The sequence below is a fragment of the Spinacia oleracea genome, chromosome 3, assembly GCF_020520425.1.
Source record: "Spinacia oleracea cultivar Varoflay chromosome 3, BTI_SOV_V1, whole genome shotgun sequence".
In the NCBI taxonomy this organism is placed as follows: domain Eukaryota; kingdom Viridiplantae; phylum Streptophyta; class Magnoliopsida; order Caryophyllales; family Amaranthaceae; genus Spinacia; species Spinacia oleracea.
Window position 1 is genome coordinate 22,911,461 of NC_079489.1, and position 72,089 is coordinate 22,983,549.

A 72,089-nucleotide genomic window follows, 5' to 3' on the forward strand; every position below is an offset into this window, starting at 1 on the left:
TGAACATATAGTTTAAATATTTCACTAGTTTTATGTACATTGAAATCATTCTCCATGTTCATTAGATTTTCAATGAATGTTCAACAGGGTGCACAATGAGCACTGTGCACCCGGGTGTATAATCCAAATTGCGATGTTTGCCGGTTTAGTAATGAAATTGAATGTCTATAACACCGTCGAGTCTGGAATCCTTTGATAATTTGGATTCCTATTTCTCGATTATATCCCACTATTAAAATAGCAGAGCTTGACAACTACAATATCAAAGGATTTTATTTTTATATGGAGAAACCTAGTATCAAAAATTATAATTGTATGTACTCTGTTTCGGGTGTAAACAATCCCTTAGGAGATAATTTGTCTGATTGAAAAGAGTCACAATGGCTTAATAATAATGGGTCGTTATTATTAATTGTAGAGGAATGTCTTAAGCTTTTTGAACAAGGTAATTAGTAAAAATGTAATAAATGTCGCCTGCCTCCCACAGATGGGAGACAGTTGATATTTATAGGTGTAATAAATACAATTTAATGGGCCGTTTGGCTAACTTGGACTTGGTCCGTCTTGCGGTCCTTGGGCCTTGGACTCAAGAGCTCGAATATGTCATTTATCCATTAGGTTGCTTGGGATCTTCTTCTGGGCTGAGGAGATAAATGGGCCTAAAAGTCCTGTACTTGTTTAGGCCCCAACAACTTGCCCCCCGGACCCGGTATCGTTTGTAAAACAGAGCGGGTCATAATTTGCCCGAATTCGAGTGACCTTGGTTGCTGACGTCATTTTTGTTGGTGTTCTAACTTTTGAAATTTTTGAGGCAGTTTCGATTCCTCGATTCTCCCACTTCCCGCTGGTTGATTAAGTTTGCCCTTTGGAATTCTCCACTTGGTCGCTCATTATATAAGGTGAGGAAACAATTTCAAATCATTTTTCACTCTTTCAATTCTTTTGCTAATTTTCTCTTCGACTTTTCGTCTCCTTCTTTTATTTCGCGCAAATCTTGTGGTTTTCTCTGTGGTTGTTCGCGGCGGCTGTTCGAAGCATCACCGGAAAAGGTAATTTCCACTTTTCCTCAACTTTTCTTGTTTATTTTTGTTCCGGCAAGCGGATTTTCTGGGTTTAAGTAATGGATCGACCACGTGGTGCTCCTTGGGGTGATCCTTCGGGTGCTTCTTCTTCTGGGAGAGAGGAAGTTTTGGGGTTGCGCAACCGCCAGCGATATTTAGTAGGCTCTGAGGGGCCGGATGAGGAAGAGTCGGATTTTGTAATATCTGACGCCCAACCATTAAGGACGGTTCCTAGGGAAGATGAGGTTCAACTCGAGGAAGAGACTCGAGCAGGCTCAGAGACTCCAGATTCGATCCTTCAAGAATTCGGTGAGGTCCGTCGTCGGCCGTCGGAATCTCCAGGGGATTCTATAGGGCCGTCGACTCAGCCGAGGACAACTAGAAATATAGATCTGGACTTTGCGGAAGAGGCCGTTGACGCGGCTGACCTTGAGTGGTCAGACAAGGTTGAGAACATTGGTCCCATGAGCCAGGAACCCCATGATAAGTGGCTGGAATTGCATGGGGGTAAGGCAACCATCGTTGCTGAGAATCTCTATGCTGTCAGAGAGGAGACTAGTTATTGGCTGTCTATGCCTGGAGAGGGTTCTCGATCGTTTTCTCCTCCTCCAGGGAAGATTGATGTCTACCAACACATGTTTGAATATGGCCTCCGTTTTCCTTTGGATCCGTTTATCACGCGTTTGTTGTCGGCGTATAACTTCTGTCTGGCTCAGTTGTCGGCCAAATCAATCCGACACGTGATCTGCTACCTCTGGGTTTGTCATTTTAAAGGTTGGAGTCCATCTTTGAGTTCCTTTCATAAGATGCACCTTTTGAAGCCTTTGCGGGTCGATCAGACACCCAGGAGATGGTGGGCGATTATTAACCGTCCTGGTTTCCTGACTGTGTTCCCTCCTGTCAAAACTTTGAAGAATTGGAGGGATTCGTGGTATATAGTCAGAGTGCCGACAGCACCTGGGCATCCTTATCGTTTTACTGCTCCTTTAAGATTTCGGCAGCCAGAGCCCGACATGGGTAGACTCCCTATCATACCGACCGGTCCTCATGATAGAAGGATTTTGAGGTGTTTCTTTTCGAAGAGGAACGATAAGAACGTCGCTCTTCCTGCCTTATGGCTTCCCCACTATCATTTCCTGCAACAGGAGAAGGTTTTGGCCTTAGGGGGTCTCAGCCATCGGTTCACTGTTGGTAAGTATTTGGGCTGAGGCTGACCCTGGTAGCCGCCTTCTCTGTTGCTATTTTATTTTGGCTTACCCCTTGGGAAGTACTGACTTTTATATATATTTCCTTTTTGTGTTGTGTTTGACTGTTGTTACTTTGTTTGATCAGCTGATGTTGAGGAAACTTTTGAGTGGAGGAAGCTTGGGATAGAGTCGGATCGTCGGCGTGTGATTCGTTCAGTTCCTCTCGACCCTAGGAAGCATTTCCCTACAGTTAGGAGTTGGGCGGCTGTGCCTCGTGATTTGGCTGAGCGTGCTGAGCCTGACAAAGAAGATCCTTTCGATTTGCAACCTGTCGGTCAACAAATCAGTACTTCCTTTGTCACTCACGTAAGTGTTTTAGAATTTGGTTTTGAATGTTTGTTTTGCTGGTTTTCCTTTCTAGCTAAATCGGACGGATCTTTTGTGACTTTTGGCAGCCTCTTCAAGGTTATTCAGATCCTATTTCTCCACCCTCCCAGTTTCGGTCGACATCTGCTGCTGGTGCAGATAGGGGGAAACGTAAGGCGACAGACATTAGTGTGTCTGACGATTTGGACGATCGGGTTCCATTGTCTGAGGTGTTGCGACCCCGCCGACTCCAGAGAAGAAGAATGGATTCTCCTAGTCCTCCTAAATCTCCCGTGGACGTTGAGGAAATGTTTGATGTCTCTCCTCCCTTGTCTCCGCAGCAAGATGTTGGGTTTGCTTCCTCGCAACCCATCCTCTTGGATGAGTCGGAATCGCCCTTGAAACGCACCACTCCTGATATGCTAACTGAATTAGAGTCTTCAAAGCGCCAAAAATTGGAGGAGCCCTCTCTAATGGTGTTTGGCGCCCATCCTACTGGGTCCGCTTTCAGCCTGGGGAATATATCCATGGGGGGTATTGACGACTTAATGGATAGCATGTCGCCCATCGATAAAGTTCCTCGGATGTCGGTTCCGGATGAGGTATGTCAGCAACTAGCAGGACCTTCTCAGCTGTCTGAGTCTGACTCTGCAAAGTCTACGGACTTTGTGTCTATGATCGATTTGGCCCGCCGCTGGTTTGGTGGGTCTTTTCTTCGTGCTGACGTTCCTCGTGGTCCTGTGCCCGATCCTCTTGGCATGACTTTGTACCACTTCATGAAGGTATCTTCTCTCTGACTTTTATTTCTAACTTATTGGCTTCTATCTGACCTTTATTTCTAACTTATTAGCTTCTTTCTGTCAGACCTTCGAGCATCTGGCTATTCCCTCTGGAATGGCTTATTGTAACACCCCGACAATTCCCTTTTTCTAAAACAACCCTTTTATAAATATAACTATAGAGAATTATCAAGGCATTATCGCCCGTGTGAAAACGTACGGCTTATTCAGAATTTTGCAGCGGAAAACATAAAACTAACTTTTAGGTTCATAAATAATCGATTACATATTAAGTCCAAAACCAATTAACGGAAATAAGAAAATACGAATAGTACGACAACTTTCAAATCTAAGTTAACAAACCAAATCACTTAATAAAACAAATATAACTACAAGTTCTCTAATCCCGATCCCAATGATGCATCATCTTCAAACCTGTAGATGGGCAACGCTTATTGATCCTTAGAGACTGCTCACCAAAGTTGGGTCATCACAGGATCAATAAGGCATAGCCATGATCAACACACACAAACAAAGCACGTAATCAGCAAAGCTGAGTACTACACACTAAAACAATGATAATCCTAACATGATACTATTAAACGAACCATCCTAACATGATACTATTAAACGAACCATCCTAACATGATACTAATGAACATAAATAAGGGCAGACAAACATGATAATTTGACGACCATACTTGACTAGACTAGGCTAGACTTATAACAATAATATTATTTTAGTTGAAATAGACAATGGACCGAGTTTTCTAGCTAGAGGCTTCACTAAGGAAGACGAGGTACGGGCGCGACTCCGTAACCTCAGTGACCTGCGATATCGAGGAACGTTTGAATAAAAATAGGACACGGTGATCAATCCGGTCCGAATTAAAGGCCATGGGCTACCACCATGAACCCCAACTCATGTTTGTCCGTCACTTTAGACGTGCACAGTCTAAAGCTATTGCTACTCAGTTTCACTTTACATGCTTTACAAATTGACACCCTGTTATGACTCAACAATCACATAAGGCATACAATCCACATTTATTTACAACTGTTTTTATCTTGGAATTAAGTAAGTGATCACAAAGGCATTAAACAAGACTCATTCCAATTAACTCCAATCTTTCCTTTAATACTGATCAACCCTGTATATGGGTATAAGGTTTCAACTTACTAAATGAGGTCCTCGGCCCTCATAAAGTAGTGAAAAACTAAAAGGGAACAACAATCCACTGATCTGAATTATATACAAAGTAATCTAGTGTTCCCAATCAAACATGTTTGTATCAATCATCCATACTAACATGCTATAATCCTCAAAATGCAATATAGGTTCAATATGTCTAACCAACAGTATTAAACATGCGATATTCAACCTGACTAAATTCATCAACGATATCAACATAACCAAGTTCATCAACAATTCAACATGGTTTCAACAATTAGCACACATTCCAAGCACACAGGTATGTACGTACCTTGTGTAAACAAACTGATAGGCCACTTTAACACTTTCAAAAGTCGCCTAAAGAGAATTCTCCGCCGAAAACAACCAACAAATAATCCCAATCAATTTCCAATCATTGGCAACCATAATAAAGCATTCTAAATGCATCCTAAACATATTTAGAACATTCCCCAACATCAAAACTTAAACCTTTGATTTCCTAGCATCATAATTTTTGAATTAGTGATTGAAATTCGTTGAAAACTTTTTGCAAACATCGTACTTTAAATTTTCAGCAATATAAATTCGTTTAAAAAACTTCACTAAGACCAATTAACGTTCTTAGAACGTTGAAACAATCAATTCCAAAATCCCTAATCATCCCACCATGATTTCCAACCATTAAAGACTTAAAATTCCCGCTTTAACTAATTCAAAATCTCGTTTCAGTCAATTTGTGAAATCTGAAAATCAATAATTTAATTATGCAACTTTACAATTTGAAATTCATAAATAAGTCATAAAAGTCATAAATTTAATTCAATCCAACATAGATTAACTTAATAACATATAATTAAAATTAGATTAGCTTTAGGTTTTCAATAATTAACCAACAAGGGATGACGAAGGTGGCAGGCGGTGTGAGGTGCGGCCGGCGGCGGAAGAACTGCTTGGCGGCAGCGGAGGAGTGGTTGCACGACTAGGCGGCGGTTGTGCAAAAATCGAAAGAGGAGGAGGCAAGAAATGAAATAACGTAAGAAGGAAGAAAAACGAATGAGAAAAAGAAAAGGAAAAACGAATGAGAGGAAGAAGGACGAAGGTGCGGAGAGCGTTACCGATGGAGGAAGACCGGTGGTCTTGGTCGCCGGCAGTCGAGCTCGGTGGCTGATGTGGTTGCTGTGAGGAAAACGAAGTACTCGAGTGAAGAGAAGGGCACGAAAACAACGAAAGACAAAAGAAGAAGACGAAGGAAAGGAGGAGTGTTACCGTGCAGCAGCGACGGCGGAGGAGCGCCGGCGGTGGTGGCGGCGGCGTGGATAGCAGCGTGAGGGAGAAGGGTTTGAGTTGGTTTGATTTCTTTCACGTGAACTTGGAGCAGAGGTTTTAATTTGTTTATTTTGTTTTTACGTAAAATTGAAGGAGAGGAAAGGGGTTGGGTAATTTTGTTTGGGTTTCTCTATTGGGCCTTGTAAACTTGGGCTAGGATTGGAATTGATGTTGTTTGAATCCAAAAATAGTTAGGATTGTTTATCCAAATTCAATCGAACGCGTTTTCGTAATTCGAATTCTTTTCAACGTAAAATTCTAAAATTACTTTTAATTTCATAAATCGTTAAAATATTTAAAACGTAAATAAAATAAATATACGTTAATTATATATTTATTACTAAAATTCATAAATTCTATTTAAATATAAATAATATACGTTAAAATATATTTAATAAAATTTATAAATTTACGGGGGATTACAATCTACCCCTCTTAAAAGAAGTTTCGTCCCGAAACTTGACACGAAAATTCCCATATTTTCCCAAAAGATTTTAACTTATTCTCATTAGAAGAGTACTTGTGCCACCTATGTGCACTCTTTTGCCAACTCAAAGCTGTTTGTGTTACTCATAAACACCCTTTTCTTATGCGGAGAATCTATTTGCTTTACATCAACATGTATAAGTTATAAAAATGGGCATAAAATGCATAAAATCACCATAAAAACAGGTAAAAAGCGCGAATTTCTATCGCATTCTACCCCTCTTAAAGAAAACGAGTTACGCCCTCGTAACTCATCTCAGGGAATAACTTTGGATATTTTTCCTTCAACTAATTCTGTTCCCAATACAACATTTTCACGAAAATCATTCCATCAAGTGAACTTCTACACTTCTTTCCATGCAATTCCTCAAAATGTGACATCGTAATGCTCGCATGGTAACTATTGATGAACGGAAATTCAATCAAATCTAAATGATCTCCCAACTTCTCTTCAAGGTCAATAGTACATGCTCTCAACATATCTCCCATGGTTTGGTTAGTACTCTCAGGCTGACCATCAGTTGCAGAGTGGAAAGCAGTATCATTTTCAATGTTGTCCACAAGATTCAACTGGACCCTTTTTTGATAAAATTTCAAACTTTTATGGTCGATAAGGATCTAACATGTTTTCATATAAAGGTAATGTCTTCAAATCTTCAAAGCGAAAACAATACCAGCTAGCTCTATGTCATGGGTATGGTAATTAGCCTCATAGGGTTTCAATTGACACGACAACAGGTGCGGAGGTCAAACGCTCTTTTAAAATCTAGAAAACTTTTTACATTTCTTACTCCACTCGAATTTCGATTCCTCTTTCAACAAGTTGGTCAATGGTTTTGCTCTCTTCGAAAAGTCTTTCACAACCTCCTATAATGATCATCTAGGCCTAGAAAACTTTAGATATCGGACACGTTCTTGGAATAGGTCACTCACTCACATCTTGAATCTTAGCCGGATCTACAGAGACTCTTTCTGGTCAACTTTTCCTTTTTACCAACCTCATTATTCCTTTCATGGATGTATAACTTTTGGGCACAACTCCTAGCTCTTTCACTAATTCATATATTTCTTTTCATCTTTTCAAGACGCCAAATGATTTCTAACGATCCTGGACCACTCGAATTTCTCTTAAATTTATTCCCTCACGTAACATAGTTTCCAATCAATTTAGTCCCTCACTTTTCCGTCGATGTCACTTATTCACACATGACTTCAAGATTCGTATACTTCATTCACATAAAAATAAGTTCTTTCTAAGCGTCTCCAAATAATCCTCAAGTGTTTGTCATGCTCTTTCTCATTCCTTGAATAAATCAGGATATCATCAATAACACAATAACGAACTTAATTCGAAATTCGTAGAAAATCTCATTCATCAAATCCATAATTAATGCAGGTTCATTGGTTAACCCAAAAGACGTTACTATAAACCTTTAATGACAATGACGAATCCTAATGAGGTCTTAGGCCCTTATCAGCTATTCTCAATTGGTGGTACTTCAAACGCAAATCAGTCTTCGAGAACACACTCGCCCAATTCAATTGATCCAATATGTCATCTATCCTAGGCAAAGGATACTTGTTCTTGATGGTTACATTGCTTAGCTCCCTAAAATCGATACCCAATCTCACATTCTCGTCTTTCTTCTTAATAAACAACACCAAAGCTCCCCGTGGTGATGCATTAGGCCTAATATACCCCTCATCGAACCATTCTTGAAACTATGTCTTCAATTCACTCATTTTAGGAGTTGCCATTCTATCAAGTGCTCTGGATATAGGTGTCGGTCAGGGATTCAACTCCATTGTGAACTCAAGGGCTCTAGCTGGTGACGTACTCGCAATTTCACTCGGAAACACATCAAAAAATTCATTCACCATGGGAACATCCTCGATCTTCACTCCAACTTCTTTACTCACATCTAGCACCCTACAGAAAAATAATTCATACTCCTTATCATCAATTTCCTCACTTGCATTGCAGAAATAACCCCAAGGTTCTTGGATTTCTCAAAACGTCTATATGAGGTCAAATTTCCAATAGGGTTCCTTATACTTAGTTTCTGAATTACACACTCTAACTTGGCCTTGAACAAACTTAGTCAATCCATCCTCAGAATTACATCTAGGTTTCCCAGATTAAACTCTATCAAATCAGAAAGAAGACGCAATCTTTTATCTTCAAACGCAAATTCTTAAACAACTTGGTACACCTTATGGTTACACCAGTAGACATAATAACAGGTAAATCAATCATTCAAAATCTACTAACTTCAGACTCTTAATAACACATGACAAAACAAAAGAATAAGTTGCTCCCGAATCAAATAATGTTTTAACTAGCACGGAGTAAATAGAAAAAGTAACAGAAACTAAGTCAACAGGTTGTTCAGCTTCATTTCGACTTATCACAGACAGTTTACCCGGGGACTTGTTATGGTTGTTATTCTAATTAGCAGACTTATGGAGGTTTCCTTGGCTGTTTTGCGACCCTATAGGCTTCGAACTCCAATTTCTTGACTGGTTAAATCCCGACTTCACCTGGTTACCACTCTCATTACCATTTTGTTCCTTTTTTCTGCTTAGTAAAGCACTCATACTTCCTATGCCCCTTTTTCTGACAATAGTTACAGTTCATTAATTCTCCCTTACAATTCCTACCAGGATGGTTGTTATTGCACATCTTACAGTGATACACTCTCTCATATTGGTTCCTATTGTTGTGCCCCTGTTTGTTCCTTCCTTGAAAGTTTTCATATCCATTCCCATTCCCATTTTCATTCATATTCCTCTTGAAATTCCCTTGGTTTTCCCCAGCATTAAACTCTTTTCTTTTCTCCCAAGAACAATATTTTTCTTGTCCCTTCTACACTGCAAACCATAAATATGAACAGCTTTCCCATACACAATATCCAAAGATGTAAAGGTTTCCCACCTAATCCTAATTGGATCTCCTAAGTCAAACCTTGCTAAGCCTAACTGTATTCTCTCTCCACCATAAATCAGCTTCATCTTTCAAGTACATGACAACTTGACACACTCTCATATTCTAAGGACAGTTCACAGCCCCAAACCGTTTCTCAAACTCTCTAACCCAGTTCTCTAAAAAGGTAAGATCAGTTTTCCCCTTAAAGTATGGTGACTTAACTTTGGCTAGTCTCTCGAACACGTCCCTAGCAGAATCGGAACGCTCAGTTCTCTCTTGGATCAGCTTTTCCGCCAAGAGGCGAATAGCAACAATTAAGTCATTATTGTTGGTCATTCTATAACACGACCTAAAATTAATATACTCTATCTTAGGTTCTAAACACTACTTACACGTCATTCTATATCAAGCAATATTTGATTTGACCATAGAGATCGCCTCAATAAACAATATTCACATAAAATCATTTACGAAAGTGCAACAATCATTTACGAAGGTGCAATAATCATTGCAAAATAATCCTCCTCGATCATTCGTGAACGACATTCACATAAAGGACATCCGATCGAGGGAAAACAAATCAAATTCAATCATCACAAATAATAATAATAAAAGAAATTATTCATCTTCGCGTGCCCAAACTAAATCATTGACCACTTGGATAATTAAATATTTATCTTTAATTCCTCAAAAGAAACTTGTATTCCTCAAAAGAATATTAATAACAATTTCTAAACCATAGTAACGTACTTGTCCCAAAATAAAATAAAAGCGCTATGCACTAAATTTAAACTACCGTTGGACGACTTGTCCCACATTATTCCCAACATAAATAATGAAACAATCTTAGAGGGAAACATTATCAATGTTGTTCTTTGATTTCTTATAGCTTTCTGGAGTAAAAGGGCTCGTATTTAAATTAATCCTCATCCCCAGTATTAAAATATTAAGCTAGTTTTCTCTGTCATCCTCTATCTTAGTATCACTACATTATAAATATCAACTAGTATGCCCTCTAGCACGGTCAAACTCACGAAGGGTTTCCTCATCCCTATTAGGATCTTCTGTTCTTAATATATGACGCATTGTGCGTTCAAAGCTGGTGTAACTATTAATGTCAGACTCATAATCCATTTCATTTTCATGATCACTTAGTACAATTGGGTTTCTCTTGAATCCTAGCAAGATATTCACATCTAAACACCACTTTCTCACAAAAATATCAGTGGTCTCTATATCGATCTTTCTCGAAGGATCCTATGTTAGTATACTTGGAAGGAAACATTTTATTCCTAAAACAAACAATTCCATGTCTCACTAACTATTTTCCAATCAAATCATAAACAACGTTCAATAATGCAATAAGTTTGGTGGAAGCAAACAATTTTTTTATGCACATTTAAATGTAACATTAAACAATTAGCACACGCACGTACATAACAATCAATTTCTTATGCTTGGGATAGAGTCGGATCGTCGGCGTGTGATTCGTTCAGTTCCTCTCGACCCTAGGAAGCATTTCCCTACAGTTAGGAGTTGGGCGGCTGTGCCTCGTGATTTGGCTGAGCGTGCTGAGCCTGACAAAGAAGATCCTTTCGATTTGCAACCTGTCGGTCAACAAATCAGTACTTCCTTTGTCACTCACGTAAGTGTTTTAGAATTTGGTTTTGAATGTTTGTTTTGCTGGTTTTCCTTTCTAGCTAAATCGGACGGATCTTTTGTGACTTTTGGCAGCCTCTTCAAGGTTATTCAGATCCTATTTCTCCACCCTCCCAGTTTCGGTCGACATCTGCTGCTGGTGCAGATAGGGGGAAACTTAAGGCGACAGACATTAGTGTGTCTGACGATTTGGACGATCGGGTTCCATTGTCTGAGGTGTTGCGACCCCGCCGACTCCAGAGAAGAAGAATGGATTCTCCTAGTCCTCCTAAATCTCCCGTGGACGTTGAGGAAATGTTTGATGTCTCTCCTCCCTTGTCTCCGCAGCAAGATGTTGGGTTTGCTTCCTCGCAACCCATCCTCTTGGATGAGTCGGAATCGCCCTTGAAACGCACCACTCCTGATATGCTAACCGAATTAGAGTCTTCAAAGCGCCAAAAATTGGAGGAGCCCTCTATAATGGTGTTTGGCGCCCATCCTACTGGGTCCGCTTTCAGCCTGGGGAATATATCCATGGGGGGTATTGACGACTTTATGGATAGCATGTCGCCCATCGATAAAGTTCCTCGGATGTCGGTTCCGGATGAGGTATGTCAGCAACTAGCAGGACCTTCTCAGCTGTCTGAGTCTGACTCTGCAAAGTCTACGGACTTTGTGTCTATGATCGATTTGGCCCGCCGCTGGTTTGGTGGGTCTTTTCTTCGTGCTGACGTTCCTCGTGGTCCTGTGCCCGATCCTCTTGGCATGACTTTGTACCACTTCATGAAGGTATCTTCTCTCTGACTTTTATTTCTAACTTATTGGCTTCTATCTGACCTTTATTTCTAACTTATTAGCTTCTTTCTGTCAGACCTTCGAGCATCTGGCTATTCCCTCTGGAATGGCTTATTGTAACACCCCGACAATTCCCTTTTTCTAAAACAACCCTTTTATAAATATAACTATAGAGAATTATCAAGGCATTATCGCCCGTATGAAAACGTACGGCTTATTCAGAATTTTGCAGCGGAAAACATAAAACTAACTTTTAGGTTCATAAATAATCGATTACATATTAAGTCCAAAACCAATTAACGGAAATAAGAAAATACGAATAGTACGACAACTTTCAAATCTAAGTTAACAAACCAAATCACTTAATAAAACAAATATAACTACAAGTTCTCTAATCCCGATCCCAATGATGCATCATCTTCAAACCTGTAGATGGGCAACGCTTATTGATCCTTAGAGACTGCTCACCAAAGTTGGGTCATCACAGGATCAATAAGGCATAGCCATGATCAACACACACAAACAAAGCACGTAATCAGCAAAGCTGAGTACTACACACTAAAACAATGATAATCCTAACATGATACTATTAAACGAACCATCCTAACATGATACTATTAAACGAACCATCCTAACATGATACTAATGAACATAAATAAGGGCAGACAAACATGATAATTTGACGACCATACTTGACTAAACTAGGCTAGACTTATAACAATAATATTATTTTAGTTGAAATAGACAATGGACCGAGTTTTCTAGCTAGAGGCTTCACTAAGGAAGACGAGGTACGGGCGCGACTCCGTAACCTCAGTGACCTGCGATATCGAGGAACGTTTGAATAAAAATAGGACACGGTGATCAATCCGGTCCGAATTAAAGGCCATGGGCTACCACCATGAACCCCAACTCATGTTTGTCCGTCACTTTAGACGTGCACAGTCTAAAGCTATTGCTACTCAGTTTCACTTTACATGCTTTACAAATTGACACCCTGTTATGACTCAACAATCACATAAGGCATACAATCCACATTTATTTACAACTGTTTTTATCTTGGAATTAAGTAAGTGATCACAAAGGCATTAAACAAGACTCATTCCAATTAACTCCAATCTTTCCTTTAATACTGATCAACCCTGTATATGGGTATAAGGTTTCAACTTACTAAATGAGGTCCTCGGCCCTCATAAAGTAGTGAAAAACTAAAAGGGAACAACAATCCACTGATCTGAATTATATACAAAGTAATCTAGTGTTCCCAATCAAACATGTTTGTATCAATCATCCATACTAACATGCTATAATCCTCAAAATGCAATATAGGTTCAATATGTCTAACCAACAGTATTAAACATGCAATATTCAACCTGACTAAATTCATCAACGATATCAACATAACCAAGTTCATCAACAATTCAACATGGTTTCAACAATTAGCACACATTCCAAGCACACAGGTATGTACGTACCTTGTGTAAACAAACTGATAGGCCACTTTAACACTTTCAAAAGTCGCCTAAAGAGAATTCTCCGCCTAAAACAACCAACAAATAATCCCAATCAATTTCCAATCATTGGCAACCATAATAAAGCATTCTAAATGCATCCTAAACATATTTAGAACATTCCCCAACATCAAAACTTAAACCTTTGATTTCCTAGCATCATAATTTTTGAATTAGTGATTGAAATTCGTTGAAAACTTTTTGCAAACATCGTACTTTAAATTTTCAGCAATATAAATTCGTTTAAAAAACTTCACTAAGACCAATTAACGTTCTTAGAACGTTGAAACAATCAATTCCAAAATCCCTAATCATCCCACCATGATTTCCAACCATTAAAGACTTAAAATTCCCGCTTTAACTAATTCAAAATCTCGTTTCAGTCAATTTGTGAAATCTGAAAATCAATAATTTAATTATGCAACATTACAATTTGAAATTCATAAATAAGTCATAAAAGTCATAAATTTAATTCAATCCAACATAGATTAACTTAATAACATATAATTAAAATTAGATTAGCTTTAGGTTTTCAAGAATTAACCAACAAGGGATGACGAAGGTGGCAGGCGGTGTGAGGTGCGGCCGGCGGCGGAATAACTGCTCGGCGGCAGCGGAGGAGTGGTTGCACGACTAGGCGGCGGTTGTGAAAAAATCGAAAGAGGAGGAGGCAAGAAATGAAATAACGTAAGAAGGAAGAAAAACGAATGAGAAAAAGAAAAGGAAAAACGAATTAGAGGAAGAAGGACGAAGGTGCGGAGAGCGTTACCGATGGAGGAAGACCGGTGGTCTTGGTCGCCGGCAGTCGAGCTCGGTGGCTGATGTGGTTGCTGTGAGGAAAACGAAGTACTCGAGTGAAGAGAAGGGCACGAAAACAACGAAAGACAAAAGAAGAAGACGAAGGAAAGGAGGAGTGTTACCGTGCAGCAGCGACGGCAGAGGAGTGCCGGCGGTGGTGGCGGCGGTGTGGACAGCAGCGTGAGGGAGAAGGGTTTGAGTTGGTTTGATTTCTTTCACGTGAACTTGGAGCAGAGGTTTTGATTTGTTTATTTTGTTTTTACGTAAAATTGAAGGAGAGGAAAGGGGTTGGGTAATTTTGTTTGGGTTTCTCTATTGGGCCTTGTAAACTTGGGCTAGGATTGGAATTGATGTTGTTTGAATCCAAAAATAGTTAGGATTGTTTATCCAAATTCAATCGAACGCGTTTTCGTAATTCGAATTCTTTTCAACGTAAAATTCTAAAGTTACTTTTAATTTCATAAATCGTTAAAATATTTAAAACGTAAATAAAATAAATATACGTTAATTATATATTTATTACTAAAATTCATAAATTCTATTTAAATATAAATAATATACGTTAAAATATATTTAATAAAATTTATAAATTTACGGGGGATTACACTTATCATGAGAGATCGACTGCTGCAGAGAGGCGAAAGCAGTTTGAAGAGGATCAGAGGGAGCTGGATCGGGCCATTGAGCAGACCAGAAAAGCGGGTGAGCAGATGCAGACTGAGATAAGGTCTCTCAAAGATCAGATCCTCGCCAAAGATGCAGAGCTCGTTAAAAGGGCTGGTGAGTTGGCTCAGAAGGACCTCGATATCAAGGCGAAGGTCGATCAGGTTGCAGTTGCTGTTAATGAGGCCGAATTGGCGAAGGGCAAGTTGACTGTTCTGGAGGGAAAATTGAGACAAGATGAGATAGAGCGAGATGCCCGAGTGGATCCGGAGGTGCACAAGGGGAAGTGTAAATCTCGATGGAAGGATGGTTTTCGTGATGCAAGGCGAAGTGTTCAGAAAGTCGTTCCTTCCTTGAAGTGGGCAAGCGTTTTAAAAGCTTTCAGGGAGGGAGCCTACAAACACCCGTCGGCTGAGGAATCGAGGGAGTTGGCGGAGCTGTCTGCCAATAAGGCTGCTGCTGCCCAGGAGCGTCAGGCAGAGAAGGATGCTACTGATAGCACCAAGGCTCAGGTTGTTGCCACCAAGTCTTCTGGTACCGTGGCTGTCGAAATTGACAAGGCCTCGTCTGCTGAAAAGGTGGCAGACAAGACGTCTGTCCCCTAGGAACTCGGGCAGTTGTCTCCCGAATCGATGGGGTCTTGTGAAATCTGACGACCTTGTCCTCCCTTTATTTTTGCTTCTTTTGAGCTTACCATCTGCAAACAGTTTATTATTTTTTGTGTGTTGTTGTTGTATGGTTGGTTATTTTGTCTGTCAGGGGACAGCTGCCAATCCCGTACTTTCCGTATTTTGAGAACTTTAACTGTCATCTTTTGTAAATTTTTCATCAGTCATCCTGACTGACTTAATGAAGGGTTTACAAACTTATCTTTCGCTTGTATTCGTGGGAAATACTAGTCTTCTGTATTTCCGACTTCTCTCAACCTTTCTTTAAAATGGAAATCTGTCTGACCCAGATGATGTATGCCTTAATGTATTTTGACATACTCAGAAGTCTAACTTCCTTATATCAATTGTTTTTGTGGATTGTGGAGGATATTGGCAGACCCTGATCATTCGAGAGTCTGACTTTCCTAATTCTTTCTCTTGGGATATTATTTCCTTGATATTCGAAAATCATGTGGAAAATATTGTCAGGCCCAAATAATTTATGAGTCTAACTTTCCTTAGAATAATTTAAGGAATTGTGGAAAATATTGTCAGACCCCGATAATTTGAGAGTCTGACTTTCCTAATTTTTCCCTTGGAATATTATCAGACTCAAATCATTCATGAGTTTGACTTTCCTGTTGACGAAAAATTGATTCTCACTAAGGTTTTTCGATGTGATTTTCTTGCAAGGAGGGTCTGAGCCCATTTTGATTTGATTTAGACTATTACAAACTGACTTACTGGTTCCTTGTAGCATACATCGTAGACCTAGTATTTCCTACACAAAGTACTTCTTAAGTACATCAGCGTTCCAGTGACTGGTGACTTTGCTTCCATCCATGCGTTGTAGTTTGTAGGTGCTTGGCCTCTTCTCTTGGTATATTTCGTAAGGTCCTTCCCAATTGGCACTCAACTTGCCTTGTGTTTTTGCTTTTCCTGTGGCTGCAGAATTTCTGAGAACTAAATCTCCGACCTTGAGAGGTCGCAACCTTACTCTACGGTTGTAATGTCGACTGACGCGCTGCATGTACGCTGACACTTGAGTCTGGCGGCATCTCTCCTTTCGTCAAAGAGATCTAATTCCTCTCTGAGTCGTAATTCGTTTTCCTGCTCAGTGTAGAACCTTACCCTGAAGCTTTCGACCCCTATTTCCACTGGGAGGACAACTTCCGACCCATATACCAGGCTGAAAGGGGTGTACCCAGTAGACTCCTTTTCGGTTGTTCTTAGTGCCCATAGAGTTCCTGGCAACTCTTCAAGCCATTTTCTTTTTTGTTCTTCTACTCTTTTCCTGAGGGCTCCCAGTATCTGCTTGTTGGCTGCTTCGGCCAGACCATTGCTCTGGGGGTGGCAGACAGCTGACTTAGCTATTTTGACCCCAAACTGGGCGAGCCATTCAGTAAGCGGAAAGTTGTCAAACTGTCTGCCATGGTCCATTACAAGGGCCTTTGGGATTCCGAAACGGGTGATAATATTTTGCCATATGAATTTTCTGACATCATGTTCGGAAATGTTTGACAATGCTTCAGCTTCAATCCATTTGGTGAAGTAATCTACCCCGACAATTAGATACTTCTTTTGGTATGTGGCCACAGGGAAAGGTCCCAACAAGTCCAATCCCCATTGGGAGAAAGGTAAGGGATTAAGGATTGGAGTCAGATCTCTAGCTGGCATGTTGATAACGGGGGCGTATTTTTGGCATTTTTTGCATTTCTGGACCATCTCCTTTGAGTCCGCCACCATTGTGGGCGACCAATATCCTGCTCTGAGGGCTTTGTGTGCCAAGCTACGTCCTCCAATGTGATTTCCGCAAATACCCAAATGAATTTCTCTTAGTATGTAGTCGGCGTCTGATGGGCCGACACATTTGAGAAAGGGAGATGAGAACGACTTGCGGTATAGCTCTTCGTTGATTATGCAGAAATGCGCCGCTGTGCGTTTGATTCTTTTCTGGGTGTTTCTGTCCTCTGGGAGGCTCTTCTCTGTTTTGAAGGCGATAATCGGATCCATCCAAGATGGGTCAGTGTTAATTGGGAACGCCTCTACTGCTTTCTCTTCGATGTGTTTTGTTTGTCGGACTTCGACAAATACTGATCTGTTTACATCTGCTAGACTGGAACTGGCAAGTTTGGATAGGGCGTCTGCTTGGGTGTTTTGACTTCTAGGGATCAGCTGTATTTCGAATGACTGCAGATTAGCACTCAGGGCTTTGATTTTTGCTAAGTAGAGGGCCATGTTTGGATGTATTGCTTCATACTCCCCTCTGATCTGATTGGCCACCAATTGTGAGTCTTTTTTTAGCAAGACATGTTCTGCCTCCAGGGTTAGACATAATTCTAGGCCTGCAATTGCCGCTTCGTATTCTGCCTCGTTATTGGATGCCTTAAAACATAATTTGACCGCATATTCGATGATCTTCTTTTCGGGGGAGATAAGGACGACACCAGCCCCTGACCCATTGACAGTAGATGACCCATCTGTGAAGACCTCCCAGGTTTTCTGAGTTTCGTCAAGTGTTTCTTGGTAGGAACATTCTGCTAGGAAGTCTGCCAATGCTTGGGCTTTAATTGCGGCCCGGGGTTGAAATTGTATCCCATATTCTGTCAGCTCAAGGGCCCACCTTGCCATTCTTCCTGACTTGTCGATTTTTTCGACCGTTTTTCCTAACAATTGGTCCGTTAGGACAACTATTTGGTGAGCGTCGAAGTATGGTCTGAGTTTAGGAGCTGCAATAATAACTGCGTAAGTTACCTTTTCTATCATTGGGTATCTGGTTTCTGCTGAGATCAACGTATGGCTGATGAAATATATGGGTTGTTGTTGTTGTTTGTCATTTTCTCGAAGTAATACTGCGCTGACAGTAGCTGGGCTGACCGCCACATAGAGGTACAGTGTTTCTCCTTCCACATGCCTGGCTAGGGTGGGCAAGCTGGCTAGGTGTGTATTTAGTTGGCTAAAAGCTTCCTTCTGCTCCTCTCCCCATACCATATCCTTGGTTTTTAATGCTTTGAAGAACGGTATCCCTTTATCTGACGCTTTTGAGATGAACCGAGAGAGGGCGACCATCCTTCCTGCTAACCTCTGGATGTCTCTCTTTGTTTTGGGCTCTAGCAGGTCCATGGCTACTTTGACTTTGTCGGGGTTAGCGTCTATTCCCCTTTGGCTGACCATAAAGCCTAAGAATTTTCCAGATCTTACCCCGAAGACACACTTCTTCGGGTTTAATTTCATTTTGTATTTTCGGAGGTTGCCGAACGTTTCTCTGAGGTCTGCAATATGCTCTTCATATTTTTTACTCTTGACGATCGAGTCGTCCACGTATACCTCAACATTTCTTCCCTTCTGATCTGCGAAGACATGGTCTACTAGCCTCTGGTAAGTAGCTCCCGCGTTTTTCAGAACAAAAGGCATCATGACGTAGTTATATACCCCTCCACTGGTTATGAATGCTGTTTTTGCTCTATCATTGCTGTCCATGAATATCTGGTGGTATCCTGAGAAAGCATCCATGAAACTCAGAAGGGCGTGACCACTAGTGGAGTCTACGAGTTGATCTATTCGAGGCAGAGGGTAGAAATATTTCGGGCATGCCTGATTGATGTTGGTAAAGTCTACACACATCCTTCAGGACCCGTTGGGCTTTTTTACCATGACTACGTTTGCGAGCCATTCTGGGTATTTGCAAGGCTCTATAAAACCTGCATCTTTCAGCTTCTTGACCTCCTCTGCCACGGCTTTACTCTTCTCTGCCGAGTAGTTTCGCAGCCTTTGTTTGATGGGTTTTGATCCCTTTAGGACGTTCAGCTTGTGGGTGACTGTTTTTGGATCGATCCCTGGCATGTCTTCCGCCGAGAATGCAAAGATGTCTTTGTGGTCTCTCAGTAGGTTGACAATCATGATTTTTAGATCTGACCCTAGGTCTGCACCTATTCTGATGCCTGATGGGTCTCCTCCTTCTTCAGGGGAGATATCCTCCATCTCGGTGTCCGTCTGGGCCTCCCCATTGTCGGGTCTGCCCTCATATCCGTCATCAGGGTGGATCTGTTTGACTCGACGTCATCTGATTTTCTTTTGATTCCTCCAGAAGCTTCCTGAAGGTCGGACTTTTCTTCAGGAGAGTTCTCCTCTAGGTCAAAATCTCGCCTATTTCGGGTTTTGACCGCGTTGTAATTGCATCGGCGAGCTGACTCTTGGTTTCCTCGTAGTTTTTCAGGTGTGCCAGCGTCGGATACATATAACATCATCTGGTGGTAAGTCGATGTTACGCCCTTGACCTTGTGGATCAATGGTCTCCCCATTATGACGTTGTAGACTGTCGGCACGTCGACTACCAAGAATTCGGTTAAGTTATTTCTTGTAGTCTGCCGTCTTTCGATGGTTACGGGGAGTGTTATCTTTCCGTCAGGGATGACAGATGAACCATTGAAGCCGATAACAGGGAAGTTGACCTTGGCCAGTTGTCTGGGATCAATTTTAAGCTTGTCGAATGCGCATCTGAAGAGTATATTGGCCGAGCTCCCTCCGTCGACCAGGACCCTGTGGACCATGTGATTGGCTATGTCTACTGATACAACGAGCGGGTCTTCGTGGTCATATGTTATACCTCGGCAATCTTCAGCCAAAAAGCTCATTGTTGGAACCGCCGGAAGGGTGTCTGCGATTGCACTAAAGTTGACTTGATGTTTTAAAGTTAGGAGGTGTGTTTTACATTGGTGGGTTGATTTTGTCCCTCCATGAATGAAGAAGACATATGGACCTTTCTCGTCTTAGTATTGCCTGTAATTACTTTTGGCTTGGATCTGAGGTGTTGATTTGGGGATCTCTTTGGCTTTCTTCTCCTCCCTGTGATCTGTAAGATACTTGGCTAGATATCCCTGTCGGATGAGATCTTCTATGTTATCTTTTAGCTGGATACACTCCTCTGTCAGATGCCCATGATCGTCGTGGAAGTCGCACCACTTGTTTGGGTTCCTCTTGGCAGTTATCATCCTTCGGGGCTTCTCCCATCTGGTGTCTGTTTTGCAGAGAGAAGATACGGCTTCTTGTTTCCGACAGGGGTGTGTAGTTTTCATATTTTGGTTGTAACCTGGGGGCCTCTTTTCTGTCGGCAGTCTGCATTCGTACTGGGGACTCGTTTCTAGCTGGAGTTTTTTTTTGTTTTCGTTGCAACCGTCCCTTTGTTGTCTTCCTGCTTGTCCTGCCGACTTGCTACATTCAAATTCCATTCCTCAGTTCTGATATAGCTTTCGGACAGCTGATAGGCCTCTTCCAAAGTGGAAGGTTGTCTCATCAATAGCTTATTTCGATATTCACCCGGGCAGAGACCACTTTGCAAAGCGAAAAGTGCTACGTCGGCTTTGACACAGCTGATCATCGTGGCTTCTTTCGTGAAGCGGGCCATGTAATCCCTCATACTTTCGTCTCTGTCTTGAGTGACTGTCATCAACTCATGGGTGCTTTTTTCTTTGCGGTAGTTGCTAATAAACTGTAATCTGAACTTCGTGACAAGGTCTTTGTATCCTCCTATTGACCCAGGTTTTTGCTTGAGAAACCAGGTCTGAGCGATACCGGTTAAGGTGGTCGGAAAATATTTGCACCAGGTGGTTGTCGAATAGGGTTGAAGGTACATGTGCCCTTCATATGCTGCTATGTGTTCTCGAGGGTCTGCAGTTCCATCGTATTTGATATGTGCCGGCAATTTTACTCTGGATGATACTCTTTTTCCGACTAAGTCCTTCGAAAAAGGAGAATCTTTTGGAGTCATTATTTCATCTGATGGTGTGTCTGACCTTTCGACCGGGCTATTTCTTCTTTCTCTCCTGGATCGAGGTGAACCGTGTGCTCTCACCGGGTTTCGAAGCGGAGGCGATCTAGGCCTCCTCGGGGGAGTTCTGGTCCTCCTTCTTCCTTGGACCGTCTGGCTGACCCCCTCTAGTGGAGGTCTTCTTTGTCTGACAGGCGAGCAGGTAGTATTGGTCTGCTGATTTGGGGGGATACGCTGTCCTAGCCTTTGTCTGACAGGTATTCTGTGTCCCAGGCGGTCCAGAACTTATCCTCTGGTCGTTGCAGACCGGGTTGTGTGTTTGAATGGTCGGTGGGGGTGTTTCGGATCGGCTTGCGTAGCCGCCGGCGCAGAGATTGCCGGCGGTTGCGGTCTCTTCCACTTCAGGAAGGGGTTAGGACTGTCTGATGGTTGGCAGACAATGTCGGCGAGGTGCCCTTAGCTCTATTTGCCTGGGATATGCATCGCTGCATGACTTCCATGGCTGCTGCGATTTGTGATTCGGTCGGGAGGGTGTCTGCTCGCGAGTTGGTCTCCTCTCTCCTAGTTGACCTGGTGGTTCTTGTTCTCCTGCTTTCAGAGGTTCGACGGGTCGACGGTTCTGCGCTTTGGGAGCGTGTGGACTCCAAGGATGAGCAACGTAAGGTGCGGGATCTGGCCATTTGGTAAGTGTTCTCCCCACAGATGGCGCCAAATTGTTTCGGGTGTAAACAATCCCTTGGGAGGTAATTTGTCTGATGGAAAAGAGTCACAATGGCTTAATAATAATGGGTCGTTATTATTAATTGTAGAGGAATGTCTTAAGCCCTTTGAACAAGGTAATTAGTAAAAATGTAATAAATGTCGCCTGCCTCCCACAGATGGGAGACAGTTGATATTTATAGGTGTAATAAATACAATTTAATGGGCCGTTTGGCTAACTTGGACCTGGTCCGTCTTGCGGTCCTTGGGCCTTGGACTCAAGAGCTCGAATATGTCATTTATCCATTAGGTTGCTTGGGATCTTCTTCTGGGCCGAGGAGATAAATGGGCCTAAAAGTCCTGTACTTGTTTAGGCCCCAACATACTCCATATATAAAACTAGTTTGTGACACAATGTTGCAAGATGAATATTACTCCATATATACTTTGTATTTTCTCTCTTATACATGTAAGAGAAATAAAAAATAAATTAAAATCTTTACAAAAATTCCAAATATGTTAGTACAAAATTTTTAATTTTTTTTAAACATCTTAAAAAGTTTAGAAATATCTTATTTAAAATTAAAAGTTCACTTTGCTAAATGAGATATTTCATGAAAATTTTATTTTAATAAATATGTCACGTATCAATTCTAGTATTTTCTATAAAAAGTATGGAGTAAGTAAATTTTTTATTTTAAGTTTTCGTTTTCCTTATTTATTAAAAACTTTCCATTTATATTGACCAATTATTTTTAATTCACAAAATTGATCACATACATAATTTTGGAGTTACAAATCGTATTGTTTGCAAAATCATAGAAGTTGATTTTGCATCAATTTTTAATTCATTTAGGGTACTTGTTATTCACCTGATATTTCAATCATTTTGTCTAAACTTATCTTATGTAACTTTTTTGTGAACTTATTAAAACTTATTTAATAATATATGTACTTTCATAGCCCTTATTTTTGCATTTACACTATAGTAAACCTAGTCCATGCTATGGACCAGGGTATTATAGTCTTTGCGTTGTTGCGTGCGAGAAGTTGCTTGTAACTGTCACGTGCTTTCCTAATTATATATATGTTTTTTTTTTTAATTTCCTTTTTCCCGGCTTTTGAACTTCTCACTCAACTTCTCTCTCTAAACTGCTTCCCAACTTCTCTCTGAATTTCTCTCTCCATTTCAAATTTAATTTCAGTGATTATTTTCATCCATTTGCATCAAATTACTCTTCCGATCTTCTTTTTTCTAAAAAATGGTGAAGAAAGCGGCACCGAAGAATCCGGCAGCGAAGAAACTTGAATTCGACAATTCCGTCGCTGAAATGGCTGTTGAAGCTCCTCGAAGGCGAGGAAGAAGGCCAAATGCTGTTTCTGAAGAAATTCCTGGTAATTCGAACTTATTTTTTGTTTGATTTTGAATTATTGAAATGTTTGTGGTTTTTGCTGAAATTAGGTTTAGTGTTTTATGCAGTTACTGTTTCAAAGATATAGTTACCTTTTATTTGCTGTTTCTGAAGAAATTCCTGTTAATTCGAACTTATTTTTTGTTTGATTTTGAATTATTGAAATGTTTGTGGTTTTTGCTGAAATTAGGTTTAGTGTTTCATGCAGTTACTGTTTCAAATATATAGTTACCTTTTATTTGCTGTTTCTGAAGAAATTTCTAGTAATTCGAACTTATTTTTTGTTTGATTTTGAATTATTGAAATGTTTGTGGTTTTTGTTTGAAGTTACTGTTTCAAAGATATAGTTACTTTTTATTTTATGTTACGAAGTTTTTAAGTGTTTTTATTAGTGACTGGTTTGTTCGTAGTTTTTTAGAGTAATTATATTTTTAAAAGGTTACTATATTTCTAAAACAGTAACTATGTTTTTAAAATAGTTACTGTCTTTTTAGACAGTAAATTAACTTTAAAATAGTAACTTTGTGTTATAATTAGTTACTATCTTTTTTAGAAAGTAAATATAACTTTAAAACAGTAAATATGTGTTATAAATAGTTACTGTGTTTTTAGAAAGTAAATAAACTTTAAAATAGGAACTATGTGTTATAAATAGTTACTATCGTTTTTAGAAAGTAAATATAACTTTAAAACAGTAACTATGTGTTATAAATAGTTACTATCTTTCTTAAATGTTATTATAAAATTAAACAGTTACTATGTCTAATAAATAGTTACTATCTGATTTAAATGGATACTCTATGTTTATGTATTTATTATATTATTTGAAAGGTTACTATATGATTTTATTGGTTACTATGTGATTGTAATGGTTACTATATAGTAATATTTTGTTTTATAATTGTTTTGTTTCAGTTGCTAAGGAATCTGTGTCTATAAAGAAGAACAAAAAGGTTGGCAGTCCGAAATCAAAAGCAATTGCGCTTGTATCTGAAAAAGAACCAATTGAAGAAGAACAACCTAATCAACTAGTTTTACAAAATTCTTCTCTGGTTGACGTTCCACAGCCTGAATCTCATCAACTTCATTCACAAGTTTTGAAAGAAATTGGCGCTGATGGCCTGCCTATCGTGTAAGTGTTAGTTTAATTTAGTTAATTGTTCTAAATAGTTACTATATGTTCAAAATAGTTACTATGTTCTAAATAGTTACTATATTTTTTAAAATAGTTACTATATGTTGTAAACAGTTACTATATGATTCCAAAGGTTACTATATGTTGTAAACAGTTACTATATGATTCCAAAGGTTACTACATGTTTTAAATAGTTACTATATGATTCCAAAGGTTACTATATGTTTTAAATAGTTACTATATGTTTTGAAATATGTTCTAAATAGGTTCTATGTGTACTATGTTTACAATAGTTACTATATGACTTTAAAGGTTACTATATGTTTTAAACAGTTACTATATGTTCTAAATAGGTTCTATGTGTACTATGTTTACAATATTGACTATATCAAAGGTTACTATATGTTCTAAATAGTTACTTTATGTTTTAAACAGTTACTATATCTTCTAAATAATTACTATATGTTATAAATAGGTTCTATGTGTAATATGTGTAGTATAGTTACTATATTATTTGAAAGGTTACTATATGTTTTAAACAGTTACTATATTTTCTAAATAGTAACTATATGTTTCTAATAGTTACTACATGTTTTAAACAGTTACTATGTGTTCTAAATAGTTACTATATGATATATAAAGCTGACTTACTTTCATTATTCATTTTTTTCAGGTTTAATTTTGATACACAATGTTCAGGAGGATCATTGTGTAAATTAATTAAAGACTTCTCTCCTGATCAAAAGGCAGTTGTTCAAGAGATAGGGTTTGGAGGATTGTTAGGCCTTCAATTAAGTCGAAAAAAACACTCAGATGATGTACTGGTGCATCAAGTGCTTTGATGGTGTGAGTTCTCTGTTTACAATCAGTGATTCCAAGCAATTTGAAATCACTGATTATGATGTGTACGATTTGTTTATGCTCCCCCTTTCTGAGCTGGAGGTTGAAGGGGTTAAACGTGGGCGCAATTCCACTAATCCTGATTTTGATTTGAAGATCAAGTGGAGAAAAGAGTTCGGTTTTGAAGAGGTCAATGCTCAAATTCCTATAAGGTTTCTTGAGGACAAGATTAAATTGTTGACAGATGGTGGTGATCTGTTTAAACAATTATTTGTTTTTGTTGCTTTCTCTACATTTTTTACTCCAACAGCCAATAGGACTGTAGATTTGAGATTGGCTAAGGCTTTGGAAGATCCTAAAATGATTTCCAAATACAATTGGTGTAAATACGTTCTTGACGTATTATGTGAGGAAACAGTGAAATTTAAAAATAGTTTATTGAAAGGCAAAGATCAAAAGACATTTGGAGGTTGTGTTGTGTTTTTGCAACTTGTGTATTTTCAGAGGATTAAGTTTAGGAATTCCAGTGGTATTCCTGATCAATTACCTCTTATTCAGCATTGGACATCGAAGATGGTAACCGATCGGATTCATGCTGAAAATGCCAATATGAGTGCATTATATGGTTCTGGTATATTGGAGAAGGGGAAGTATCCAATTTCCAAAAAGTTTGTTTTTGTTGATGGTCAAATAGATTTGACCCAAATCAAATCTATTTCGAAAGAAAATGAAGCAGGCAGCAGTGGGGGAAGAGCTGAACAGCCCTATGTTGGGCGTCGAATTCCAAGTCGGCGTCCTAGGATTCTTCAGTTTGAAATCCCTAATTCTCATCCTACAGATGAAGAAATTTTCTCTAAAGCCACTGATGTAAGTTTATTTTATTATTGATATATTTGTCAATATATAGTATAGTTATTTTTTATATGCTATAGTTATCTTTTATACACTATTGTTATCATTATCTTTGGTTTAGTAAATGTAGGTATATATAATTATCTTTTATATTCTATAGTTATCTTTTATATTCTATAGTTATCTTTTATGTACTATAGTTATCTTTCATACACTATGTTACCATTACTTTGTTTTAACAAATAGTAACTATATGTTTTAAACAGTTACTATATGGTATAAATAGTTACTATATGTTTTATGTACTATAGTTATCTTGTGTATACTATAGATATCTTTTATATACTATAGTTACCTTTTATTTACTATAGTTATCTTTTATTTTCTATAGTTATCTTTTATATTCTATAGTTACTTTTCATATACTATAGTTAACTTTTATACAGTTATCTTTATATACTATAGATACCTTTTCTTATAATATTTTTTGTATTTTTAGTTAAATTTTCATATTATGTTCCATATTTAAATTTATATATTTTGTTATTAGGATTTTCATGGTCAGTGGTTGTTGATGAAGAGAGATCTGGATGTAGTTTCAGCCATCCATGCTGAAAAGCTGTTCAAATTAAAGGCTTCAATGCCTTCGCAGAACCATGGCGATGATATTTTGGAAAATTCCACTTATCAAAAGATGGTTGATGAGTTGGTGGAGATTCATCAGTTGGTGAAGAATCTACCAAATGGTTGGGATGACATTTTTGGTTCAAGTAACAATCCAGTTGTTACTGCTGCCCCTCAACCTTCTGCCGTTGTTCCAACTGAGCCTGCAGTTGTTACAGCTGCTGTTGTTGATGCAACAACATCTACCGAAGCAATTATTCGAGAAGTTGATCCTGACACTCAAATAAATGCAGTTCTTGATTCTTTGAAAAGCAAAGATAAAGAAATTACGGAGGATGATGATGAAGAAATAGAAGAATATGAGCGCGTGTGGGCTGGATTTCAAAAATGCATCATTAACAACCATGTTGTATCAAGAGTGAATGTCAGTGTCTATGGCATAGAGGAAAATGTGATGTTTATGTCTCCGTTTATGATAGCATTTGAAGATTTAATGAGGCATCTTCCAGCATTTGTTCAAGAAGCTGTGGACTTTGCTGCTCTGACTGATGGAGAGGGTATTTTGACTGAGTAAGTAGAAGTTTTCTCATTTAATAATTTATAGTTACCTTTCAAATAATATAGTTACCATTCATATATTATAGTTACCTTTCATATAATATAGTTACCTTTCATATAATGTAGTTACCTTTCATATAATATAGTTACTTTTTATTATTTATAGTAACCCTTCATATAATATAGTTACCTTTCATATAATATAGTTACCTTTCTTAAAAGTGAAGTTGTTGCCCTAACTTTATAGTAACCTTTCATATAATATAGTTACTATTTGTATACTATAGTATCCTTTTGTTTACTATATTTACCTTTTATATTCTATTGTTACCTTTTATTTATTATAGTAACCTTTATAATTCTTCTGACATATTTATTGTTTCTTTTTTATGTTTTTCAGTGATAAAGTTATAGAATACAATCATTTTATTGCGGTAGGAAGAGATGACATGTGGACCCTTTCTTCCACATTTGATATTCTTTTGATTCATATTGAAGCTTGGGCTTTTTTATTGAATGAAAATGAAAGGAATCCTGCTGGTTCTTCTCAGAAGCTGTTTTTAGGTGGCACATATTGTGTAAGTTATATTTTTAATAATATAAAATGTTAATTATTTTAAATTTTTTTGGCCTTTGTTTAATATTTCTTTTAATATTGATTTGCAGAAATATGTTGCTGATTTGATTGAGAAACCAGGCAATGAAAAAATCTTGTCTGAATTGTGTGTTTGTCTTAATTATGGTGTGAAAGATGTAAATGGAGTTCAATCGTTGAAAGATTGTAATATGGTATGATTTATATTTTCTTTATATAACCATATTATCTTTTTTTTTTGTCTCCTTTCTTGTAGTTGTAATCTGTTGTTTTTCTTTTTTATATAGATTTTTGCTCCTGTTCTGATTGAAGACCCGAAGCATTATTACCTGTTTGTCATTAGTATGAAAGACAAAAGTGTCTATTTCTTTGATAATATGCTTCTGGAACCAAAAGAGATGGAACAAAGGAAGAAAGCTTATTCTGTCTTGGTAAGTTTTTTTTTATAGTTACCTTTTTTGTTGTTGTAGTTACTCTATAAATGTTATAGTTGCCTTTATATTAGTCTTTCTTTTTTAGAGGAACTATATTTTTGACAAGGTTACTATTTGTTTAAAACAGTAACTATGTTTTTAAAATAGTTACTATCGTTATAAAATAGTTACTATATGATTCCAAAGGTTACTATATGTTGGTAATGGTTACTATATGATTTTAATGGTTCCTATATGATTCTAATAGTTACTATATGATTTTAATAGTTACTATATGATTTTAATGGTTACTATATGATTTTAATAGTTACTATATGATTTTTAACCAACTGGTAATAGTTACTATATGATTTTAATAGTTACTATATGATTTTAATTCTTACTATATGTTGGTAATAGTTACTATATGATTTCAAAGGTTACTATATGTTGATAATACCTACTATATGTTTTGTACAGTGTTCTTCATTGGAAAAACTACTGAAAAATATGGATAACATTCATCATGAAGATATTAAAAGCTTCAAATTTATCCCGGTCGGTGGTAATTGGAAGCGAGGTGCTTATGACAAAGACTGTTGTGTCTATTTGATGATGTTAATGATGGTTTTTCATGGTGTTGAAACGGTACAAGATGGTGTTGGGATTTTTGACTTTGATCCCTTGGCAGATGTAAGTTTTTGTGTTAAAAATAATTAATGTTATTCATATTTTTCTTTTCATTCTTTATAGTTATTGTTTTGTTATCATAGTTACTGTTTTTATTCTAATAGTTACTGTTCAAATATTTGCAGGAAGATTTCAGGAAGTTTCTCAGGGCTTGTATTTGTGGCACCATTGTGTTGTCTGATTTGAATTGTTACAGAGATGAATATCTGAAACGAATGGTTGCATTCAGGAAATACAGGAAACAAGATGTTTTGGATGCCCTAATTAAACAAAGGGAAGAGTTGACGCAGAAATACATGAATGATGCTTCAAAAATTGAAATTGTTGCAAGAAATAGTTCAGCAAGGAAATCCAAACATGTTGAAACAGAAGATGAAGCTGAGACAGATGTCAATGTTGAAGGGAAAGGACGTGGCAAAGGCGGGAGACGCACCCGAGGAGGCAAACGCGGGAAGGCACGTGGACGAGGTGCTTCACGTGGTTAATAATTATTGCTGAAAAAACAATTTAATTTTTTGTGTTTGTATGTAGTCGAATTACTACTTAGAATGTACAATTAATTCTAAGTTTGATATAGTTACTCTCAATGATTTTTAATTGTTTGATATATGAGAGTAATTATAACTTTTGCAGTATTTGTGTCATATTGTTCAATTTACTTATTTTAAATATAGTTTCTATTTGAATGAAATAGTTACCTTTCTTCAAATATAGTTACTCTTATAAATTTGTAAGTCATATGATTGCATAACGAAAGTAACTATATTATCAAAATAGTAACTATATTTTATATAGAGTTTACTATATGTAAAGAAGGGTGACCACTAAATGTGAAGAGTTGGTATATATAAAAAGTGAATAATTTTGTGTATAAATTCAAATAGTTACTATCTTACAGATATAGTTATCTTTAATAAGATACAATTACTCTCTTTTTTATGGTATTTTATTTTTGAGTAACATATAGTTACTATAAGTCATTTTGATTGCATAAAAAACGTTACTATATTTTTTTAGAATAGTAACTATATTGTTCTAAGAGTTACTATATTTTTTTAAATAGTAACTATATTTTATAAAAAGTTACTATATTGTAAAAAAAGTAAGTATATTTTATAAAGAGTTACTATATTATCAGAATAGTAACTATATTTTATTAAGAGTGACTATATTGTCAAAATAGTAACTATATTTTATAAAGAGTTACTATATTTTCAGAATAGTAACTATATTGTATTAAGAGATACTATATTGTCAAAATAGTAACTATTTTATAACGAGTTACTATAAATAAAAATTGTGTGTTTATAAAGAGTTACTATACTGAATGTATAGTAACTATGTATTGTAAAGGAGAACTATAGTATAAACACTCAATAAATTTGTTTAAAAATGTTGAAGTAACTGTATATGATAATAAAATAAGAACATCACTAAAATAGTTGTTCTTTAGGTGTAAATAATTGAATATTGGGTGTCTTGGATCAAAATTCTTTGTGTTTCTTTTTTCCTTTCTTTGATGGCTGCTTGTAATTGTCATATTGACCCTTTATTCTCTTCTTACTCTTTCCTTTAGTATTAGCACGATCAGGATCAAGCACAATTGTTATTTCAGAATTAGTTGATTCCCCGTCTTGTGTTTCTCGTTGTGCTTCAGCTTTTGCCTTTTCTTGTTCTGCTATCTTTGCAGCTTCTTCTTTTGCCTTCCTTTCTTCTTCCTTTTTTATGATTTCATCAACTGCTTTATTATCCATTTTAAACTTCTCCTCGATAAATTTTCTGGCCTTTGCTATCTTATGCCCTTTCAAAATTAAGTTATAGTATCTGTGGTATAGAGTTTAAGTGTTAAGTAAAATATCAACTGTAATTGTAAATATATGAAAATGAACTAATGTATATTGAAAAAATTACCTTCTGATCATATGTAATCTCCAACCAGTAAAATTGTTGATTTCACCTTTCTCCCTTTTTATTGTATCAACCCTTTCCCATATCTGTTTCTTTGCATATCTAGTCCATCTTGTTGTTATGTAACGATCTGGAATTGTATTGATTGAATGTAAATGCAATATTCTTAAACAATGGAAGCACAACCATCCAGATTCTTCAAAGTTTTTGCATGTGCAAGTGACGGTTGAATCTTCCATTTTGTATTGAACTTCTTGCCTTGATCCTGTTAGATTATTTACATATAATGTAATATTATTCAAAAGAACATCTACTCTAAATATTAAATAAAGATTTATAGTTTTTTTACCTGTTATTCCTTCTATCCACACTTCAAAAAACATTGTTCTTCCTACACTTCCCTTGAACATTGTACTACTTGCCACAGAAAGCTTGAACTCTTCTTCAAAATCACGAAAAAGTGTTATCGTGTATACATTTGCTGCCTGTTTTAATATAGCACTCATACTTAGCTCTGAAGTTGGTATTCCCCTTGTACAGTCAAAGTCGTCTTTTTCTTCGGTTTTTCTCCATCGATTTATTGTAGCTTGAAAAATACTATAGAACTCTGTTAATGTTGTACTTTTATTTGCTTTAAAACCAACAGCATGGTTTGTACTTTCACTTCTTTGTGAAGAAAGTATATCGGCAGAAAAAAAATCTTTACTTAAAGCTGTACACCATTTTTCTTTAAGACCATACAATCTGTTGAACCAGTCATCTTTTTCCAGCTTAAAAGTGTTGATCATAGATTTCCAAGTTTCTTCAAAATCATTTGGTGTTATACACCCACTTAAACACTTGTAGAATGCGTTTTTGAAGTTTTTATCAGACTTCAATAAACCAAACCTACTGTTTGCATTTTTACTCAAGTGCCACAAGCATAACCTGTGTCTTGAAGAAGGAAAAACCTGAAAAACAATAATGAATATATATAGTTCCACAAAATAGTAACTATATTTTATAAAGAGTTACTATACTTTATAAAGAATTACTATATTGTCAAAATATTAACTATATTTTAATAAGAGTTTCTATATTTTCAAAATAGTAACTTTATTTAATAAATAGTTACTATATTGTCAAAATAGTAACTATACTTTATAAAGTGTTACTATAATTTTAGAATAGTAACTATATTGAATTAAGAGTTACTATATTGTCAAAATAGTAACTATATTTTATAAAGAGATACTATATTGTTAAAATAGTAACTATATTTTATAAAGAGTTACTATATTGTCAAAATAGTAACTATAATATATGAAGAGGTACCTGTTCTATTCCAGCAGCAATATCTGCATCTTGATCAGTGAAAATTGATATAGGGTGCTTTCCTCCCATAGCCTTCAGAAAAGTTTCAAACACCCAAACGAAAGATTCTGTGGTTTCATCCCCAATGAAAGCACAAGCAAACATTGTGTTTTTCCAATGGTTATTGATACCAACAAATGGAGCACATATGAGATTGTACTTATTGGTTCTGAATGTAGTATCAAAAACTAGAACATCTCCATATATTTTGTAATCTTCTCTCATCATAGAATCCCTCCAAAATAGGCACTCAACTTTTCCTTCAGCATTGAGTCTTACTCTGAAAAAGAACTCGGGATCTATTGATTGTATGTCATACAGTTTGTTCACATAGTGTTTGTGAATCCTTGCCATCAATTTGCTTCATTTTTAACTTGTAGCAGTAGTTTAGATGATCAATCATCGTATGACCTACACAGTCGTCTCCGCCAGTTTCTGTTGACATATACCTATAAGACTCCATTGGTCTTAGACCACATTCTGACATTGCCTCAATAGCTTCTTTTTTAGGTTCTGTCATTTGTCGTTCCGATCGGTGGAGATAATTACTTATTTCTCTTGTCAATGGGTGATTATGTACCACTACATGCTTTTCTATTTCAAAATCTCCATTTTCATTCTTCTTTGCAAATATTTGAGCTTCACATTTTGTTCTTGTTATCATAACCCTCTTTCTCCTTTCTTTCTTTTTTGCATCTGATTGATCATCTTCATTTTTGAGTTCTTTGTTTTTAGGAGGGTCTCTTATTCCAGCAGTAGAGCAGTAGAAGTATTTTCCATTAACAATTGTGGTTCCTTCTTTATATCTATTCTTCCCTTTTCGTACACTAAAACCAATAATAGCAGCATGTTTGCAATATAGATCATAAATCTCATCGGTTGTTTTCCTTGCTTCTCCAATTAAACTGCCATCTAATTCTTTATCAATGTTTTCTTCCTGCTCATTATTTGGATTTTCAAAAATGTTGTGGTTTGTATCAATTGAATGTATTATTGAACCTGTACAAATACAAATATAGTTATCATTAAATGTGATAGTTACTCTTAATATTTATATAGTTACTATAGTTACTATATAATTAACATAGTTACTTAAGATCTATTGATTGTTATAGTTACTCTACAGTTCATATAGTTAATCTTTACATGTAATAGTTACTCTATATTTAACATACTTACTTAGGATCTATTGATTGTTATAGTTACTCTACAGTTCATATAGTTACTCTTTACATGTAATAGTTACTCTATATTTAACATACTTACTTAGGATCTATTGATTGTTATAGTTACTCTACAGTTAATATAGTTATTCTTTATATGTTATAGTTACTATAAGTTAAATGTAGTTTATTGCTTATATAGATTATTTCGTTATGTGAAGTTACACTATAATTAATATAGTTACCTTTCATAAATTATAGTTACTTTATTATAAATATAGTTATCATTATATGGGATAGTTACTCTTCATACAGTTAATGTTTATATATTATAGTTACTCACAGTTAATATAACTCCTTTTTATATGTGATAGTTACTCTACAGTATATAGTTCTTCTTTATATGTGATAGTTACTCTTCATTTTATATAGTTACATTTTATATGTTATAGTTACTCTATATTTAACATTGTTACTTAAGATCTATTGATTGTTATAGTTACTCTACAGTTCATATAGTTACTCTTTACATGTAATAGTTACTCTATATTTAACATACTTACTTAGGATCTATTGATTGTTATAGTTACTCTACAGTTAATACAGTTATTCTTTATATGTTATAGTTACTATAAATTAAATGTAGTTATTTCTTATTTATATTATTTCGTTATGTGAAGTTACTCTATAATTAATATAGTTACCATTCATAAATTATAGTTACTTTATTTTAAATATAGTTATCATTATATGTGATAGTTACTCTTTATTTTATATAGTTACTCACACTTAATATAACTCTTGTTTATATGTGATAGTTACTCTACAGTATATAGTTCTTCTTTATATGTGATAGTTACTCTTCATTTTATATAGTTAGTCTCTATAGTTTATAGTTACTCTACAGTTACTATAAGTCCTGTCTATATGAGATAGTTACTCTACATTAAACATAGTTTCTCTTTGTATGTTATAGTTACTCTGCGTTAAATATAATTCCTCTTTCTATGTTAGTTACACTACTGCAATTATAATATGTTAACTATATCAATATAACAGTTACTATATATATATTAAAAGATACTATATCATACCTTCTTCAATACATTGATTTGCAACCATAACTTGCTGAGATGTGCCTTCATCTTCATCTTCAACATCATATACTTCTCTATGATTCTCTAAGTTTTCTAAAATAATAATAATTACTCAATGAGTATGAAGTTACTATAATTTTCTTCGTAGTTAGTTATTAGGATTCGAATATTACCGTCATAATTATACAATTTTTCTTCTATTGCGCGCGATTTAAATCGATATTCAAATCGATTAAATCGTCCTCCATTGTTGAAGCTCGAAGAGAGAGAAGCTGTTGGAGGAGAGAGAAGCTGTTGTAGGAGAGAGAAGTTGCTGCTGGAGGAGAGAGATTTCAATTTTAGGGTTTCGCGCATTCTGTTATTTTGGAACACGTGATTTCAAACGGTTCAGCGCTGCAAATTACCTAATTACCCTGGTCCATGGTAACCTTAATGGTGAACCGGGTCCATGCAAGCGGAATTGTTATTTTTGTTTATCGCTATTCGATGTCCTCGTTTGCTCTAAACGCCCGCGTATTTTACACGAAAGGACGGTTGTGCCCTTATAAAATCTACCCCACCTCTTCACTTTAAATTTCATACAAAATTAATTCTATCGTTTAAAAAAACAATTTCAAAAATATATTCATTAATTTTAAAAAATCAAAACATATTTACGTGTATTATGAAATGTAATTAATTGTTAAAATATTTTTTTTACTATTATTAAATTTTAGAAGGAATGGGCGTTAAAAAAAATTTAAAAGATTTTTTCTAAAAAAAATTCACAGTGCCACCCATAATTGGGGCCGTGTCCATGGTCGTAACCCCTAGGAAAAGCAGAGTCGGCCATGGTTCACCCGCCCAAGATCTGCGGCTGTTCATATGAGGGAGTTATGTTGTAATTTTTTCTTCGCGTGTTTGTGTGAAAAATTGTGATTTTTTTTAAGTAAAGAGATGTTATCCACTAAACACGGAGTAAGTCACGATTACCTAGCGTATTCACACCTAATTGTTTTCCAGTTCATCGTTTTCAAAAAAAATAATATTTACTTAATCGATGAAACTTTTAGGATACTTGTAAATGTGTAATAAATGGACAAGACAATTCATTTTAACGTCAAGTACGGAGTATTGCCGAACCTTCCCGATAAATTTGACGCAAAAATAAGAATGTGTCTCAAACATGAGTTTTCATTTAGACATCATGATTTGATAAGTATTTAGGATACGTTTGGTATAAATTTAGGAAAGCAAATGGAAAAGAAATAAATAAGATGGGGAAAGAATAACGTGATTGCTACTATAACTTGTTTGATATACTTTGAAAAAGGAATCACTTGTAACAAATAGAGATTGACGAGAGAAAAAATTTGTTACCATAAGATTGAGAGAGGTAACAAATAGTAGTAACGATTAACCTTAAGAAAGAGATTGTAACCACACCTCTCATACCGAACATTAGGTAATTGAAATAGTTAAGTTTAATTCAATTTCCATCACTTATAAACATCTCCTATTTTTCTTTCTCCATTCAAATCCTCGTTACCATATTATACTTTCTATGTTTAATCAGAGTATCGGACGAACGCAGACAAAAGAAAACATTATAACAAAGAAAATAGCACATTTAAGGCTGGAATTGGATACATTTTCATCAAAATGTTGTACCTTACAGACTTACTGTAAACTAGACGCTAAATGTGAAGGGGCCGTAACCAAAACTACAATAAATTGTCAACAATAGAGCTACAAATGAGGTAATATGGAGGGCCAAAATTTATCTGCATGTAACCTACGTAAAAAGAATGCTCAAAATTTTAGTGTTGCTAACTTTGTGTGTTGACGAGAAGAGATCGCAGAAAAGGTAGCCTGCCCAGGATAATACACAAATAGACAGGCATCCCACTCATCTGATTCTGGTAGCTTCTGCAATGAATAGCTGTTGTTGTTCCAACTTATACTTGGAAACACTTCCCCAGTTTATACATCTGTAAGAAAGTCTGCAAGCAAAACTGCAACACCAAAAGAATTAGTAAGTCTGATAAATTTAAGACCAATAAACAAATCAGCATTAAAGACATAAAAGCTGAACTGATGATATAAACAGAATACAACCTTATCTGGGAAGAAGTGGTTGTCTATCATCATGACCTACACGATGACTAGCCTGAAAAAATATATTTTGAATTGTATTTTAAAAGATGCATGGAGATGATAAAAGAGGGAAATTTCGGAATTAAGAATCTTATACGAAGTACCAACCTCCTCATTAGCTCCCGCTGCCATATCTATGAAGGGGTCCTTTGACCTGAAATACCACAAATTATATCAGCTCTGTTCATGAATTATCGTGTTCAACGGTCAAAAGGTAACCACTTACCTGATATTGTTCTGTACATCCACTAATTCTACAGCGTTCTCCTGTTCATCTTTCACTTTGGAAAGAGGTGAGAAAAACTGTAAAAGTGAAAATTTAATCAGTGACAAGGGAAAGTTTGTCATATGCAAAACCACCACTTCCTGCCTTCATTTTGTTTCAGTTACCTGATGCATTGAGATGAAAACTATAGAAATCCCCAGCATAAAGTTAATTGTCAGCTTATGGCCAAACATAGCGGCAGAAGCAAAGCCCGTAAAGATTGTGGCAACAGTTGAAGAATACTTCTTCAAGATTGTGTCTGAAAAAAGATAATAAGCAAATTGTCAAACACAAGAATGGAAGGAAACTACATGTTCTAAACTGCAAGAACGTCTGATACAGAGCTACCACAGCAACGCCAAGATTAATGGGCAAATACACAGGAAGACGCCAACAAGCCGACACGTAAATCTAATTACGCAGTAAAACGAAGAACAAATTCCAGAAGTGCTTGCCTGCATATTTAAAGAAAAAGGAAGACAAGATTCCTTGCGCTGCATTGTTGCATATTAGAAGCATTGTAGCTTTTGAATGTCCCTCAAGAATGTTAAAGCTGCTCGGGCCTGAAACATTTGACCCAATTTAAACTATTAGAGAGGCATATCAACAAAATAACACCGTACCTCTTCTTCCTTCAAGGCTACAACCCCCTCCTTAAAAAGAGAAAAGACCAGATGCAATGCATGAAAGAAATATACATCATTTATATGAATCAGAATGTTAAGTCATTCAGAGATGTGTATATCGAGTAATTGGGATGTGTGGGAACACCTTGAGAGATAGAACTACAGATGAAGATATTCGAAGGAAAATTTGGGTTGCTGACATTGAGGAGAAGATAGGGGAGAATCGGCTACGATGATTTGGGTAAGTGAGACGTCTACCGGAAGATGCACCAGTTAGGAAAGTGGAAGAGGGATGATGGGAATTTTAGAGAAAGCCTGGCAATTTAAAAACATAACGTGAAGAAAATGAGTTTGCAAGAGCAATGAACACTAGAAAGAAGTGAAAGGAGGAAGAGGATCTTTGTGATATTCCACAAAAGATTTTCTTGGTTCATGCATCCGACCCTTCATTTTTCCTTTTGGGAATCAGGCTTTGGTATTGTTGTTGTTTTTGTGATCCACAAATAAAGATCCACAAAGACTTCAAGAAAGCATGAAAATCTTAGAAGCAGCATCAGAAGTTAATAAGAGAAAATGCAATAGTTGAAAACACGAGAAAAACAGAAAATCCATCCAAAGTAGAACATAAGATAAAAAAGTGTATTCATTTTTCACATCCGAGTCAATACAGCTCGTGCAAAACTTGATTTAAGCATTCTGCACCAGACTACTCAAACATCTTATAACACCAGAAAGGCGGAAACTATAATGGTCAAAAGTATCTGGCACATACATCGTCAAGACAAACAGTTTCCTTTTCTTTCTTTTTTTGACAAGGAAATAAAAAACTAGATTAGCCTTAAATAGGAACAACCTAACTCATCCTTTAGGATGATAGAAGATTGTTTCGTATCCTTCTAACTCAGGATTCAAATATAATGCTAACTACTATTTTGCCACATAAAACAATTATTTCCGGCAAAAAATACACCTTTCACCATTTGAGTTGCAAAATACTCCCCCTTGTCTCAATTTAATTATCACACTTTCCTTTTACATCCGTCCTAATTTAATTGTCACACTTTCTTTTATAGCATAGACCACCAATATTTTATTACCTTTCCTTCCCAGTTCCCACTATCAAAAGTTAGGACCCCACACCTTCACTCATCCAATTAAAAAAATCTTCAATTATCTCCCATCACATTTACTTTTCTATTAAAATATACTCCTTCCATCCCACATTACTTGTTACACTTTCCTTTTCCATCCGTTCCACATTAATCTCTCCATCCCACATTACTAGCTAATAAAATCTCGAACCAAAAAGTTTATCTCACAGATTCAAGTCAGTCAGCGATGCAACTAAAGACGTGGTCATACTCACTCTTGGAAGATACAAGTGAAATGAATTCCCCCTCCCCCTTCTTGATAGCATTACTTTTTTTTGTGATTTTTCCCCCGACATGATGCATCTATTTCTATTTTCTTCATCTAAGAGGGATCCTTTTCATGGGGTTCTAACTGAACATAAAATCTTAACTGAACATAAAATCCTAGTGACGGAAAGACAAATGAATCATAAATCAAAGTAACTCTCCACAGTACAAAACAATATTGGATAAAGGTGATCTTTCCCTAGATTCTCTTTTTCAAAGGATTCGCAGGACCAAAAAAAACTTCTAGCACTGGATTTTCCCTTTCTTTCGTCATTTTATTCTGTTCTTCTCTTTTGCACAAAATTTATGTATGTTCCGCTTGATAGATTTTACACAAATGCAGAAAGCACAAATTGCAAGCTAGAATTTTTTTATTTTTTTTTGCATAAAAGAAAAGCAAAGAAGCTTATGAACCTAACAGTGATACCTTTTACCAATGCAATTCCCACTATGGCCAAGAAGTTGAAGATTGCACCATATCCATATAAGAATAAGTTCTGCAACAATACCAAAGTTGATGTTAAGATAAATCTCAAAATACTGTATCTCAGGGAATTAAATACGCAAAGCCAGAGCATACAATATGTTCAATACTTCAATGTTACCCTAAATCAATTATTTGTCCAGAAACAACATTATAATTACTTAAAAATCATCATACTGCATAAAAACTCAAAGGTCAAATAATAATCAAGATCAAAACTAGAACCAGAACGTGGGACAGGGAAGCCACTGCAACATTTTTCTTTTGCCCACTCATATTCATACATTCTGGCAAGAGTGTTTCACATGAAAAATAAAAAATAAAACCGTATTTTAATAGAAATACAACAGTTATTTAATGGGCACCCTGCAGCAGTTACATTAACAAAAACTTGTATTTAGTATTTAGTATTTAGTATTTAGTATTTGATACTCATGACGTGATGCTAGCCCCTGATTGTAAACTGAACTTTTCGAGAACATGTAAATTTATTTTATTCACAATACATTCTTGACATTATGTACCAAAACCTGCTCCCAGAAAATAGAGTCGATACATCAAGCATGCAGTTTAAATTAACTAGTGAATTTTATGGTACTATTTGAAGACATGCCAGGTTTTTGGATATCCAATACCCAGAAGAACTAATGCGATGATAGAGGGACTCCAAACTAAGCAGCTTGTACACTTTGACCCTTGGTTGCTTCATTTCTAGATATTTCAGATATGCACTGAGAGCAAAGAATAGGAATACAAAAAGCCACAAAAGAAAAAAAAATTACCTGAAGGTATATGCTAGTATCATATTGACTCTTTAGAGCATACTCATTAAAAACTGAGGCCAAAGATGGAACTGTAACCTGCAGATTGAGTATGTACATAAGCATAAATAGTTATATTTGTTTATATAAACCTAACCAGGTAATGACAAGGTGTATTCAATCAGCAATTTGTCACTTACAAAGATCAGTGTATAGACGTATGCTGCTGTTGCAACTGGAAGTCCCATGGCAGCAGCACCCTCAGGTCCGGAAGGACCAGAACGCATTTGGTTAACACTAATGCCTATTAGTAGCAGAGCGAGAGCTTCCCACTAAAATATTAACAATAAACAGGAGCCCAACATTGAAGTTTAGTGTCCGTCCTAAGCACAGTTCAAGTGAACTACTTTGTATTGTAATGCGTAAGCTCGGTATAAACCATTTTCAAAATCATTTAGATAACTCACCTGAATAATAGAAAATTTACGTTTCATTACCATCCTTAGCAGAACAGCAATTACCAAAACCTGCAAATGCGAAACCAAAGATAGCTATGAAGAAATGTGAATGACAATAAAACAACCTTAGTAACATAAAAATTTAAAATTAAAAGCATTTAAGACATTATCCCACCCCCTTTATCAGGATCCCAGCGGGGTAAACAACAGACACAAAAAGATAAAGATAAAAGGAACAAGAAAATAATCAAAGAAGAACAGAGGGAAGGGTGGGGGGGGGGAGGGGGGGCGAAGAGGGGAAGCAATTCCTAAACCAAACGTCCATGTCATATACGTGAACTGTTGTGTTGGCCATTTAAATCCTGCATATGCTCAAGAAGTCAATAGTCAATATTTTTTTGTTGACTTATTCCTTTCGATGTCAAAGGGAAAGCTCGTATTAGAAGAAGATACAGTTTTGACCTTAACTTAAACCTCAGATCGGTAGTTTTTTCAAAAAGAAGAAACAGAAATATGAAAGTTCACACAACTAATCTACTATTCTCCCACCCAAAAGATGTTCATAAATATTCAAGAGTTTAGTGTCGCTGCTATTTCACTTTTTTCCCAGAACCCCTTCAAGTGTTGTTTGTCTTAATGAAAATCATATAGAGCTTATTAGAAAGTGTACATGTTAATAAAGAAAAAGGGAAAATAAATATAACAAATGAATAAGTTCAAACATCTGTAAACGTACCTTCAAGTTGCTGAGCATCTTCACGGTCGAAGGATTGAAATATAACTGTAGTAAGAGATATCTAGTCAGCATTTATACATAACAGTGTCCAAGGTTGAATAAAACAAGAAACAAACGAAAAGATAAGTGCTACAGCTATACATATCAGCATCAGATGACATACAGCAATAACACATTTGAAAATGGAGTATGCAACCACGCCAACCAGATACTAGGACAGAAAGGGAGAAAGGCATAAGATGCAATGACTAGACATGAATCAACAATCAAATACCATGCATCCTTTTTCCATGCAATAAAATCTTCAAAAATTGTTTGAAATTCACTTTCTTACATCAATCAGAGAGTATATCAGCAAACGACTAGGGCTTAGCTAAAAATGGATAGCAAGAACTAAACTTTGAGAAAGGCCATCTAAGTCAATAAACTTCATTGCAACCTATAACGTCAGATTTCAGTGAAATTTAGACCTGCATACTTATAATCTCTGCTCTTTTACCCTCTTATATCTTCCCTCTTTTCCTTTTACTCTTTTTTGAGTACCATCATACTCCCCGCTCCCATTCCCCCCTACCCACCCAGCCAGTGAAACACCCAGTCTATCGAGTACAAAATAGAATCAAACCTAGCCTTTCGATTCCTCTACAGTATTGTCTCGGTCCTTTGATCTAATTCGCATTAATTCTTTGATGGCCACCAATGGGACGAGAGACCTTCTAGGCTCAGAGGAATTACCTAACGCCGACGGATGTAATGCTTATCAAATGATTATTAAATTTGTTGAAGCAGAAAGTAGATCAACTCAACCAAAGCCATCAAATGGTCGAGCATTCAGTGTAGTCTTACACTAAGTGTGCAAAGAATCAGGAACATCATTTGTCTCAGGTAACAATAAACAAGGTACTTCTCCTCTCAATAAGTATTCTCTGATTTACATTCACTTATGTAACAGTCTCCTAGGTATATGTATTCTACATTTTTAGGGGAGAAAATTCATTAGAGATGAAAAAAGACATTACATGGAGGAAGGACAAGCAATCCTACTGTATCTATAAAGGCACAAAAAACAACTCTTGTCTCATATTACAGCTGATAAATATATTCCTGGATGAGCCTTGTCAGTGTGATCCCAATGAACTTTTAAAAACAACTCTTGTCTCATATTACAGCAATCTCTTCCACAAACAAAGATCTTCCCATATCTCTCTACACATCACCCATAACCAAAAATAAATAATCGAACTACTATAGTATCTTCTGCAGGAATGAGACCATATGTTGAGAATACAAAAAAGACACATAAGGTTGCAGGAGGTGATACAAATATTCCACCCCTGTTTTGCAGCAATATGGTCACTGGACTTATCTAAAGCACCGAAAAGATGGTTCCATAAAGAGGATGGCAGCTTACAATGGAAGGACAAGTAGTGCCTCATCTCACCATTAAAGAATTGCAAAACACAAACATTTGGTGCCACCTACCAAGTACCAACAACCAAAATGGATCACTGAACATGCATCTTTTGGTACATTGCGTTTCCACAACACAGCTCCCCATTCCACCCACAAAATCTTGAAGTCGATACACCTATCATGATTTACTGTACTCCCCTAAAAGCACTCATGTTGCCCAAGTTTACTCACTTCAATAATTTACCTTTAAAAGTTTGCTACCGTGCTATTCATTTTAAAGTAAAGTTACATCACTGAATTAAATAAAACTAGCAAGTCAACTTTAAAGGTCAAAACTTGAAACAAAGTGTCATCAATTCACAGAAGGCAAAAGAACACCTAACAGTTAGGACATGAGCTAGGAAAGAAAAGTAGCATGGGCATGAGCGCAATGAGCACACCAGAAATAGCTTACGGTCACAGATTCCATGATACAAAACATTAGCAGTATCTACAAACGAATTACCTGCATAATAAACTTGAGATAGTTGTTAACTGCGTACAGAAGAGCTGGAACAGCAAGAAGCACATTGTTGCGAGCAGCCTGCAGGAGGTCAGACGTACAGTAAGGACAAGACACATGTAAATTAGCAAAGAGACACTTCGCAAACAAGTACATCGAGCAACATCACCCATGCACCAAAGAAAGCCACTCAGGATTTTTTTATTTTAATTTCCTACACCTGGGAGGCATCTTTGGTGCACTAAGGATGGTAACTAACACAAATAACATCCCCGTTTTAATGACTCATTAAACATTTAAACTACATTGACAAACTTATCCAGATGCAAGGTTGTTAAGATTGAGCCTTTAACAAGATGATGGGTTTGTTTTGAAGAAAGAACAAAGTGACATATTTTCAAATGGATACTTCAACTTAAATAATTTCTATTTTGTAAAAATCTTACGCCGCGCAGACTTACCTCTCAGCATATGCCAGCAATGACTATTACATCTGATCATGCTCACCAAGTTCATTCCACACCCTAGCCATTCTTTAACCAGAACAGAATCCAAGACAACTAAAGTGTATTGCTTCAGGATTTACAACATTTGTCGTGAGAAAAAAAAAGCAACCTAGTTGATCCATATTATCGCTGTGTCTTAAATGACTACCCAGTCACTGAGTTTGAAAGGTACTAAACTATAAATCTTACCCTAAAACCAAAACCTTCCTATGTCAAATTACAAAATTGCTTAAAGCTTTACGTATCCTGTCCCAAGAAAAAAATTACCTAGTTGACCTGGACCAATCACCATGTCGCAATACAAAAGGCTAAGGAAATTTTTTAATGTGACCTTAATTCATAGCATCAATCCCACATAAACAACAAGATCAAAAGATAAAACTGATTATGCCGTCAAGCTAAAAACAGTGTCTTTTAGTCATTGGGTGAGCAAGAATCCTGGAAGACTAAAGAAATAATGAAGATCATAATAGTTTAGTACCGATCTAAATAGACATCTGTTTGATTCACCATAACAACTTAAAATTTCTCATGAGGGACCCAGGGGATACTGCTATCCTCCTGGCGTTCTTTGCTGTCCAGCAAAGGCATACTGAGCTAAAAAGAACATTAAATTGTACACTACAAGAGGGAATTACAATTTACAAGTGTGAATGTTGTGACATAATAAAAAAAAAATACCTGAACAAATGTGGAGACAGATAGAAGAGGCTTTTCTCCAACTTTTTGATGTCTGGCCTGCAAACGTTACCAGTTACCAGAGTAGATAAGTCAACAATATGAAAGAAAAAGTTCCCCAAAGTACAGATGTGAGCAGAATAGCCTAACTTCAAAGTAAACTAAATTGGTAATAGTTATGGCAATGTAGCCCCCATAACTATCCTGAAGTAACGTTTTTCAGTTTTCCCTCTTTCATCTTGAAGTAAAGTCTAACATGAAAAAATTAACTAAAACAGTAAAACTACTACGGAGTAATTGTTTAGTTTTCAGGCAAAGAAACTGTAATGCATCAGGTAGCCTACATAGGGGAAGGGCCAGGGTGTAGAATATTGGCTGAGTCAACTCGAGGCTGCCGGTACGAGATATGCCTTTTGTGCCGGAGTTTCCAAATACCCCAAGATTTCGGGTGTACCCGCCATTTCGAACAGAAATTCGGCCGCATCTACCATTATCGGACAAGATCCAAAAAAATTCCGAATTTTTTAATATTAGAACCCTAAATCTACAAAATTGAGAGTACAACTGACCATAAAGTGCAATTGATTAGCCGCAGCAGCAGCAGTAAAGTAACCCATGGTCTCACAAGAGACTCTTTCATTGCCGTGAATCTTCATTGAGGGATGCACATCCGGCAATAGCAGAGGAGAGAGATATTATAGGTTGTTTCGTGGAATTTTAGTATTCGTGTGTTATATTTTTCATTTTTTTTTACTAAACATGAGTTGTTGCCCACGTGATGGAGACTCATTAAGTGAATGGAATGGAAGACAGTTGTAATCCACACTTTTCATTTTTTACTAGGTGTGGGATGATTTTGTATAGGAAGTAATGGTTTTAACTTTTCAAACGTTAATTTTTTTTTTAAAACCATATTCGGACACAATACCACATTTAAAATAAAATTTGTCCGCAACCCGATCCGCGACAACCGCAACCACTCCGTTACCACATCACCGCAACCGTTCCCACAACTGTGACCGATTCCTCATTTTTACACCATGGGAAGGGAACATTAGGAAGTGTCATAATAATTCAGTTACAGTTATTAGTTAATTAGTTAGCTTGAGAAACAAGAAGAGAGTAGTTATTAGTTAATTAGTCTATGAACAAAGAAGTTTAGGGAGAGAGAAGGTTATTATAACATTGATGAGATTTATATCTACTTTGATAACTTATTTAGGGAGCGTCCAGCCACTTGAAGCTGAGATAGTACTCTATTATTAGGTGATTTGATCGCATCGAATGCAATCAACTATTGCTATTCCTTAATTTTCTTCTCGATCTTACTTTCACTATTTTCTGATTTTCAATTCTATAAAAGAAACATTCACATTGGTGGGTATTAGAAGATTCAGTGACATATCATCCAGTGACCAAAAAATCCTACTGTTCAAGATATCCTCTTTGTCAAGAAATAGTTCAATTCACATATCCAGGGTTTACAATCTAAACCCTAAATCTGCAAATCAACCCATCAGGGGAGGCTAAACATGTCCTAGGGTCATATTTTCCTCCTCAGTTTCGGATACGACTTTGAGGTCATATCCTATGTCAAATCAGGTTAACAAGAGAAACGACCATGGTCAACTTTGTCTTAAACATCATAGAATAGGGCCAAGCAGTCTACGTAGAGCACTTCTTTATACAGAGAAGACTATGACTCATTCTTTAGGTTCAGGACCTTTTTTTCCTTCTAACTTTCCTATATGTATATCATCATTCCTTAATGCTTCTTTCAGGTAGAGGGCCCGTTGTTATGTTACATACTTATAGTCACCATCAGGGGCCGCTCGTGTAGGAACTTAATGCCACAAGATAAACAGATGCAAGAGCAACTCTTAATCCAGCAAGTGTTCTCATGTCAATTATCCTATTTCTAGTTTACAGTCATATCTATTGATAATATGAGATCTACCCAACATAAGTCATCTTACAGCAGTATGCTCAGGCCGCTAAATACAGCAATACCTAGGATGTAATTGTTTGTGGGATTCCAGAGAGGTTAACATGTATAGACTATAGAGTCATAGACTTGTGCCCATACCCCCATGCCAATTGAAGCTAGTGCAGAGCTGATTCCGTTTTAGAGTGATATGTTATCAGAATCATGATTCAAGGTGACATCAACAGAAGAAAGCACATTAAGGACAACCAACAAGTGAATTAATCAAGACAACTTGAGATGTCATCTTTAGCAAAGCACCCTACCCAAATAATAAAATGCATATATGAAGTGATGGAGACCAAAACTTTGTTTGTCTCCTCCCCCCTGTGATTTTAGTAAATAAAAAAGGTGGGGGAAAGACAGACCATGCGGAGTGAAGAGAACTGTTCAGAGCTTGACACCATACTTCAGCCAAAAAGAAAAAGTTGACAGAATTCATAACTAAAAAGATTAACAAGTTTACCTGAATCAAAAGCATAACAATTGCAAAGATAACCTTCATAATCTCGGTCAAGAAGTTGACACTGACTGGACTAAAATTGAATTTTCCATCCACCTTGGACATATAAACCAGAACAGGCTGGCAAGAAAAGAAAATTGACACACATGTCAATTGTAAGCTTGAAGATGTTCGTACATTCAAATAATGCAAGAGTATGAACTGCTAGTTGGTCAAGCAGCTTAAATTAAGTAAGTGCAATTAGACTTCACAGCTAACTTCAGTTTTTCATCATGTTTTAGTTAAGTGTCCATAAGTTATACCATATTCAAGTGTCTGATTCAACCACTCTAAATTAAAATGAAAAGTTTGAGTAACTCAAAACTTACAACTAAAACATATCGTCACTTACCTGCAAACCAACTAAAAAACAATCCCCAACCACCAAGAGGACGTTAAGAACACGTTGCTTCGATGAAATCTTACTCCTATGCCGGTCATAGGCCCTTGATACGGTTTTGGAGGTAGGCGATATTATTTTTGAGTGGCACACACTACATTCTACCACTCCGTTCTTCATTGCTTCAAATCTTTCCACGGAGCTTCGGCCGCTAAATCAAATAAACAAGTCAAGACTACATTCCACAGACTTAAATCTAACAGTAAACCATAAAACTTATTCACAATTAATTTATTTTAAGGGAAAAAAAAAACCACTATTACATTGATTTACTTGAAGTTAAATAGTTCAATCAGATCTTATCAAGAACTAAACATAAACTTACAAAAAAAAATAACAATTAAAACGATCAAATCCTATAATATAATGCACCGACACCCAAATCCAACAAATTCCCAACCTGAAACTTACAATCAAAAGAATAAGAGACAAAATCCAGATCTTGGTAACACTGAAACGCAAAGTTTAAACCTTTCTACCGCAATTGATCAAACTCAAAGCATAAATTTACTACAAAAACTTTTAAAAAGTTTACCTCGAAGATTTGATATGATCCAGGAGCTAAGAACTCCGGAAACAGAGTAATCAGCAAACCGGAAGTCAATTTTCCGGTTAGATCGTAGCTTTATTGCCGGAAATAGGGAAAATTTCCGATCAAATTTATAAAACAAAGCACAAAATGAGAAGGAATTCGGCAATTAGGAAATGCAATTGAGGAAGAGTTGAATTGAATTGAAATTGAAAGTGAAAAATTGAACTCCGACCGACTAGAAGAGGAGAGAGAAAGAGAGAGATGCGTAGAATATGCAGAGAGAGAAAACTCGTGGGAGTTTGAGTTTTATTTGGTTTAAAGACTCCACTCTTTTGCTTACAAATTACATCATCATATTATTCATATCAATATAGTTTGATTTTGTATTTGATTTTAATATTGCAATTTTGGAAAGACAATAGTATTATCAATTATGATTTGTAACGTGGTTGGACTATTGGTCTCTTTAGTAGTTAGTTGAGTTCAACCATGTTTTGGCTTTCTTCAATAAAGATTTGTCACTCGTATCACAAATTCTCGTAAAAGATCGTTTAATAATTAGGCACAGTATTTGGTGATTTCTTATATATTTGATTTATATTTCTAAATATCATATCACTAATAGTTTAAGATACACCTATTATATCAGGAACTAAATCAATTAAATTAAATCTCTAATCTTAAAGGATATGATTGCATTATATTTATTCAATTTGTTTCCTTTATTTCCTGGTATCTTTCCTAAATTATATGCTTACATATTTCTTTATTATTAGTGCAAGTCTGAAATAAAAATGACCTCTTATTCCTCAAATTTTTTTATAGACTTTCACTATAAACATATATAATTTCACGAATATTTACATTTAATATCAATATAATTACTTATTTCATTCCCTAAATATCAATATTTGATTTTTAAACTATTCACACGAGACTGTTGGTCATCTTTTGTGATTCATACGTAAGAAAATTTGTAATACTGTGAGATCTTTTTGTTTCGTATCGATATATATGTTCTAGATATCAAAGTCAAGTCATGTTTTGGAGAACATAAAGCCGTCAACTCAATTGGTAAAATCGTCAACTCAAATGGCAGTTTTTCCTAGTACAAAGAATAGCATTTTTCCTATCTAATAACCCAGCAATTCAAATAGTGGTTCATTTATAGTAAAAGTTTAAAACCACTAAGTGTATTAGTGGTTTATGATAAAAATAACACTTTTTTATATTCGTTGATGTTAAGGCTATGGTGGAATTTGTTTTTGTCAAAGGGGTGTATTATGGGATTTTAGGCATCTTTTGGCGTTATTACGATAAGTTGGTCGAAGAAATGAAATCAACGCAAACTCAAATATTAAAGAGGAAAATTCAATTACAAAAATCAAAACTAGAAAATATATCATGTCTCACATAACCAAATTAGATTGGCAACATGTGGTTTTGTTCTTAAATTGTTAACAACTAGATTAGTGGGTACAACACCAAATGTATTTAGAATATGATCTAAAACCCAACAAACTACAAGAACAAAACTTTTTTATCGAGTTAGTTTGGGCTTGCAATTTAAAAAGGCAAATGCTAATAAGCACACGGGGAATGACGTTAGTTAAAATATACATTTTTGTTGTTTCTATATAACTTTGCCTTTAATCTATTACATTGCAAAAAAAAAATCCGCCAAAAGTTTTTTTTTTTTAATCCTTTTTACTTACTATTTATGTATCAAAACAAATATTTGTTATAGATTATAGAAATAATATATGCCACATAATAATAATTTTCTAAATAAGATGTTTTTGTACTCCGTAATATTTTAGTGAATCTTTTGGATTAACCGAAAATATATTACTCAATATTTTGGTCAGGTCAGCATATTAGTATATCGAACATTTTGGCAAAATTAGCATATCAAGCATATAAAATATGCAATGTAGTAGAAAAATATTGCATACTCCGAATTAGATGATTAAATGAGTATGTTCAAGATTTATTAATTATGCAGCAACTTAAAAAGAGAAATATTTGTCAAATATATTATAAAAAAAATAGTCAAAGAATTTTAGAACTCTAGAGAATCCAAAACCAATAACGATATGTATGTCTTATGTACCATCCTTCTATATTAGTCATTTTATTTACTTGATTTTTTTGTTATTACTTATAATACTCCATATGTAAGTCAGAATAAAAAGCAAGATCTCAGTATTTTGTGAAAAAAGAACTCAATACTATTGCTATTTTTGCCGCTAATTCGGGACACATTAACTTCATTAAAATCTTCTCCATTACCACCAAGCGCACCAACTCAGTCCACAAATATTAATATAATGCATCAAGGTCACCAACATTTTTCTACCGAAGCCATCAAACACATATTGTAGACATGCATGGCACTAAGGCTGAACTTTTTTTTTTGACAATAGCTAATCGAGAATTTAAAAGTTATACAACTAGCTAGTCTATCGGACACGTAAAAGATAAACAAAGGGAACGACACTTGTTGGCAATCTCGTGTGCCCTCTGGACTTGTTGTCGGACAACTTTAAGGACACCACATTCTTTAAATGTAGAAGCGATCTCCTTGATTTCTGCTATCGGCTAGATGATGGTAACATTCTTCTCTCTAGAAGGTGTCTCCAAGTTTGATATTAAGGTTACTGAATCCGTGAGGACTAGTACCTTGTCAATCAGTCTTTCCTTGCACCATTGTATGCCATCAAGACAGTCTAAAGCTTCTGAGTGAAGAGGGGAATGGGCTAGGCCATAAGAACCACCTACATCCCTTGCTGTGCCTATTGGTATATCCGAAACTGCCCATCCTGTGCCAGCTCGTTTGGTCTGTTTATACCATGAACCATCAACCTGCAAAACAAAGTTAGGAAAAAAAGAGCGCTCATTTCCAAGTTGTACTTGGTGGAAATCTGGTGGTTGGGTTAGTTGTTGAGAGACCAAGGAAGGATCTCCTATCCTGCTCTACCTTGATTGTTTTTGTAGGTGTTGCAATCACCTATCTCCTTTATGATACAATTCAGCACTCTCCTTGCATGACCAGATTCATTTGAGAAGATTCTTGAATTCCTAGTAATCCACAAGCTCCATAATGTTGCTACAAAGGCAACAATTCTCGAGCTATTCGTCACCATCCTCGCTATAGAAAAGCAGGATATAACTTTGTATCCATTCACCAAAGGAAATATATCCACTATTATCCAAGCTAAAAGCCAGAGGGCCTAACCCCCAAGTTAACTTAGCAAGGCTACAGGTTCTAAAGATATGTTGAGCCGTTTCACCAATTGATCTACAATAGTCACAAGCATTAGCAACTTCAATTCCGCGTTCAGAAATATTACCCTTTGCAGCTATTGCGTTGTGTAGCAATTTCCAAAGAAAAACTTTCCATTTGGGAAGAATTTTCAGTTTTCATATGAGTTTTGAGAAACTATCTGTCTGGAGTTGGCCATCCTCCAAGAGACCAGAAAGGAAAGCATAGCCTGATTTGATCGTAAAATTTCCGGATGGGTGATGGCTCCAGTATCTGAAATCTTCTTCATCCGACTTGGGAATTTCCAGAGATAGAATTTCATGAGCATCAAACCACTCGAACCTTTCTCGTACTAGTCTCGAGTCCCACATTTTGGACGGAGTGATAAAATCCTACACAAGCCATTTACTGGCTGGCTGAATCCGCTGATTCAATTTAACTTGTGGAATTCTACTATTTACCCAAGGTATGCTGATTGCCTTTACTGCCCGTCCATTTCCTATTTTCTATGCCATACCTTTCTCAAATTTCCTCACAGCATCATTTAGTCCCCTTCTTCCCCACGATTTTCTTTGTGCCATGACCAAGGGGTTAAGACCATTCCCAACCAAACCCCCTTGTGCACTTACCAATACTTTCGAAGCCAAGATATCTGGTTTGTGATGAAGTCTCAAAGCTTGTTTGAAAATCAAAGAGTCATTTAGGAGAGCAAATGACCTAATACCCAATCCACCCAAGCCCTTTGGACGTTGGATCATATCCCTGTTAACCAATGAACACCCCTATTGAAGGAAATAATGCCCTTGGTCCAAGTATGCATTCTATGATAAGTCTAATAAATGCGGTTCAGTATTAATTAACAAGTTAATAATTCAGTGAGATCAAGTGAGCTGAATGCCTAGCTAGAGGCCGCTTCAGTTCAAGTGGAATTAATGATATTAATCCACAGCTTACTCTTGACTGAACCCGTAGGGTCACACAAATAGTACGTAAAGGGATCAAGTATTTAATGGCATTAAATACTCTATCAATGGATATTCGGAATCGACGGATCTTGGTTTCAGTGGGAGCTGAGATCGTCACAGGCAAGAAATGAATACTCCGGAAACGATGATATTACCGGAAACGGAAATATGGATCGTATCGGAAATATAAATATTATCCAAGTCGTAGATGTTGCCGGAAACGGAAACATGGTACATATCGGAAAATATTATCGGAAATGGAAATATTACCAGAATCGGAAATATTGCCGGAAACGGAAATATTGTCAGAATCGGAAATATTACCGGAATCGGAAAATAATTCCGGAAACGGAAATATTAAATATTTGTTCGAAACGGAAATTAATTCCGGAATCGGAAATGTTAAATATTGTTCGTATCGGAAATGAATTCCGGAATCGGAAATTTAATCGGAAGCGTATCGTACGAATAAGCATCGGACGAGGCCTGCCGGACGAGGGCCCAACACGAAGCCAGGCCATCGCCCAGCAAGCCAAGCGCGCCACACAAACAGCCACGCCAGGCCCAGCGCAAGGCTAGGCCCAGCAGGCCGTGGCAGCGCGCACAGCGCGCGCAGCGCGCGCGGGTGCTTGCGTGGGCTTGTGGCTCGCGCAGGCCTCGCTGCGTGGGCTGCTGCTCGCACGCACGCATGGGCGGCCCATCGAGGCTGCCGTGTGTGTGTGCGTAAGTGTTTGTGTTCGTGCACGTTTCCTAAAACGTGCAGAGTTCGGTTAATGATTAAATTCCTAATTCTATTTGATAAATTAATTAAATTAGAGTTCTTGTAGGATTCTAGGTTTAATTAATTTGTATCTGAATAGGATTCCAATTCCCTTTCCATACCCCTATAAATATGTGGCCTGGGTTCACAATTTATAACGAGTTTCAAAGTATTCAAAGTGAGTTTTTGAGAGAAAAATTCAGCCACACATCTTGCTCAAAAGTGCCGAAAATTCTAGTACCTTAAGGGCGATTCTAGTTGGTCAATCTTAAGGCGGATCCGGACGTGCTGTGGACTATCTACGGAGGGACGACACTTGGAGTCCTAAAGACTTGTTCTTGTTCGGTTCAGGCGCAGCTAGGGAAGGCACGCAACAAAGAGTATGCATCTAAATTATGCTATATGATTATGTGTAAATAATATGTAATCCTGGGTTAATGGTTGTTTCCGCATGATTTATGTAATATCATATGTATCATAACCTAACAGTGGTATCAGAAGCCCCTTATTATTTTCATAATCTAAATTGCATAAACATGGTTAAATATTACAAATTTGCAAGAATTAAAAGGGGTGATTAATTTTCGTAATTGTTAATTAATTGCAAATTGCGTTTATTTAATTATACGTACACAGTTTTTCGGCAGTTTCTTCGTTACTCATCCAAATCGAGTGATTTTTGTGTCAATTCCGCATGTAAAAGGCATTCTAAAATTTTGACAAAAATAGTGTTTTTCTGCCGAACCCAGAATTTTCAAATTCGAAGCCTAACTATGACTTTTCGAAGGTTTTAGTTTTTCGAATGCAAAATTTCGTAAATTTAAGATGTTAAATTAAATATTTGCGATTCTTGTTGATAAATCTTGAATTTTTGATTGACCTACTGCATATGTTTAACAAGTTTGAATGCCTAGTCTTGTTAATTATGCAATCTAATTTGTAATTATGATTAATTTGTTGAAAATTAGAATAATTTAGAATTAATTTGATTTTCATAATTAATTGTAATTTAATTAGAAACCTATGATTAAAAACCACCATAAAAATTGTAAATTTATGATAAATTTTAAATTTTTATGACCTAGACTTGAATCCATAACAATCGGAAATCAATTGGATAATAAATTTTCGATTTTTTTCGCCCTAAAATTATGAAATTAATAATATTTATTAATTTGTCATTAATTTTATAAATTTTAAATTTTTTTATGCGATTCGTTCATATAACTTGCACGCACAAAGCAATGGACGCTTCGTGTTACCCTTAAGGGTGTTGTATAATGCGGGCATGCGACGACGAGCAAGGGAGCTCGTCGCCCGTGCGGCACGAATGCAATGAGCAAGGGCGTAGTGCACGAGCACAAGGCAGCAGCCCTGCCTTGTGTCGTGGGCCACGAGCAATGAACGAATGGGCATGGGCGAAGGGCGAGCCAAGGCAGTCGCGTGTGGGAAGCAAGCGAGCTGCGCCACAACGCGCACTGCCTCGCGCAAGAGCGCGCAGCCTCGCGCGCAGCGAGCGCAAGCTCGCGTGCCACGAGCGCTGCGCCCAGCGTTGCTCGCGCGCACAGCGAGCGATGGCTCGCGCGCACAGCGAGCGATGTCGCGCGCACAGCGAGCGATGTCGCGCGCCCAGCGAGCGATGGCTCGCGCGCACAGCGAGCGATGTCGCGCGCACAGCGAGCGATGGCTCGCGCGCACTGCAAGCGATGGCTCGCGTGCGACGAGCGCTGGCGCGCGCGCAGCAAGCACCACAGCGTGCGATGGCTTGCGATGGAGATGCAGCAGCTATGCGACGAGCGCATGGGCTGCGCGCATATGGCCAGCAATGGCTGTATGCGTGCGGCCCATGGGCGTGCAATGCGTAGGGTGTTTGCGTTACGATTAGATCGTTTTGAATGTTTAATTTGAAAATTTCAGTTCACGTAATTTTAATTAATTTTAAAATTAATAATTTAAATTATTTTCTTGGATTTTAATTTTGAATATTGTAATTATAATAAATGTTATTTATTCTAATTATTTTACTAAAATTAAAATCATGAATTAATTTAAATAACGACTGAAATTAAATTAAACTTTTTGGATTCAATTATAAATTTATATGAGCTTTAAATTTTAATTAAATTTGTATGTTTCCGGTTAGACTAGAAATACATTTTTATGTTTAAAATTAGTAAAGCATATGAATTTATTGGTTTAAGTGGGAGCGTATTTTAGTCATAAACTCTTGATTAGGTCTACAAATCCTTAAGGTTAAAACAACTTGATTAGAAATAATAAGGACTGAATAATTGGTAGATTATTGGTGCCCTTGATTAATTGCTGCAAATATTTACGTGATGCATAATGTGTTTTACTAACCAGCTATGTGGGCCATTCATGATAATGAATGGGTGAATGGTATATATTGTATATGTACTGTTTTGCAGGTTATGAAGTGACTAGTATGGCCCAAATAGGATAGAAAATATGGTCTGCGTACCATTAATTTGAATGTAATTGGTCTAAAGTATCAAAGTTATTTTTCAATTCAAATATGGTCTGCGTACCATCAAATAGTTGTAATTAGTTATAGCTTATCCTATTTGAAGAAAATGGTGCCTCCCACGGAGATTTTCAAGACAGACTTTGAAGTTAAAGCTTCAAGATGAAGTCGGGCCATACTAGATCACAAATATCTTATGCATGTTTTAAGTTATTTATTGCTTTTAAATATGTCTTAAAATGCATGAGATCAAAAGCTTGATTATGTTGCATGATTAAGGATTTTAGTTCACTTAAAATCTACGGATATTTCATGAAATGCCCTCGAGTTTTTCCATAATTCACCAAACGCCCATCAAGTTTCAATAATTCATAAAATACCCCTCACAATTCGTACAAATACCCAACATACCCTTACTAATAACGGACCGTTAGCCAAGTTTTCAATTCACCCAAATGCCCCTATTCTGAAACTTATTTCACCAAATGCCCCTATTGTGAAACTTTTTTCACCAAATGCCCCAAACTTAAATATAGCTATTTTGATGTTTCAGCGACTAGTTTTTGTGTTTGAAAGGTAGTTGTTGGTCACGGTCGACTATAAAAGCCCCTTTGCTGAATGGTTCTTGTAAGTTAGATGTTATTTTGATTTGCTTTGCTAATTTCATAAGATTTTTGTCATGAGTTTTCTTTCAAAATCATCATCCACACCCAATGAGTCCACATATATATTAGAGTACCTACCAAATTTTGTTATTGTGGTAGGAAATTTGTCATTCGAAGCTCTAATACAACACTCAATCCACAAAGGTTGTACTACAAGTGTGATCCTTGAAACAATCTGAGATGGTGAAAGGGAGTAGTTGAGCAAAAAAACAAGGGGCAACAACACGAAGGACAATGCGGGGGAAGCTTAGACGAATGAGAAAGTATTGAAAACAGGCGAAACAGTAAGATGCAAGAAGAATTGAAGCAAATGAAGAAGAAGCTAAAACAACAACAAAAAGTAGTCAAAGTTGTAATACAAATGGGGATATTGATGTTTGTAATTTTACTGTTTGTAATCACGAAGTAAACACAAGTAATGAGAAACAAATTCACATTTCATAAATAATTGATGTTGCATAATCTGCACAAAATACCAAAGTGGGAAGCATTTCTGTTTTTAGCTTCACTTACAAAACATCTTTGCACCAACTACATTTAATGTTATTTTCTACTCAACGAATATGTGCAAGATCAAAACAGATGTGCAAAAAACTACCCCAAAAAGCATTAGCAGCTATCCAGAAGAGCTTGTGGAACACCACTTCAACCTCCATTCCTACCACAATAACAAAATTTGTTAGGTACCCTAATATATGTGGAATGATTGGGTGTGGAAGATGATTTTGAAAGAAAACTCATGACACAAATCTTATGAAATTAGCAAAGTAAAGTAAAATAACATCTAAAATACAAGAACCATTCAGCAAAGGGGTTTTTATAGCCAACCATGACCAAGAACCACTTTTGAAACACAAAAACTAGCCGTCTGAACATCTGAATAGCTATATTTAAATTTGGAGAATTTGGTGAAATAAGTTTCCTAATAGGGGCATTTGGTGAAATAAGTTTCAGAATAGGGGCATTTGGGTGAATTGGAAACTTGTCTAACGGCGGACTAACGGCCCGTTATTAATAAGGGTATGTTGGGTATTTGTACGAATTGTGAGGGGTATTTTATGAATTATTGAAACTTGATGGGCGTTTGGTGAATTATGGCAAAACTCGAGGGCATTTCATGAAATTTCCGTAAAATCTAACCAACATAGTAAGAGCCTTAAGTTCCAAACTTAAAAATTGAGTTAAAAGGTGCCATGCCAAAATATACACTTGCTTGGATATCCTTTACATCAATCTAGTAATAGTTTTCGCTCAGCGAGGTGTTACTTATTGGTCCTAAAGGGGCAAGGTACACAAATAATTGTGAGTACATGTTAGTTTTGGTGAAACTCAACGATATAAGTAAGGAGTCCTTTTATGTCGTGGCAAAATCGATAGGTTTACCTAATAAGTTCTTAGACGTACCTATCAACCAAGAATAGTTTCTAGACTATTAGCAAAAGGCTTTTGCTTACCTAAGATGTTCTAGGATTAAGTCGACAAACTGTGCTTAGTTCTTCAATGATTTTAGGATCTTGGAATCATTTTATTCACACCTGCCGGAACACATAACTTGAATAAAATGCTTAATAAACATTGAATTATGCATGTATGCTAGAATTTAAGTTTATTAAGAGAAACTGTGAATGGTTATTTATTTGTTTATTCTTTTCAATTGTAGTTTTTAATATGGCAAACAACAATTCATTCAACATTCGATCAATTCTCGAAAAGGAGAAGTTGAACGGGAAAAACTTCCTTGACTGGCAAAGGAACTTGCAAATAGTTCTTATGCAGGAAGAAAAGGAGTATGTCCTAGATGAGGCGATGCCCGAAGCTGCAGGCGACGGGGTCACTCAGGCAGCCCTCAATCGTTGGATTGATGCCAACAAGGATGTGAAATGTCTAATGCTCGCCACCATGAGTGCGGATCTGCAGAAAACGTTCATCAACTCAGATGCTTTCACAATCATCAGTGAGTTGAAGAACATGTTCCAAGATCTGGCTCGAGTCGAAAGATTCGAGACTCATAGGCAAATTCTTGAGACCAAGCTTAAGAAAGGCGAGCCCGTAAGTCCACATGTTCTCAAAATGATTGGACTCATTGAGAATATGAGTCGGCTGGATCAGCAATTTTCTCAGGAAATGGCTATAGACACCATCCTCCATTCTCTTCTTAGCGGGTATGATCAGTTCAAACTGAACTACAGTATGAATAGTCTGGACAAAACGCTCACTGAGCTTCACGGTATGCTGAAGACCGCTGAAAAGACGCTCAAAAGTGATAAGCAGGATGTGCTTATGGTGCGTGGGGGCAAGTTCAAGAAATCTGGAAAGAAGAGGAATGCTAAGAAAGGTGGCAACAAGGCCAGCCCAACTAAGCAAACTGGCGTCAAATCTGTAAAGAGGAAGGTCAGTCAACCCACTTCTGAATCCGAATGCTTCTACTGCAAGAAGAAGGGGCATTGGAAGAGAGATTGCTTGAAGCTAAAGGAAGATCAGAAGAACGGAACAGTCGTTCCATCTTCAGGTATTTTCGTTATAGACTGTATACTTGCTAATTCAACTTCTTGGGTATTAGATACAGGTTGTGGCTCACACTTATGTTCCAATCCACAGGGACTAAGAAGAAGTAGAAAGTTAAGCAAGGGTGAAGTCGACCTACGAGTGGGAAATGGAGCACGAATTGCTGCATTAGCTGTAGGAACCTACTATTTGTCGTTGCCCTCCGGGCTAGTTTTGGAACTGGAAGAATGTTTCCATGTTCCAAGTCTTACTAAAAACATCATTTCAGTTTCTTGCTTAGATGCTAAGGGATTTTCCTTTTTAATAAAAGACAATAGTTGTTCGTTTTATTTTAAAGAGATGTTTTATGGATCTGCTAGATTAGTCAATGGACTTTATTTATTAGATCACGACAAACAAGTATATAACATAAATACCAAAAAGGCCAAAAAGGATGATTCAGATCTCACCTATCTGTGGCATTGTCGATTAGGCCATATAAACTTGAAACGCTTAGAAAGACTTCAAAAGGAAGGAATTCTAGAACCATTTGACTTAGAGGATTATGGTAAATGCGAATCATGTTTACTTGGCAAAATGACAAAGCAACCTTTCTCTAAAGTTGGAGAAAGAGCAAATGAACTATTGGGTTTAATCCATACAGATGTATGTGGACCAATGAGTACAAATGCTAGAGGTGGTTTCAGCTACTTTATCACTTTCACTGATGACTTCAGTAGGTATGGTTATGTCTACCTAATGAAGCATAAGTCTGAATCCTTTGACAAATTCAAGGAATTTCAGAGTGAAGTAGAGAATCAATTAGGCAAGAAGATTAAGGCACTGCGGTCTGATAGAGGCGGTGAATATCTGAGCTATGAATTTGATGACCATCTGAAAGAATGTGGAATTCTATCAGAGTTGACTCCTCCTGGAACACCACAATGGAACGGTGTGTCGGAACGGAGGAACAGAACCTTGCTAGACATGGTCAGGTCAATGATGGGTCAGGCCGAACTTCCATTAGAATTTTGGGGACATGCACTAAATACAGCTGCACTCACTATAAATAGAGCTCCGTCTAAAGCTGTCAAAAAGACTCCATACGAATTATGGTTTGGAAAGCCTCCAAATGTGTCTTTTCTTAAGATTTGGGATGTGAAGTATACGTCAAACGATTAATTTCAGACAAACTTCATCCAAAATCTGACAAATGTATCCTTGTGGGCTATCCAAAGGAAACAAAGGGGTATTACTTCTACAATACATCTGAGAACAAAGTGTTTGTTGCTCGAGATGGTGTCTTTTTGGAGAAAGATCATATTTCCAAAATGACAAGTGGGAGAAAAATAGACCTCGAAGAAATTCGAGTCGAACAACAAACTCTAGAGAATGCTCAAGATGACATTCAGGATGAAACTCAGAGATCTTTAGAAGAATCTGGTGAGAATCATGGTCAATCTAGAAATGTTACCCCACGTAGATCGCAAAGATATAGATCTCAACCGGAAAGGTACTTAGGTATTTTGACGAACGAGAGCTATGACGTTCTATTACTTGAAAGTGATGAACCTGCGACTTACAAACAAGCTATGACGAGCCCTAGCTCCAAGCAATGGCAAGAAGCCATGCAATCTGAATTAGACTCCATGTCTGAAAACCAAGTATGGGATTCGGTCGATTTGCCAGATGGCTATCAAGCCATTGGAAGCAAATGGGTTTTCAAACTGAAAAAGGACAAGGATGGGAAACTTGAAGTTTTCAAAGCTAGATTGGTTGCAAAAGGTTACAGGCAAGTCCACGGTGTGGATTACGATGAAACCTTTTCACCAGTTGCAATGCTAAAGTCTATTCGAATAATGTTAGCAATCGCTGCATATTACGATTACGAAATATGGCAGATGGATGTCAAAACTGCTTTCTTAAACGGCGTTTTAACAGAAACTGTGTTTATGACACAACCTGAAGGTTTTGAGGATCCAAAAAATGCTAAATAGGTATGCAAGCTAAAGAAATCAATCTGCGGATTGAAGCAGGCATCCAGGAGCTGGAATATACGTTTTGATGAAGCAGTCAGTGACTTTGGTTTCATCAAGAACGCAGACGAATCTTGTGTATACAAGAAGGTCAGTGGGAGCAAAATTGCTTTCCTAGTATTATATGTCGACGACATATTGCTTATCGGAAATGACATTCCTATGTTGAACTCTGTCAAGATTTGGCTTGGGAAATGTTTTTCGATGAAGGATCTAGGAGAAGCACAGTACATATTGGGCATCAAGATTTACAGAGATAGATCTAAAAAGATGATTGGACTTAGTCAAAGCACTTATATCAATAAGGTGCTTGATAGGTTCAAGATGGCGGACTCCAAGCGAGGCTACCTACCCATGTCTCATGGAATGACTCTAAGCAAGACTCAGTGCCCAAAAACACTTGATGAGCGTAGACGAATGAATGGGATTCCATATGCATCATTAATTGGTTCAATAATGTATGCTATGATATGTACACGCCCAGATGTTGCGTACGCACTCAGTGCTACGAGCAGATACCAGTCAGACCCAGGAGAGGCGCATTGGACTGCTGCCAAGAACATTCTGAAGTACCTGAAAAGGCACAAAGATGACTTCCTGGTCTTTGGTGGAGATGATGAATTAATTGTTAAAGGCTATACGGACGCAAGTTTCCAAACCGACAAAGATGATTTCAGATCACAGTCTGGGTTTGTCTTCTGCCTCAACGGAGGAGCAGTAAGCTGGAAAAGTGCTAAGCAAAGCACCATTGCGGATTCTACAACTGAAGCGGAGTACATTGCTGCACATGAAGCAGCAAAGGAAGCTATATGGCTAAGGAAGTTCATAGGTGAACTTGGTGTAGTCCCCTCCATTAAAGGACCAATAGCCCTGTATTGTGACAATAACGGAGCTATTGCACAGGCAAAAGAGCCTAGACACCACCAGAGAGTCAAGCATGTACTTCGTAGATTTCACCTTCTACGAGAGTTCGTTGAAAGAAAAGAAGTCGAGATAAGCAAAATTGGAACTGATGACAACATATCAGATCCATTAACTAAACCTCTGCCGCAGGCGAAGCACAACTCGCACACTGCAGCTATGGGAATCAAGCATATTGGAGAATGGCTTTGATGTCTCTGTTTAATGTTTTAAAGTTGTAGAGTTTAAATCTTTGTAAAACATTTTTGGTTAATCATTCACAATAAATGAAAAGAATTCATTTTTCCATTTAATTTGTGGTTTATTAAATTATGAGTCCCTTCAATTTGACGATATATTCAAGATAGACTGTCAGGACCAGTCCTGTGACTAAGAAATGTCTATCAAGTGAACTTGAATGTCAAAGGTTGAAAATGGTCCCTAGTCGGAGTTTTCTATAAAATTGGACGCATAGAAAACGTTAGACGATTAGAATGCAAGATGACTAGTAGTTCTGTTTCTTGAACTATGTGGACATGGCAATGTCATAATCATTTGCATAGATACTTACTTTGGGAAGACTAGTATCGGACAAGACCTATGAAACTTTACTGTAAGAGATGAAAATCTGTCATAAGTAAATTTCATTAAATTATTAGACACTAAATCCTCAATACCTGAGTGATTTGAGATTACTTGTTTGAGAACTGGTTGCTTTGACGTTGACCAACCGTCGCACCGTAAAAGGAGGCTATAAAGGCAACGCTCAGGTAATCACCTATCAAACGAAGTCTAATCTCAAGATCGCAAGATTGGGATTGTCCTCCCATAAATCGGGATGAGATGCTTAAAAGTTGTACAAGGCCACTCGGAGAGCTAGAAACTGTGAAATGCATGGCCGTGCTCGGATGAATCATAGGCTATGATTATCTGTTTATTTGATCAGTTGAACTCTGAAACCGAGGAACACCTCTGGACATAATAAGGATGACAACTCTTACGTTATGTTCAAGAGCAAGCATCGAGCGACAAAGGAATTAGGAAATGCACACTTGTCCCTAAGGACAAGTGGGAGACTGAAGGAAATAATGCCCTTGGTCCAAGTATGCATTCTATGATAAGTCTAATAAATGCGGTTCAGTATTAATTAACAAGTTAATAATTCAGTGAGATCAAGTGAGCTGAATGCCTAGCTAGAGGCTGCTTCAGTTCAAGTGGAATTAATGATATTAATCCACAGCTTACTCTTGACTGAACCCGTAGGGTCACACAAATAGTACGTAAAGGGATCAAGTATTTAATGGCATTAAATACTCTATCTATGGATATTCGGAATCGACGGATCTTGGTTTCAGTGGGAGCTGAGATCGTCACAGGCAAGAAATGAATACTCCGGAAACGATGATATTACCGGAAACGGAAATATGGATCGTATCGGAAATATAAATATTATCCAAGTCGTAGATGTTGCCGGAAACGGAAACATGGTACATATCGGAAAATATTATCGAAAATGGAAATATTACCAGAATCGGAAATATTGCCGGAAACGGAAATATTGTCAGAATCGGAAATATTACCGGAATCGGAAAATAATTCCGGAAACGGAAATATTAAATATTTGTTCGAAACGGAAATTAATTCCGGAATCGGAAATGTTAAATATTGTTCGTATCGGAAATGAATTCCGGAATCGGAAATTTAATCGGAAGCGTATCGTACGAATAAGCATCGGACGAGGCCTGCCGGACGAGGGCCCAGCACGAAGCCAGGCCATCGCCCAGCAAGCCAAGCGCGCCACACAAACAGCCACGCCAGGCCCAGCGCAAGGCCAGGCCCAGCAGGCCGTGGCAGCGCGCACAGCGCGCGCAGCGCGCGCGGGTGCTTGCGTGGGCTTGTGGCTCGCGCAGGCCTCGCTGCGTGGGCTGCTGCTCGCACGCACGCATGGGCGGCCCATCGAGGCTGCCGTGTGTGTGTGCGTAAGTGTTTGTGTTCGTGCACGTTTCCTAAAACGTGCAGAGTTCGGTTAATGATTAAATTCCTAATTCTATTTGATAAATTAATTAAATTAGAGTTCTTGTAGGATTCTAGGTTTAATTAATTTGTATCTGAATAGGATTCCAATTCCCTTTCCATACCCCTATAAATATGTGGCCTGGGTTCACAATTTATAACGAGTTTCAAAGTATTCAAAGTGAGTTTTTGAGAGAAAAATTCAGCCACACATCTTGCTCAAAAGTGCCGAAAATTCTAGTACCTTAAGGGCGATTCTAGTTGGTCAATCTTAAGGCGGATCCGGACGTGCTGTGGACTATCTACGGAGGGACGACACTTGGAGTCCTAAAGACTTGTTCTTGTTCGGTTCGGGCGCAGCTAGGGAAGGCACGCAACAAAGAGTATGCATCTAAATTATGCTATATGATTATGTGTAAATAATATGTAATCCTAGGTTAATGGTTGTTTCCGCATGATTTATGTAATATCATATGTATCATAACCTAACACCTATCTCCACTCGAAGCCCACCAAAACTTAGTAGTTATAGAATCAATCCTATTTGCAATGGAAAGAGGAAGTTTAAAGTATCGCATAACATGGGCCGATAAAGATAGGAGTATGGATTGGATTAAAATAAGTTTTGCTGGTTGGGAAATTCGAAGGTTAGTCCAGGATAGTACCTTGGAGGTGACCACATCAACTAGTGGCTGAAACGATGTCGATTTCCTCCTAGGTAAATCAATTGGAACCCCTAAGTGAATCCCTACATTCTCAACTTGTCTCATTGTCAATATCTCCTTCAGATTCTCTTTCAATTGTGGATTCATTTTCGGGGAGAACTTCACGAAAGATTTAGAGAAATTTAGCCGTTGTCCAGAGACTTCTCCAAACCGTTCCAGGATGCCAACCATATTGGTGCAAGTATGCTCATTGGCTTTGGAAAAGAGCATAGCATCATCTGTAAAAAAATAAGTGGGAGATCAAAGGGGGACGTCTAGAGATCTTAATGCCTTAGATTTGTTTGATGTTGTCATCCATCCCAAACATTCGAATGCTGAAAATTAGGGGGTATTTATAGGAAAATGGTTGGAAACTGCCAGCCAGTGCCAGCGCAGCACGCCAAACCAGCGCTGGGCGCTGGTGACGTGGCATGCGTGCTGCCAAAATCAAGGACGCGGGCTCCGTCCTTGATTTGTCTTGTATTGACGTACCTTCGTACGAATAGTACGATGCTTGGCACGTAGTGCTTTCTTGGAGGTTAAGACTTGATTTTGCGTAAAAAAACAAGTCGTTTCGGGTTTTGAATTCCGGTTGTACGGGACGGGGCCCAGCTTGCTCGGTTTTGTGGGTCGGCGCCCGAATTTGACTTGCCTTATATGATTTTGAGTGGAAAAGGCCTAGTAAAACCAATGGAATGGTCTACTAGATGAGATTGTACTTGGATTTTGAAATTGGTTTTTGAGAGTTGTATTTTGTACCGAGTTCCGGGAGGGGAACGGTCTCGGGGATTGGATTTTGGATTTTGGATCTTGTATTTTGGAGATGTTCTTAGAAATTTGGATTTCCGCAAGGAGTTTCTCCAACCGCCTAGTAAGGATCATGTGTTAGGTTATGATACATATGACACTACATAGATCATGCGGAAACAACCATTAACCCAGGACAACATATTATTTACACATAATCATATAGCATAATTTAGATGCATACTCTTTGTTGCGTGCCCTCCCTAGCTGCGCCCGAACCGAACAAGAACAAGTCTTTAGGACTCCAAGTGTCGTCCCTCCGTAGATAGTCCACAGCACGTCCGGATCCGCCTTAAGATTGACCAACTAGAATCGCCCTTAAGGTACTAGAAAATTTCGGCACTTTTTGAGCAAGATGTGTTTTAATTTTCTCTCAAAAAACTCACTTTTGAATACTTTGAAACTTGTGTTATAAATTATGACCCCTAGGCCTTTATTTATAGAGTTATGGAAAAGGAATTGTAATCCTAGTAGGATACGAATTAATTGAAATTAGAATCCTACATGAATTCTATTTAATTAATTTATCCAATTAGGAATAGAAACTTAATCATACACTGACTCTTGTAGATTTAGGAATCACGCATGAGCACAAACTCACACACACACGGCAGCCACAAGGGCTGCCCATGCGCGTGCGAGCAGCAGCCCGCGCAGCACGGCCCACGCAGCCGTGGCCCTTGGCGCGCGCTGGGCCTGCCTTGCGGTAGGCCTGGGCGCTGCCTTGGCTGGGCTTGTGGCGCGCATGCTTGCTGGGCGATTGGCCCCGGCTTCGTGCTGGGCCTTCGTCCGGCAAGCCTCGTCCGATGCTAATTCGTACGATACGCTTCCGATTAAATTTCCATTTCCGGAATCTATTTCCGATACGAACAATATTTAATATTTCCGATTCCGGAATTAATTTCCGTTTCGAACAAATATTTAATATTTCCGTTTCCGGAATTATTTTCCGATTCCGGCAATATTTCCGATTCTGACAATATTTCCGTTTCCGGCAATATTTCCGATTCTGGTAATATTTCCATTTCCAATAATATTTTCCGATACGTACCATGTTTCCGTTTCCGGCAACATCTACGACTTGGATAATATTCATATTTCCGATACGATCCATATTTCCGTTTCCGGCAATATCATCGTTTCCGGAGTATTCATTTCTTGCCTGTGACGATCTTAGCTCCCACTGAAACCAAGATCCGTCGGTTCCGAATATTCATAGATGGAGTATTTAATGCCATTAAATACTTGATCCGTTTACGTACTATTTGTGTGACCCTACGGGTTCAGTCAAGAGTAAGCTGTGGATTAATATCATTAATTCCACTTGAACTGAAGCGGCCTCTAGCTAGGCATTCAGCTCACTTGATCTCACTGAATTATTAACTTGTTAATTAATACTGAACCGCATTTATTAGACTTAACATAGAATGCATACTTGGACCAAGGGCATTATTTCCTTCAGTCTCCCACTTGTCCTTAGGGACAAGTGTGCATTTCCTAATTCCTTTGTCGCTCGATGCTTGCTCTTGAACATAAGGTAAGAGTTGTCATCCTTATTATGTCCAGAGGTGTTCCTCGGTTTCAGAGTTCAACTGATCAAATAAACAGATAATCATAGCCTATGATTCATCCGAGCACGGCCATGCATTTCACAGTTTCTAGCTCTCCGAGTGGCCTTGTACAACTTTTAAGCATCTCATCCCGATTTATGGGAGGACAATCCCAATCTTGCGATCTTGAGATTAGACTTCGTTTGATAGGTGATTACCTGAGCGTTGCCTTTATAGCCTCCTTTTACGGTGCGACGGTTGGTCAACGTCAAAGCAACCAGTTCTCAAACAAGTAATCTCAAATCACTCAGGTATTGAGGATTTAGTGTCTAATAATTTAATGAAATTTACTTATGACAGATTTTCATCTCTTACAGTAAAGTTTCATAGGTCTTGTCCGATACTAGTCTTCCCAAAGTAAGTATCTATGCAAATGATTATGACATTGCCATGTCCACATAGTTCAAGAAACAGAACTACTAGTCATCTTGCATTCTAATCGTCTAACGTTTTCTATGCGTCCAATTTTATAGAAAACTCCGATTAGGGACCATTTTCAACCTTTGACATTCAAGTTCACTTGATAGACATTTCTTAGTCACAGGACTGGTCCTGACAGTCTATCTTGAATATATCGTCAAATTTGAAGGGACTCATCATTTAATACTAAACCAAGATTAAATGGAATATGAAAATATATTTCATATATGATAAATGTTCAACCCCAATGTTTTATAACCATGGGCCTCAAACCCATTTTCTAAAACAATTCATGGAATTCAAAGCTATGCTTGATTTCCAGTGCTACAACGTGAGTGTTGCTTCTCACTTGTTGCATAGGTTTAGTTATCATGCTTTGCCAATCTTAATATCCTTTTCATCGAATGTTCTTCGAGATATGATGATAAGATCTTTTCGAGTTTGTTTATTATGTGATCTAGTCTTTCTTACTTCGATGGTGGTTTTACTCATTTTTCAATGAAGAACCATCAAGTTAGCAGACGTTTTTCTTGCTTCAAGAGTGGTTCTACGCATTTTTCAATGAAGAATCATCAAGCCAGCAGATAGGTGATCTACCCAAGTTCAGTGAAGAACTTTAAACAACCCTGTTTTATTGCTTCTTAGGCAATAATTACTTTTACTTCAACTTTATAGGTTGCTAGTGATGCTTTGTTTGGAATTACTTATCCAAGCAGTTCACAGATATGTGGAAGACTCTCCAACTATATCTTAGAACATAGAAATTATTATTTTAATTTCCCACGCAACAACTCATGGTCTCCAATCCATGTTGCCATTTCAAAACACGATGCTCTATAGCTCGTCCTTGTCAATGGTTAACTCCAAAGGGTCTTGCTTGATCCTTTGCCAGTGTTTCTGCGTGTAGCATCAATATTTAGCATATCTTTATTTCCTTGAATCAAGAACTATTCCTATGTACCTTTTCAAGTACCATAAGTATTCTTGATCTCAATCTAGTTGATCTTCACTTAGATCAATAGAGATTGGTATATGTTCGTCATGGCTAAAGTCATACGATACGTTTTTGGCGATCCTCATATTATATCATACATGATAAATTCTTTTGCAGAATAATTCCCAATTGAATTCTATTCATGTAACTTTAGCTTATTCAATTTCAGCAGATACTGAATCCAGCTAAATTCTTTGACATATAATATAGGTTAAGAATCTCATTTAGACTCTTTGATGTTTAACTTAGTAAATGCTTATACATAGTTCAAACATCCTTTACTTAGATTTATTCACATGGGTCGAATATCTCCAATGGAGACTTTCGTGTTTGATTTAGTAAATGCCATTACTTAATCCAAAACAATATCATAAGATTTTTGTAAATAGATCTTAATACCCAGTATGTACTAAGTTTCGCCATGGTCCATCATTGATGAATTATTTCAAATCTAAGTCATTAGCATTTGAATGTTATTTCACAATAGAGAGATATGTGTGTAATACACATAGGACCAATTAAGTTTTAAGTACTCCCACTAAACTTCTTATATATGTATAAGAATTATGTATATTTTATGAAACTAAAATGCTTATTAGCTTCACTTAAAATACAGTTCCAATTCCCAATTGCTTGCTTAAATCTGTACTTAGATTTTATAAGCTAGCTTTCTCTTTCAAGCATTTATTTGGATCCACAAATCCTATGACATACCATGTACATAGTTTATTCCAACATTTGATTGAGGAATACGTTTTGTCATCCAATTGCTATATGTACCAATATGCAATCATTGCTTGAATTATAGACTTGAGCATTACGATTATGCATGAGGTTTCAACACAATTTACACCATGAATTTGCTTGTAACCTTTAGCAACTAATCTAGCTTTGTGTGTGAACACAATTCCATGTTTGATGGTTTTTATCCTTAAAACAAACTTGCAACCAATAGGTGTGAACCCATTCTTGCAAATCAACAAAATTTCAATTTTGTCATCAAAACATTGAGTATGTTTTATGGCCTCTAACCATTTAAAACATTTGAGTCTATATATGGCCTCTAACCATTTTAGGGAATCTAGGTTTCGTCATAGCTTTCTTACAAGTCACAAACTCATTAATCTACATGATAATAGTTTGACTGCAAGTTGTAGGTTTCTTCACTATTTTAATAGAAGAATCTCATAGTTTCATTGACCTGATCTCTATGTTTCTTTACTATCTAATAGAAGAATCTCATAGTTTCAGTGACTTGAATTCTATGCCTACTTGGGTATAGAACATCAAACATTAGAATATCAATAGCCACTTAAAGTCCTTTGAATATTCTGTTCTCCTTGAAGCACTTGTAAAGTCTTCTAAGAGATGTCTATTCTTTAAAGCCACTTCTAAAGTCTTAAAGAATAAGTTCGGATTTTCTGAAGCACTTCGAAAAGCCTCCGGAATGTCCGTTTATGTTTGTTGTTCGCCTCGAAAGTTTTCGAGGTCTATTTTCTCCCACTTGTCATTTTGGAAACGAATCTCCAAAAGGACATTATTTCGAGCAAACAAACATTATGTTCTCAAAAATTCGTGGTAGAAACAATACCCTTGTGTCTCATTTGAATAAATCACAATGAAACATATATCTAGACTTGGGCCTTAGTTTGTTGAATGACAAACACTAAGCTCCCACTGAGTTTAGCAACTCTTTAGATATATATAATTGAAAAGATATCCTTAAATTACTTTTCAATAGCTTTGACGAATTTGGTTTAGTTTGGTGGTAGTTGAGCATTTTGTTTTAGAAATTATAGGAAAAGTCTTTATGATTCATCATTGATCGAATCAAGTACTAATTGACTTCGATCATTCCAACGTAGATATGCCATATCTTATGGAGCTAGATTGTGAAATTACAACACACAATCATTGATGATCATATTTGGTCTCAAGTAATCATCAACATGATCTAACCTAGATCTTTATGATTTCTTGCCGAGTGGATTTTATACTTCTGAATCTTTGAACTAGCCAAACAGATTCAACTTATATCACATTTGAGTAAATAAACCTATATTCACTCAAATCCATGTGAAATAATAAAGTCATAAAACCTTTCTTTAGCTTTGAACTCTATCGTCTAGGCGTTCTAACAATAGTTCATATTCTTTGTTACTTTCAACAAGTAAGACTAGCTTGTCTTAAGTTGATCTAGAAATCAACCAACTTTCAAAAGTCCATCAAAATAGAGCTTATGAATGTTAACTTGTTGATATGGTCTAAGTAACAATGCCAAAGATTTAATGGAACTCAAATCAAGGGTTTGATTTGAACCTAGTAAATTTCTTTAAAGAGTTGTTTGTTTTAATCAAGCATATTGACTCAACCAGTAATTGACCATTTCATTCAAATAAACAAACAAACAAGCATTGTTTTTGTTCTTCTGAATGTGAGTCTTTCTGTGTTTGAAGCAGAAATTTAGGTATGCTGATTATGGAACAAAATAGCCATTAAGTTCCAGCCTTGAAAGGACTTAAAACAAACTAGATGACCCTACAACTAATGTAGCATTGCCATGCTTCATTTCCCACTTGTAGGTCATTAGTGTATCCTAGCTTCCATTGTTTGAGTTATTACAAAGTAAGAACCTCAAGCGGTATATGATACCAAGGAAGTTTGATTTCTAGGTCACTTCTCTTTAAACATAAACTTATAGGTAGAAACGGAATCGTAAATTCCTTTCATTTGTTCCTTTGTTTTCCTATTTCTTGTACCCTTTCTTATAGTCTTAAGAATTGAATTCTTTAGTGTTGACTTTTATACTTTGTTTAGACATGTCCAATGTCACCAACAAGGTTCTTTACCATTTTAATTTATGTTGAATATTTTGTTTCAACTAGATGATCTTACCAGAAGCTTCTAAAGTTCTCTAAGTATCGATCTATTTGAATGTCTAGGGACTAGACTCATTCGAGAATTAAATGGACAAAGATATTAGGTTGTTAACCATTGGTAAAGCTGAGCGTTTAAGCTCAATGCTTTATGATCTCAAAACTACAGTGTATTTTGAATTCACAAGCACCAATTGGTTTGCCATTCGATTTTGATATTCGAAAACAACCATAAAAGTCGATATAAGAAACGTACATTTAAAATTGCTCACTTTCTCTCTTTTCCGTGAATCGTTCTTGGATTCACTACCAATCGAGGAAATTTACTGTTACCTTTCTAAAAGGATTTATTGCAGTGCAAGATATTTAATTATAAACAATAATTAAAACATACATTGAAGCATGCAAAGTCTAAACATTTATCATGAATAATAACTTGAAATTAAAGCAACCATGCAATTCAAACAAGTTATTAGCATTTTATTCGAATTTATTGTTCCGGCAGGTGTGAATAAAATGATTCCAAGACCCTAAAACCATTGAAGAATTAAGCACAGTTTGTCGACTCAATTCTAAAACATTTTAGGTAAGCAAAAGCCTTTTGCTAATAGTCTAGAAACTACTCTTGGTTGATAGGTACGTCTAAGAACTTATTAGGTAAACCTATCGATTTTGCCACGACATAAAAGGACTCCTTACTTATATCGTTGAGTTTCACCAAAACTAACATGTACTCACAATTATTTGTGTACCTTGCCCCTTTAGGACCAATAAGTAACACCTCGCTGAGCGAAAACTATTACTAGATTGATGTAAAGGATATCCAAGCAAGTGTATATTTTGGCATGGCACCTTTTAACTCAATTTTTAAGTTTGGAACTTAAGGCTCTTACTATGTTGGTTAGATTTTAAGTGAACTAAAATCCTTAATCATGCAACATAATCAAGCTTTTGATCTCATGCATTTTAAGACATATTTAAAGCAATAAATAACTTAAAACATGCATAAGATATTTGTGATCTAGTATGGCCCGACTTCATCTTGAAGCTTTGACTTCAAAGTCCGTCTTGAAAATCTCCGTGGGAGGCACCATTTTCTTCAAATAGGATAAGCTATAACTAATTACAACTATTTGATGGTACGCAGACCATATTTGAATTGAAAAATAACTTTGGTGCTTTAGACCAATTACATTCAAATTAATGGTACGCAGACCATATTTTCTATCCTATTTGGG

General features: G+C 36.9%; 4 protein-coding genes and 1 long non-coding RNA gene across 5 annotated transcripts; 1 reads left to right on the top strand and 4 right to left on the bottom strand.

Annotated features, from left to right (window-relative positions):
• Positions 1-11,920: 11,920 nt before the first annotated feature.
• LOC130470717 (uncharacterized) lies at positions 11,921-13,928 on the bottom strand. Its single transcript, XR_008931440.1, has 3 exons — positions 13,794-13,928; positions 13,214-13,278; positions 11,921-12,198 (listed from the first exon to the last, which is right to left on the bottom strand). It is a non-coding gene; the product is annotated as an uncharacterized lncRNA (long non-coding RNA).
• Positions 13,929-19,289: 5,361 nt separating this feature from the next.
• Positions 19,290-20,351, bottom strand: LOC130469570 (uncharacterized). The gene is made up of 2 exons (XM_056838934.1): positions 20,150-20,351; positions 19,290-20,017 (listed from the first exon to the last, which is right to left on the bottom strand). Exons 1-2 carry the CDS (start codon positions 20,349-20,351, stop codon positions 19,290-19,292), a joined length of 930 nt encoding a protein of 309 aa, XP_056694912.1.
• Positions 20,352-24,200: 3,849 nt separating this feature from the next.
• Positions 24,201-29,430, top strand: LOC130469571 (uncharacterized). The gene is made up of 8 exons (XM_056838935.1): positions 24,201-24,370; positions 25,047-26,080; positions 26,616-27,259; positions 27,648-27,825; positions 27,914-28,036; positions 28,130-28,273; positions 28,736-28,948; positions 29,071-29,430. The coding sequence occupies exons 2-8, from the start codon at positions 25,187-25,189 to the stop codon at positions 29,428-29,430; spliced, it is 2,556 nt and encodes an 851-aa protein (XP_056694913.1). The 5' UTR covers positions 24,201-24,370; positions 25,047-25,186.
• A 999-nt stretch (positions 29,431-30,429) lies between these two features.
• On the bottom strand, positions 30,430-34,820 carry LOC110781906 (protein FAR1-RELATED SEQUENCE 5-like). Its single transcript, XM_056838936.1, has 7 exons — positions 34,640-34,820; positions 34,464-34,559; positions 33,041-33,205; positions 32,168-32,505; positions 31,203-31,803; positions 30,857-31,118; positions 30,430-30,769 (listed from the first exon to the last, which is right to left on the bottom strand). Exons 1-7 carry the CDS (start codon positions 34,818-34,820, stop codon positions 30,430-30,432), a joined length of 1,983 nt encoding a protein of 660 aa, XP_056694914.1.
• Positions 34,821-36,036: 1,216 nt separating this feature from the next.
• Positions 36,037-48,217, bottom strand: LOC110776834 (CMP-sialic acid transporter 3). The gene is made up of 16 exons (XM_021981392.2): positions 47,871-48,217; positions 47,288-47,486; positions 46,900-47,016; positions 44,453-44,509; positions 43,269-43,346; positions 41,351-41,395; positions 40,624-40,683; positions 40,357-40,488; positions 40,178-40,255; positions 39,339-39,408; positions 37,323-37,430; positions 36,993-37,126; positions 36,829-36,905; positions 36,711-36,756; positions 36,564-36,615; positions 36,037-36,460 (listed from the first exon to the last, which is right to left on the bottom strand). The coding sequence occupies exons 2-15, from the start codon at positions 47,453-47,455 to the stop codon at positions 36,565-36,567; spliced, it is 1,221 nt and encodes a 406-aa protein (XP_021837084.1). The 5' UTR covers positions 47,456-47,486; positions 47,871-48,217; the 3' UTR covers positions 36,037-36,460; position 36,564.
• Positions 48,218-72,089: the final 23,872 nt, after the last annotated feature.

What these genes read in the sequence shown, in the direction of transcription:
- LOC110781906 (XM_056838936.1), bottom strand. Translation starts at nt 34,820, where the DNA reads ATGCGCGAAACCCTAAAATTGAAATCTCTCTCCTCCAGCAGCAACTTC. An exon ending in AAAATTGTATAATTATGACG is followed by an intron (nt 34,560 to 34,639) that starts GTAATATTCGAA and finishes TTATTATTTTAG; the next exon opens with AAAACTTAGAGAATCATAGA. An exon ending in AGATTACATATGATCAGAAG is followed by an intron (nt 30,770 to 30,856) that starts GTAATTTTTTCA and finishes TCTATACCACAG; the next exon opens with ATACTATAACTTAATTTTGA.
- LOC130469571 (XM_056838935.1), top strand. Translation starts at nt 25,187, where the DNA reads ATGATGTACTGGTGCATCAAGTGCTTTGATGGTGTGAGTTCTCTGTTT. An exon ending in TTTTCTCTAAAGCCACTGAT is followed by an intron (nt 26,081 to 26,615) that starts GTAAGTTTATTT and finishes TTTTGTTATTAG; the next exon opens with GATTTTCATGGTCAGTGGTT. An exon ending in ACTTTGATCCCTTGGCAGAT is followed by an intron (nt 28,949 to 29,070) that starts GTAAGTTTTTGT and finishes AAATATTTGCAG; the next exon opens with GAAGATTTCAGGAAGTTTCT.
- LOC130469570 (XM_056838934.1), bottom strand. Translation starts at nt 20,351, where the DNA reads ATGATAACTGCCAAGAGGAACCCAAACAAGTGGTGCGACTTCCACGAC. An exon ending in ACCTCAGATCCAAGCCAAAA is followed by an intron (nt 20,018 to 20,149) that starts GTAATTACAGGC and finishes GTGCAATCGCAG; the next exon opens with ACACCCTTCCGGCGGTTCCA.
- LOC110776834 (XM_021981392.2), bottom strand. Translation starts at nt 47,455, where the DNA reads ATGAAGAACGGAGTGGTAGAATGTAGTGTGTGCCACTCAAAAATAATA. An exon ending in TTGTTATGCTTTTGATTCAG is followed by an intron (nt 44,510 to 46,899) that starts GTAAACTTGTTA and finishes TAACGTTTGCAG; the next exon opens with GCCAGACATCAAAAAGTTGG. An exon ending in ACGTCTATACACTGATCTTT is followed by an intron (nt 40,256 to 40,356) that starts GTAAGTGACAAA and finishes CTCAATCTGCAG; the next exon opens with GTTACAGTTCCATCTTTGGC.